This window comes from Typopeltis vanoorti, chromosome 9, assembly GCF_054136105.1.
Source record: "Typopeltis vanoorti isolate ZY-2024b chromosome 9, IOZ_Tvanoo_1.0, whole genome shotgun sequence".
In the NCBI taxonomy this organism is placed as follows: Eukaryota; Metazoa; Arthropoda; class Arachnida; order Uropygi; family Thelyphonidae; genus Typopeltis; species Typopeltis vanoorti.
In genome coordinates, this window is record NC_143557.1 from 102415535 (window position 1) to 102466457 (window position 50923).

The 50923-nt window shown below is 34.1% G+C and overlaps 1 protein-coding gene across 3 annotated transcripts; it reads left to right on the forward strand.

Moving 5' to 3' along the window:
• Nucleotides 1-9196: 9196 nt before the first annotated feature.
• Nucleotides 9197-25863, forward strand: LOC150103338 (techylectin-5A-like). Of its 3 annotated transcripts, none has more exons than XM_090397803.1 (6): nt 9197-9282; nt 15831-15966; nt 16825-16985; nt 20418-20523; nt 21868-22032; nt 25412-25863. In XM_090397803.1, the coding sequence occupies exons 2-6, from the start codon at nt 15831-15833 to the stop codon at nt 25702-25704; spliced, it is 861 nt and encodes a 286-aa protein (XP_090253929.1). In that variant the 5' UTR covers nt 9197-9282; the 3' UTR covers nt 25705-25863. The 3 variants fall into 3 exon arrangements, with proteins under 3 accessions (XP_090253929.1, XP_090253928.1, XP_090253930.1); XM_090397802.1 differs by lacking the exon at nt 9197-9282 and adding an exon at nt 13738-13879; XM_090397804.1 differs by lacking the exons at nt 9197-9282; nt 15831-15966 and adding an exon at nt 13753-13879.
• Nucleotides 25864-50923: the final 25060 nt, after the last annotated feature.

Genomic DNA, 50923 nt, shown 5'->3' on the forward strand with positions numbered 1-50923 from the left:
ACTTTGTAACAGAGAAATTAACATAAAGTATACTACCAGAGCTAATATTCAGTTATAATAATAAAAAAAATAACTATTTATTTGTGCTGACAAAAGAAGTAACATAATGAGGATGAAGTAAAAGAAAATAGTCTACAGTACAGAGGGGGGGTGGAAATACCAAATTTCAGATGTGACTAGTATTACAGATACTCAATTTCTATATGATAAATTCTCCACTTTAATTCCTAAATAAATTTGCATTTGTATTTCTTTCATTACGAAGAAAAAAAAGAAGTAGCGTCTGTGTAGCTCAGTAGAAGTGGTGTTTGCACTCTATGGCACTTGACCGCACAAAGAAAGGATTTGGTGATTCAAATCTAGTCGCCGACTAGATGAAGTTTTTTCTAAGCCTTTTTTCGACAGTTTCCCAGGTTAGTTGATCTCTGTCACCAGCTAGCGGTTTTTTATCCCGGAAACTCGGGTTTTTCGTCCTGTAAACTCAAGTAAATCGACCGTCGAACCCACACTATTTTCCAACATTAAAAATACTGTTAGGGTTACGGACCACGAGATGACAGCACTAGCTTTCTGCCTTCTTCAATGCATACCGATGAATCAGTCATAGCCTTGGACCAGCTATCTCTCTGATTGGCTATAAGTGGAGATTGAACAGCCTGCTCAGTCTCCAAAAGTTGATAGGGTAAATGGCCCTGCCTACTCCCTATATGGGAAAAAATAGGTGTTAGCTGATTTTGTTTCTAATTTTTGAAAGAAAAAAGTGTGTGTGTATGTGTGTGTATGTGTCTGGAGGGTGATGGAGACACCACTGATATCCACTGGTTAATTATTTTAGAAAATGTCTACTGCTAACTATAGACAAATATTTTCCCATAGTTCCACAATCGAGCCAAAAACCCCAACAATTCACCAAATATCCTCCCAGAATTCCAATCTCAAATTATTACCCATAATACCACACTCCAACAAAAATCTCATCTCAAATCACTGACAGAAAGTGGCACATCCCAGAATTCCACGCTCTGACCATTACCCACAATTCCACAGTAGAACCAAAGACACAATGTGACATAATTGAATTCCCCCAGGGAAATTCCAAGGATTCCTAATCTAACCATCACCAAGAATTCCATATGCAAACCATTATCCATAATCCACCTCTGCAAACAAACAAAAAGTGGGCACTCACAAAACTCATGCATCCCTGTACAAATGACTTCACGGATGCCCACTACAATAAATGCAGGAAAGTACATCTCAAAAATGATGTTACCATGTCAATTTAAACCAGATCAAGATGTAAATAAGATAAGGAGAAGTAATGTCACGTTTCGACTTCGACTCAATGACGTCACTTACCTAATCACCCAATGACGTCACTGATTTAATTAGCCAATGACGTCACTTTTCCTTCTCTTATCTACATCTTGATCTGGTTTAAAGCAGCACGTATCTACTTAGCTTCGATTTTTAAGCCTAGAAAATGATACTTTTAATGACCAAACATTAAAATATGAAGTTAGAAATATGATACAAAAAGGTAATAAGGTTATTATGTGGTGTGAGTTAATAGTAATTCAAAGTAATTTGTCATGCTGAAGACAGTGATATATATATATAATTCATCGAAATCGGCTAAGAAGAATCCAAATGTTTAGTGCTGAAAATTGAACATAAGGTGGACAGTGGTCATCAACGTGAACAAAGGGCATTGCCATAATGCAGTTACTCAAGGGAAGAAATGTGAGTAATGAAATGTAACAAATGCCTGAGGGATTTATCGTCCCACGGAAATCATATAACCTGTAAAATAGCCTCAGGAATCTTCCCATTACATGTGTGTTCTGTCCAAAACATATGCCAAATGGAAATCCAATGCTGTAAAATGTAAAGAATGCAAGAGACGTTGCCACCCATGGAAGGACATAAAGTAACAACCTATTCGATTGTACCAGAAGCAGAATGAGGAAATGAACTGAAGAGGCAAAAAAAGATGTCCTGTAATGAATCAGTTGGATCCTATGATTTCAGTTCTTTAAATATACTACTAGAAAATGGTTTAAAAACTACAAAAGCCAGTTTAGTAGATTTTTCCAAAGACCTCTTTTAAAGGCAGAATGAACACATAAGGAAAAAAAATTAACGAAGGTGAGAATTTTGGAGCCTCTGCAGCTTTGACAGTATAGACAAAGCCGTTTGGTTGGAAAGATCTGCCTTCTATTCCTGTCTATGATGTAAGGAACCTTTACCTGGTCTTTTTAGACTAAAGGTGAGTTAAACGGCCTGATACTATGGTAGAGTTTTTTCCCCTCCCAGAAACTACGGATTTTCATCCTTCAAAACAGACAAACCATTCCTGTTAATACATGGATACAGTCATAAATACTACGACAAGGAAGGCAAAGGGAAACCTCCTTATTCATAATCATCTCCCTAGTATGGTAGTATATAGCTCCCCACACCAGCCATATGGCTGAGGGAATAGAATGGAATGAGGATTTTTTTTAAAGTAGCAATTTAGCAGTGGGAGAAGTCTTGCAAATGCTAAAAGATATCAAAATTGGTGATAATGTAATGAGTGACAGATAACATAATCTGATGAAAGTGACATCTGTACTCCATCAAGTACTTAATTCCCTAAAACAACAATACGGACTTTTAAATCAGCAATGGTGTAAACATAATCTTGTCATAAATAGTATGACAAGATGATTTTATCCACATGATAAAATCACATAAACGCCTGCAGATTGAAAAAAACAGTTGACAAGAATTTAAATGCAACACAAGAGAAATCACCAATTTTCCTATCCATGTCATTATTAGTATGGGAGCCACTAGCAACAAGATCAAGATCAACATAATATGATAAGGAATCGTGACATGATTAAGATGATGACCTCGTTGTGTGTGACATCATGTGTTTGGAATGTTTGGAATTTCCCTGGGAGATAAGTTTCAGTGATGTCAGTTCTTGTGTTTTGGTTCGCATATGGAATTATGGGTGATGGTAGAGATAAGGATTCGTGTTGTGATTAGTTCGGTACTAGTCACCCGATCAACATGAAGATAAGATAAGGAATCGTGTCATGGGTGTGTGTTGTTTTCAGATGTAGATAAGTGACATCATTGGTTGTTGTCAATAAGTGACGTACTTTGTTAGGTGTAAATAAACGGCATTGTTTTGAATGGAAAAGGGCAATATTTTAGTGGATATTTATTCGTGTCTTGATTGGTGGGTCACTATCATCCAAATAGGGGTATGGTGAAAATGAAGCGAGGTCAGTGTCTTGGATATGTGTTATTATGAGTTATAGATAAGTAAATGATTTGTGTATGGCATTATGGGTGATGGATAGTGTTAAGATAAATTTGGAATGTTTGGAATTTCACTGCCCCACCTTCACTCAGGAACATCACTTGGTGTGTTGGGTTCATGTTGGCATTGTGGGTTTTGTTTAGAGGTAAGCAATCATGTCATTGCATGTTTGCAACTGTTTGGGGAACATATGTCTCTCTGTGATATCATATGGTGTTTTGATTTGCCTATGGAATTGCGGGCAATGTCATTTAGATAAGATATCTTGGAATTTTCCCAGGATGGATGTGTGTGTGTCACCCTGGGAAAATTCCAAGATATTCATCATATTTTTTCTTTGGTTGTCTATAGATGGCTGTTCTAATTTTCCAATACATTTTGTGGTATTTCTTTCCTGTTAAAGGGTGGGAATTCTTAGAGTAGATTCGTGATGATGGCTGTGTTTCGGCTTTTCTGAATAATTTATTTATATGCTGGTGTCCCTCAAGCATGCGTTTTTTTTGCTCCGAAGTTATCACTATCAGTTGAAGGTGACATCAGTAAAAGATTACTGGCAAATGACAACCACTTTTTCGAATTAAAATTATCTTGTTTACAAATGTTTGGGTAATGGTGTTTTTTTTTAGTTCACATGAAGAGAGAAAACCAAACGTATTTAAAAAAATAAATTAAAAATAAACGGAGACTCACAATAAGCTTACAATAACTTTTTTGCTGTACTCTAGAAATTCTAATGATAATTTAAATTAACTTACAATCTTTCCAGAATGATTCTTCTTAATGCAAATAGATATTCAAAAATAGTTTAATTTTTATTCACACCACAACACACATAAACACAATCTTGAAAGAACGAAATTTCTGTAATAACCTGAAAAGCTATTTGACTTTTGTTCCTTAGATTTTCTGTCCATTTGGTACACTGTTAATTCCTTAGCATTGGCTCATACTATGATTTTACTCCCAAGGTGGTTAGTGTAACCTCAAACTGTCTTTTGCTGACTAATATATCATCCAGAGATTAGTAATTGTTGTGTCTAGTTGTGAACTTTTCTGCCTCGGGGATTGGAATTCTCCTGGTCTTACTTGAGGGTTTGATAATACTTTCCACACGACAATCCGAACGTCACCTTTTTCATGACTCATATTCTTCCTTTGATGTTTTGTGCAGTATTATCAGTTTGGGGAAGTACAAATGTTTTTCTAGTGTAAAATTCTTATGACACATATCCAAAATTATTCATTCCTGATTAAGGATTTTATAAAATTATTGTTTTCAAATAGATGGCTTGTTTGTTTGTTTACATTTTGCGTAGCTATGGAACTGGAATTTATTTCAAATGAATATTAGTTCTGTATTATGTATACTTTGTTAATTTCTATGTTACCTTTTATTTGACGGCAGTATTATTAACAAATTATATTTACCGAATCTAACATACAGAAATTCAATAAAGTGAAAAAGATAGTATTGTTTTCTTATTCTTCTTATTTAACATTAGCACTGATGTTCATAGTGTATGGTTTGACACTGGTGCTTACATGTAATTCATGTGTTTTTTCTCCATCTGACATTTCAAAACAAATTGAACTATGGTTTTCACATAGTTCAACTATGTAAAGAGATGACTCTTAGCATATTATATTAATCATTGTAAATATGCATGTGAAAAAACGTAAAATACAGTGTTATTATTAATAAAAAACTTTTCAGGCGAAATATTCTCAACTAAAATTCTGCCTGTTAATTTGATAACCATTTCCTTTTGTTTCCAAGATTTGTCACACTTTCGTTGAGTGCATTTTAAAAAAAAAAGTATCTGGTTAGTTTGTGGTATGAAATTTCAGAAGGAAAAAATATATTATGGTTTTACTTAAATTTGTAAAACACATCAACGACACCCAATTTGTTAATTTAAATTTACACATTTTATTTGAATGAAATATTATTTACAAATTGTATTTACTGAATCTAACATACAGAAAATAAATAAAGTGAAAATTACAATCTATTTTTTGTTCCTTAATCTTCTTATTGTTAAATTTGCACTGTTGTTCAAAGGTTCTTCCCATGCTTGTGGAATTGCCATAATATGCCAAGAGTCATCTCTTTACATAGTTGAACTATGTGAAAACCATAGTTCAATTTGTTTTGAAATGTCAGATGGAGAAAAAACGCATGAATTACATGTAAGCACCAGTGTCAGACCATACACTATGAACATCAGTGCTAATGTTAAATCAGAAGAATAAGAAAAAATACTATCTTTTTCACTTTATTTAATTTCTGCATGTTAGATTCAGTAAATACAATTTGTTAATAATATTGCAGTCAAATAAAAGGCAACATAGAAATTAACAAAGTATACATAATACAGAACTAATATTCATTTGAAATAAATTCCAGTTCCATAGCTACACAAATGTGTAAACAAACAAACAAGCCATCTATTTGAAAACAATAATTTTATAAAATCCTTAATCAGGAATGAATAATTTTGGATATGTGTCATAAGAATTTTACACTAGAAAAACAGTTGTACTTCCCCAAACTGATAATACTGCGCAAAACATCAAAGGAAGAATATGAGTCATGAAAAAGGAGATGTTCGGATTGTCATGTGGAAAGTATTATCAAACCCTCAAGTAAGACCAGGAGAATTCCAATCCCTGAGGCAGAAAAGTTCACAACTAGACACAACAATTACTAATCGCTGGAGGATATATTAGTCAGCAAAAGACAGTTTGAGGTTACACTAACCACCTTGGGAGTAAAAACATAGTATGAGCCAATGCTAAGGAATTAACAGTGTACCAAACGGACAGAAAATCTAAGGAACAAAAGTCAAATAGCTTTTCAGGTTATTACAGAAATTTCGTTCTTTCAAGATTGTGTTTATGTGTGTTGTCATGTGAATAAAAATTAAACTATTTTGGAATATCTATTTGCATTAAGAAGAATCATTCTGGAAAGATTGAAAGTAAATTTAAATTTTCATTAGAATTTCTAGACTACATACAAAAAAGTTATTGTAAGCTTATTGTAAGTTTCCATTTATTTTTAATTTATTTTTTAAAATACCGTTTGGTTTTTCTCTTCATGTTAACTAAAAAAAACACAATTACCCAAACATTTGTGAAATCACTAAAAGAATACAAAAAAACTTTTTCTTATTCTTTTAGTGATGACACCTCCAACTGATAGTAATCACTTCGGAACAAAAAAAGTGTATGTTTGAGGGACACCAGCATATAATGAAATTATTCAGAAAAGCCTAAACACAGCCATCATCACGAATCTACTCTAAGAATTCTCACCCTTTAAGAGAAAAGAAATACCCCAGATGTATTGGAAAATTAGTACAGCCATCTATAGACAACTAAAGACAAAACATGATGACAATGATGGATGTGTGTCACCCTGCGAAAATTCCAAGATATCTTATCTCAATAACATCACCCATAATTCCATAGCCAAACCAAAACATCATGTGATATCACAGAGAGACTCATGTTCCCCAGAAATTTCCAAACACATAACGATACGATTGCTTATCTCAAAATATTACCTAGAATGCAATACGTGAACCCAACACACCACGTGATGTCTCTGACAGAAGGGTCCCAGAGTGAAATTCCAAACATTCCAAATTTATCTTATCACTATCCATCATGCATAATGCCATATGCAAACCGTTTACTTATCCATAACTCATAACAACACACTTCCAGGACAGTGACGTCGCTTCCTTTTCACCATTTGATTCATAGTGTCCTACCAATCACGACACGAATGATTGTTCACTAAAATATCGCCCTTTTGCATTCAAAACAACAATGTCACTTATTTACGCCTTACAAACTACGTCACTTATTGACAACAACCAATCATGTCACTTATTTACATCTGAAAACACCACACAACCACACACAATTCCTTATCTTATCTTCATCTTGATCGGGTCACTAGTGCCCCACCAATCACAACACGAATCCTTATCTCTACCATCACCCATAATTCCATACGCCAACCAAAACACAACAACTGATGTCACTGACACATATCGCCCAGGGAAATTCCAAAAACCTTCCAAACACATGACGACAAACACAATGAGGTCATCATCTCAACACTTTACGATTCCTTATCTTATCTTTATCTTGGTCTTGTCACTAGTGGCTCCCTTACTAATGTCATTTATACCATTCAACCAGAATCTGTTGTAGAAGTCAAGAAAAGTATAAACCGAAACAAATCTTAATGTTTGTGGATCAGAGATGCTAAGATATTTTAGTAGTTCGTGATCCCTCCAAGGAGTCCGAAGACTCATCGAGGGAGGCCACCCACTTTTCATCTTTCTGTCTTCACCAATAATATACTAGTTTGGAACCATTGTACTTTACTGGAAATTTCTTATGCTGGAGATCTGGGAGTGATGATGGTTATATATTTGGAATACCAAAGATGTATTGCAAGAGTTGGCAAAATAGCTCAGTGGATTACTTGGATGTTGAACAAACTGGCAAGTAAATTTAGGAAGGATATTTACCTTCTTTATAAGGCTAAGATTCGGCCATATGTTGACTACTAAGAAGCGCGATTTGGCTACCTGTCTCTCTTGAATATTGGAAGAGAGTTGAAAAGATTCAGAGACGAGTGACTAATCTGGTTACAGGTCTGCGGAATTTTCTCTATGAGGATAGATTGAGGGTATGTGGGTTGCTGAGTTTAGCTAACAGGTTGAGGAGAGGAGATATATGATAGAAACTTATAAGTTACTAATGGGATTCTATAAGACTGACACAAAAGAATTCCTTAAATATATTGGAAGTTAGGAAAAACAAGGAGACACACTTGGAAGTTGTATCAAGGTATGGTTATTAAGCATAGGGGAAGTTCGTTCCTTTCTTAGAGAGAGGTGAATGAATGGAATTGGTTGGCAAAAGTGATTGTAAACGTCCCAACAGTGAATAGGTTTGGGATGTATGATAGTGTGGGTCTCCCGTGATGAGGTTTTTTTTTGACTCCACAGCGTAAACATAGGAATAATAATAATAAGAAGAATAAGAATAAGAAAAATAAGAACAAGAAGAAGAATTCTAAAGGAGAAACATTGCCTTATCGTAAAACTGCGTATTGCAATTAGCCGTATCCATGAGGATACGTCTTGCATTACAATGCCATCTTCTCACAAGTTTAAAGTCGCTAAAATAAAAGGCACTGCTGAGTTCCTTTTAGACACATTTTCCTCCTATAGTTTAAAATATGACATAAACGAATTATCGATTAGTTTATGTTATGCTGATTCCATTCTTCAGAAAACCTACGTCATCAAGTAAAGGATCTCTGATTCTAAGAAGATTCATAATTTCAGAAATCATCGTATCACGATCTCTGTAAACTGTTACATCTTATTACATTCACGTTGTTTTTTTTAATAGTTTGCTATCAACATCATGCCTTGGTGAATATTCAAAGCTGAATAAAATGATGGATGTATTTATTATTCACGAGCTGTCTTGGTTTTGGTTTCCAAATATGTAGAGTGTATTTCCTGTTGATTCACATACTGTCGTGAAAAAGATGATTTTCCGTGAGATATATTTCCCCCCTCTTCCGCTATTGACGGAACAAGTTTCCTTTCTTAGAATTATATTAAGTAATGATACCTATCAAATGAACTTTATATGTTTTTGTTGTCAGAGCAGTGCGACAATTGGTTATTTAAAACCCATAGTTTCCTAAGAATGCCAAATTCGGAGTACGTAAATGTGTCAAAAAAAAAAATAATAAAACCATGCGGGTATAAAAGGGAGTGTACTCGGCACAAAAGTTAAGAAATTGTTAACCTTTCCATTAAGCTTAATAACGTATCTCAGACATAAAACTGATGCTGAAAGTGACTGCAGTAAACCAAGAAAAGGCTTATTTTACTTTAGTTCAAAGATAAAAGGAAAGTAATGTAAGTATTCCTTAATAACCCAATATTTATGATTATAAACAATAGTATGATGTGTCCATATTTCATTTTTGTTGCATTCAAATATAAAACTATTTTTTTTCTAAAAAACGAACAAAATATTTATTTTTCACACACCCGAGTACCCCTGTGTTTTTTCTCCTCCCAATAACCTTACCAGGAGAAAATTAATTCCTACATGTTTCATTGCATAACAATGCTTATATTACGTGTAGCTTACAAGTACTGATTAACATTTCTATTTATATTTTGGTATTAATTTTCATATTTACATTTATATTGTTATATATGCATATATTAACACTATACAGCATAATTCAGATATCCCTATTTATGTTAGATTACAAGGACTGGAAGTTGATTTTATTGGCAAATGTAATTAATTCTATGTAATACTTTTCGATAAGTCTCTGTTTTGACACTGGCCACTTGTCTCCCGAAGTGATATACGTGTTGTATTAGGGGCATCAGGATGGAGTCCAATAGCTGACAGTCGTAAAGTATGTGGTCAACAGTCTGTTGAAGGTGTGGGCTGCAAATGCGTGATAGTGATTCCAGGATATGGAATCTCTGCAAGTAGTGTCTTAGTTTTCCGTGTCCCGTCAGTAGTGTGGTTAAACCTGGAGAAATGGCGTGTTTTTTCAGCCAGAGCCAGAGTGTGAGTTAATAGAGACTGTTCACCAGGCTGGTTTGTCTGGTTTGAAGCGGAAAGATTTTACCAAGAAATCTCTGCCTCTCTATGCATAAAGCCAACTTATCACAACCTGAAAGAAAGTGAATAATTTATATGAAAGCAAGGAAAATTCTCACTGTGTAGTGAAAAGTACGGAAAGTGTTCTGACAAATAACTTCGCATGATATAGTTAACTTCACCATTTATTAAAGTGTATTTAATTTGCATTTGATTGAAGACATTTTACATTTCTGAATCTACAATTCGAATTCCTTCTTCCTGGTGACTGCTCTGTGTTATATTGTGTTTCACAAATTCAGATTATAAAATAATACGTGTATTGGATTCTTCACTGTTCATTACTGGGAACGCATACTGAAGTTTCATATGTATTAGCCACAGTCTAACTTATATTAGTCAGTAATGAGAAAACCGCTTGAGTAGAAAGACTTCAATTTGTAATATTGAGGATGCGGAAACGCCATTATTCAAGAATATCTGTAGAAATACTTCCATCGATTAACTGCCATTGCAAGGCAGAGCTGAATTAATTGGTGATTTATTCATTTCATTCCCCCGATTTTTACACCTATAAGGCCATCATGCGAAGATTTGTATTCAGTAAATAAGTAAAAAAATATCAAGTTCCTATGACAAAAACTGTGGCCTCATCACAATAAGGTGGTATTGCCAATCGGTCAAGTGACGCTGTATCTTGCGCTTCATGTTCCGGTTCACTAGCACATGCATGAACGTAGGCTATAGAGACTGTACGCTATAGATTCTGATGGCTTTATTAACATTAGTGTTAGAATTTTTTTTTTAATGGGAATGACTAAACGATACTTATTTAGTGATTACTCATTTAGAGAGATGGAGATGGTGTAAGAAAGTTATTAATTTGAATATTGCAAATGTTCTAAAAAAACACGAATGAAATATATACTGCAATCCAGTCAGTCCGTGATGTCTCATTCAACTGACGGAACAACTTGATCAAGATCTCAATTGGATATTAGCCAAGTGTCTTACAATACAAATATCAGTTTAGATGTAACATAATACATAGAGGAAACTGTAATTAAGGAGAACAAATCATTAGAGTTTCCTTAAATCTGTTATTTTATATGAATGAAAACAAAATATATTTAAATGGCTTTAGTATAAGAGATTTATATTCTTTCGAAAAAGCAGTTTTCCAAACTTCTTCATTGCATTTATCTGCAGATTATTATTATTATGATGAGTATTATTATTACATCTAAGGGAACTATTTGGGCATACTAATGAGCACAAGGTGATATCGCTGCTCCTGTTTTTATAGTTTTAGAGTGTTTCTAACTACTGTTTTTAATTTAAACTATTGCAAAGTAATTCTGCTTGTCATGCTGAAGACAGTGATATATATAATTCATCGAAATCGGCTAAGTAGAATCCAAATTTTTAGTGCTGAAAATCGAAAACAAGGTGGACAGTGGTCATCAACGAGCGAAAAACAAAGGTCGTCGCCACGATGCAGTTGCTCAAGGGAAGAAATGTGAGTCATGAAATGTAACAAATGCCTGAGGAATTTATCGTCCAACGTAAATCATATAACCGGTAGAATGGCCTTAGGATCTTCCCTTTACATGTGCGTCCTTGTCCGAAACACACTTGGCAAATGGAAATCCAATGGTGTAAAACGTAAGAATGCAAGGGACGTTGCTACCGACGGAAGAATATAAAGTAACAACGCAGCCTATTATAGTGGAAGCAGAATGCGAAAATGAACTGAAGAGACAAAAATATGTCCTATGATAGATCAGTTGAATCCTATTATTTCAGTTCTTTAAATATACTACTAGAAAACTGTTTAGAAACTATAAAAGCCAGTTTAGTACATCTTTTCCAAGAATGTGAGAATTTTTTTTCTCTCCGTAGCTTAGTCGGTATAGACAAAGCAAATCCATTTGATCGGAAATATCTGCTTTCGATTGCGTTTATGAAGTGAGGAACCTTCATCTGGTCTTTTTCGAAAAAAGGTGAAGTTAAACGGCCTCATACTGTGGTGGAGTTTTTTTTTTTTTCGTCCTGGAAACTTCGGCTTTTCATCCTTCAAAATGAGACAGACCGGTCTCGTTAATACACGGATACAGTCATAAATATACTACGAAAAGGAAGGCAATGGGAACCCACCTTGCTCATAAACATTTCCCTAGTATGGTAGCATATATTCCCCTACCAGTCATATGGCTGAGGGAACAGAATGGAATGAGGATTTTGTAAAATTAGCAATTTAGCAGTGGAAGAAGTCTCGCAAACGGTAAAAGCTATAAAAATTGATGTTAATATACTAAGTGACAGGCAACATAATCTGATGATAGTGACATCTGTACTCCGTCAAGAACTTAATTCCCTAAAACAACAATACGAACTTTTAAATCAAATTAAATCAAATACAAATTGGCAAGTAAATTTAGGGAGGATATTTTCCTTCTTTATAAGGCTATGATTCGGCCAAATGTTGATTACTGAGAAACGATTTGGCTACCTGTCTCTCTTGAGTATTGGGAGATACTGAATAGATTCAGAGACGAGTCACTGAACTGGTTACAGGTCTGCGGAATTTTCTCTATGAGGATAGCTTGACGGTGTGTGGGTTGCATTGGTTAACTAACAGGTGAAGGAGTGGAAATATTATAGAAAATTTTAAGTTACTAATGGGATTCTATAAGACAGACACAAAAGAATTCTTTAAATATATTGGAAGTTGGGAAAAGCAAGGAGCCACATATGGAAGTTTTCTCAAAGTATGGTTAGTAAGCAAAATAGGCGAAGTTCGTTTTTTTTTTCTTGGAAAGAGGTAAGTGAATGGAATTGGTTGCCAAAAGTGATTGTAAACGTCCCAACAGTGAACAGGTTTGAGATGTATGATAGGCGTATTGTGTTACTGGTTAGTGTGGGTCTCCCGCGATGAGTTTTATGACTCCACAGCGTAAACGTATAAATAATAATAATAATAAGAAGAATAATAATAAGAAGAAAAACAAAAAAGAATAATCCAAAGGAGAAACATTACCTTATCCTAAATTTTAACTGCGTATCACACTTAGCCGTATCCTTGACGATACGACTTGCATTACAATGCCGTCTTCTCACATGTTTAAAGTCGCTAAAATAAAAGGCACTGCTGAGTTCCTTTTTAGACACATTTTCCTCCTATATTTTAAAATATGTCATAAACGAATTGTCGATTACTTTTATGGCATGTCGATTCCATTCTTCAGAAAACCTACAGCATCAAGTCAAGGATCTCTGATGCTAAGGAGATTTATAATTTCAGAAATCATTGTATCACGATCTCTGTAGACTGTTACATCTTATTATATTCACGTTATTTTTTCTTAATAGTTTGTTATCAACATCATGCCTTGTTGAATATTTAAAGCTGGAAAAAATGATGGGTATATTTGTTATTCACGAACTTAGTCTTGTTTTTGGTTTCCAAATATGTAGAGTGCATTTCCTGTTGATTCACATACTGTCGTGAAAAAGATGATTGACCGTCAGATATATTTTCCCCTCTTCCGCTATTGATGGAACAAGTTTCCTTTCTTAGAATTATATTAAGTAAAGAGATAAGTCAAATAAACTTCATAGATATGATTTTGTTGTCAGGGCAGTGCTACGATTGGTTATTTAAAACGCATCGTTTCCTATAAATGCTAAATTTGGAGTATGTAAATGTGTCATAAATAAAAATATGTGGTATAAAAGGCAGTGTAGTCGGCACAAAAGTTATGAAATTGCTGACCTTTCGATTAAGCTTAATAACGTATCTCAGACATAAAACTGATGCTGAAAGTGACTGCAGTAAACCAAGGAAAGGCTTATTTTACTTCAGTTCAAAGATAAAAGAAAAGTATTGTAAGTATTCCTAAATAATCCAGTATTTATAATTATAAACAATAGTATGATGTGTCCATATTTCACCTTGTTTGCATTCAAACATCAATTTTGTTTTCTAAAAAACGAACAAAATATGTACTTCTCACATACACCCGAGCACCCGTGTTTGTGTTTGTGTGATAAATGTTTGTAATATTTTCATTGTGCATCACGGCTTTTAACTGGTCCCACAAATATAAAAAAATAAATATAAAAAATATGTAAAATATAGTATGAGTTTGTTTCCTATGGCGACTTTTGGGATACCCTGTAGTTAATTTCATTGTTGTTGAAAAATATGTAAATTTCTAAATTCTTTTATTGCTTTCTGCAGAAACAATGACTTTTGAGGAAAGACAATACAACTATTATTATATGAAAGTTCGCTTTTAGTTTCGTCTACTTCACAAACTTCATCGAGTGTATAACATGAAAAGAGAGGAAAAATACATTATAAGTGAACCAAAGGTATAAATTAAGTGACAATTGGATTGCTGACATTTGAAAACGATCTTAATGACGTCGCAGTTTTCGGCACGGTCACGCGGGCATTTTCTCAGCCATCCAAATTTGGGCATTATCGCCAAATTTGGATAGCTGAGCAGTAGCAATCAGGGAAGTTATAGTTTCGGATTGTATTAAGAAGGAACGGTTTAAGGAAATTTCTATTGTTTCAATAATTCTTCTTTCAAATTCATTATAGGATCTGAAATATGTTCATTTCTTGCAGATCACTGTGGGAGAGATAATTCTTTGTCGTGAGGATTAGTAGAATTAAGATCGTGACTATATAGATTAATGGCTATAGTTCTGCAATATAGACAAACTAATGTTTGGAAGTTTATTTTCCAATTGGTTAGACTATAATAAATTTAGTTTAATCCTTTATCCGAGTGTAAGCAAACAAAGTTTGCGCCTGAAGTATTTTCAGGACTGTGGCAACTCGTAGTAAAGGTGGTGGGCAGCTCTCATCACTCCTTGTCTCAGTATCTATTAAAGGATAAAGAATGTTAAAGGATAAAGGATTAAACTAAATTTATTATTGTCTAACCAAGTGGAAAATATACTTCCAACATCTTTCTCTAAATCTAGAGCAATTTAATAGTAAGGTGGTACATCCTTTGGCAACTCGTATAGGTAAATATGACCTATCCTATTGCTTCTGCGTTAGTATCACCACTTCTTGGTCTGGCTCCCACTGACGAAACCTCAATAAAGGTCGAAACTTGTCTGGGTAGCGGCCCTTCCTTTAATGAATAGCATTATACATGTCCGCAAGGAGATGTGCTTTGTATTATGGGAGATACTGAGACAAGGAATAATGAGAACTTGGTCCACCTTCACTACGCGTTGCATCAGTCCTGAAGGTGCTTTATGCGAAAACCTTTGTTTGTTTACACTTGGATAAAGAATTAAACTAAATTTATTAAAGTAATGTTTGTTGATGATTCAAAGTGTAAAAGAACATCGCGAAGTGTCATTTGTTTTAAAAGTCAATGCTGATTTCTCAATCGAGCCTTCTTGGCAATCCGTAATATAAAAGCGAAAGAGGTTGTATACAGAAGAGAATTTATGAATGAAAATAAATGTCACAAAAATGTAATCATATTTAAATTGGGGTGGGAACTAGAAATTCAGTACAATGAATTTTAATTAGAAAAAAAGACGGGGAATAATTCTAATAGTTACACAAAATTATAAATCTCGTGTAACTATGTGTGGTGAATGAAAAGATTATCTCATATACACCCTTGGAATAAATTAGAATGAGCTTTACAGAATATCAGTAGTTTGAAATTTAATCATCTGCAAATGGTTATAGTTTGTATAAAAAATTGTAAATCAAATTATTTTTCTCTTAAACTATTAATATACTCCCTGATTTGATATGTAAAGTTGTATTTAATGAATTAATGAATACATTTTACAGATGCTGAGGCAACTTGTTTTGTATCTTTTGTTCTTCTTTCTTGGGATTGCTAATGGATGTCCAATAGGAAACGTCTTTGCGATTGCTTCAGCGGATAAAATCCATGATCCGAGATTGAATATCATTTTATTTCATGGTAACAAAATAAATTTCTTCATTCAATTAATTTTACTTTGCTTTTCTATTTGTCATTTCAATATCAAATGTATGGTAAGCACTTAAAATGTTTTACACAAATCTGATCTTTTGGTTTAGAGGTATAGATTCAGGTATAGAGCAGACTCGCCAAATAAGACTACTGAAGATGATATCAGGATTATAGTCAGATTGATAATATGCGACTGTAGATGTTAATAACAGGAGAAATATGGAAGATGTCATAGTCAGAAACGGCCATATAATACAGTTGGGAGGATTTCTAAGCAGAGTGGGAAGAGTACATTCTTGAAACTCGAAAACGAATGCAGTCAAGAAAGGACCAAGAACTACATGTTTCTCTTATATAATAGTGCGTGACTGAAATGAATTCGCTTTGAAAGTCGTAAGTGCTGGTAGCGTGAAGTAATTCTCTAACAAGTTCGTCTATTATTAATTATATATGGCTTTTTTCGATAAAACCCTGGTTCTCTTGACGTCACTGGTAATATTTTTATCGAACACAGATTTACATGTGTACAATGAATCTTTTGAGGTGCTTTCTAGCATATCCGTTTACAAAATGTGCAAAGAAATCTGCAACTATATGTCGCATATTTCTCTTCCAAAATACAGATTCGTATTTTAAATATCTTATCGTTTATTTCCAATATTAATATATCGCCAGTATTCACTAACTCTTCATTATAATACTTCAAACTGATAAAACTAGTTGGATTTAAAATTTGTTTCATGTCTTATTAGAGTCTCATGCTGACATACTTACGAAATTTAAACCCAAACTATTACGAAATGCCCGATAATAAAGTGTATTGATCAAGACATTCTAATTTTGTAGGAAATTGGGATAACTGGCCATCAAAACCTTTGGACTGTGCAGATATATTGAATGCAGGACATACAAAGAGTGGAGTGTACAAGGTGTGGCCTCGAAGTCGTATGATTAGCGAAGGTATTGATGTCTATTGCGATATGAGTACTGATGGAGGCGGATGGACGGTTTGTATTTTCATCACTATTTTACAAAATGATCTGTGATTAAATATAAATTACTTTTAGCATGTAATTAGAAATTGAGAAAAAATTAAATATAATCTCAAAGAGCTAAAATGCTTTACACTACAATAAACTACCGTGTACCTTGTTCTACAATATACTGGTCTGAGAACAGCTGACAGTTAAATATCAAATCTTCGTCTGGATATGGCTTTCATTTGTGGCTCTCAATTTGGAGTGGCTAATATAAATATTTTTCAATGATGTTCAGGCTACTACTGGGATAAATGCCGAATTTCGCTGAAACTGTCTACCATAACCAATCCTCTACTTGTTTCTTTTATATTTCTGTAGTCCACAGTTAATGGATATTGAAATATAAGACATAAAAAAACTTTCTCTAAATCAGCCAAGGTAATCGCAAATAGAGGTCTGCATATGCTCTGAAGGCTGGTGTAGTGCTGTATTGTATTAACTATTACCACTAGATAATAGATGAATTCTGCGACTACTGGAGATTACCAGTTAGCAAAACTTTAATTTTTGTGACCGTCTAATACAAACTGTTTACATCTGTAATCGCAGACAATGTTAGCCGCACTCCTACTAATTCCTCACTAAAGTGAGAAGATGAGGTTATTTTCCATCTACACAGTGCTGGTGAACACTTAATATGAATTATCCTCCCCAAAACTTCCCATGAATAACCGCTTTCGATCTTTCGTCTGAACATCTGACCTATTAGAGATACTTTCCAGCCGAAATCTGCAATTATAAGATTAATTATCTACTTTTTCGTGTTACGCATGGGTCTCCAACATCATTACTTAATAATGGATGGGATTATTTATTACATAATGCTTCGGAACTATGAATGGTTGATGTTGATTGTACTGGGTACAACGGCTAAGAGACAAAACAAATTATATACTTTGAGTGATTAATGTATCTTTTCGATGCTCACAGGCGTCTTTCTCCATGGAAAATAGAGAAGAACCAAGTGTCCCACCAGGAGAAAGTGATAGAATCTTGCCAGGAATACTTTCAATGAACTGTAAATGCTACCACTCAAGGACCTTTGATTATTCATTATAATCAATTAATGACTGAAGTGGTTTTGGAAATATGGCCGAAGCAGCTAAGAGAGGGGTGCCGAATCTTTTACGTTTGCCCATTGTTTTTACGTAGGATTTCAGATACGTAATACGACTTTTGTACTTAAAATAATTCTTTAAAAATATGTTATTAAAGACATATATTAATATAGCCTTAATTTTCTCATTTAATATTACAACAGAATAAATATTGTTTACCTTAAATGAACTTTCGATTCTGTTTTGATTTCCTCAAGCTTTTAATGTTTACAGTTAAATAAGTTACTGAAAGCAAGAGTGAATTTTTCAGTGCAATTTTTTGATGTAGTCATTGTCTACTTCATTTTGTTTCTACTCAATTTACTGGCTGCAAATGTTTGTTTTCACATCTGTAAAATGTGAAAACAAACGTTTCCACATTTTACATACGTTGTTGTGAAACGACAGATATAACTTTGTTTAAATGTTCTTAATTCAGGAATGTTGCAGAGTAATGATCATCAGAAATTATCATTTCTGATGATAATTTCTGATGAAGATTAAATGTTTTTTCAATATATTCTGTAAAATATCCTTATCTTCAACACATTTCCTTTGCTCTTTTAAGTACGAAACTACTAGGCTAAAATCCTCATTTTATAACTGAGAAATAAACAGTGTTAACTTCATGTTGATCAGAGGAAACAACTTTTTCTTGTCCTGCTGTTCCGAATTTAGATCTGTGAGATGGCTGGGAAAATCAACTAAAAATGATAAATAAAATAACCAATATTTATCACGTTTAAGGACTCTGTCGTCAGGCAGCTCAGTTGTGTCTTCTAGAATAGTGTGAACGGCATTTTTCAGTTTACAAAATCTTCTCAGATCATGTCCTCAAGAAAGCCCACACACCTCAAAAAGAAGAACGATTTGGCCATATTCCAAATCTAACATTTCATACATTCTGTGTATTTTCTTCTGTTTAATCCTCTTTCTTGAATATTACTTATGCATTTCACAACGGGTAACATAACATGCTAAAACTTTAACGTTCTTCGCAAAGTGACTCTTGGTGGATAATGTAATTATATTTTAATAAAAAAACGATAGAAATTAATTTTAAGCAAAGATACAGTCCCAGACACGTTATCTATCACTGACGGCGCTCTGTCCTCACTAAGACTGATGACTTTACTAAAATATATTTGAAGATTTTCTAGGAATGATTTTCCTTTCTCATATATGTCTGAACCTCTTGTTTTCTCATAAATTAATTCAAGACTGATATGTTTTTCAGAAACGTTAATATTAAAATCAATTTCTCTTGTGGAATGCTTAAATGGGTTACAATATGTGTCAGAAGATTTGTCTGATTGATCTGAGTTACGGAGAAAATATGTGATTAAGAAAAAGGAGAAGATCAAAGAAGACCAAATATGTTTGCTAAAGGACGTTATGAATATCTGATGGTGATAGAAGCAATTTACAATATTCTTTAGCATTGGGCAAAATACGAAAGTCTTTCTCTGATGGAGAAGAAATTCTTATGCCTTTACTTTCGATATTTTTATCACCAAGACATGGTGCAAATATTTGGAGAAAGGCTTGACAATTCTTTCTCCATCAGAGAAAGTCTTTCGTATTTTGGCCAACGCGAAAGCAACATTGTAAATTGCTTCTCTCATCATAAAAAATTCATAACTTTCTTTAACAAACATATTTGATCTGCTTTTGATTTCTTCCTTTTTCTTAATCATATATTCTCACCATAACGCAGATCCACTTCACTTTTCTTTCTATTTTAGTCTAATGTTGTGTTTTATAGTATCTATTAAGATGATGCTTTTTTATCATGCAAAAATATGTTTTCAGAAACAATGCACAATGGTTTTCCTTCTCTATAAGTAAGAACTCATTTTCCCATTGTTCATTGAAATCACGCTTACGATCACCGTCTGGTTTTGAACTAAGGCTATGCGGCTAAGATATTATTTATAAATTCAATATATTCTTCAGGCCAGTTTGACTGTTCTGTGGGATGAAAAACTGACACCTACATATGAGATCAGCTAATTCACCTTCTTATGACTGGAGAAAAATAAAATTTTAAAAAAATATTAATATTTTGTGTGGTTCACGGAATTCGAATCCATGTCTTTCTAACTAAATGGTTTCGTCAACACCGACTGGGTTATTGAGCTACTTTCATAACCATCGTATTACGAATATTACTGAACGTATTGTATTAATTATATTCTCAACACTCGAATTGATGAAAAAATACATGTAGAAGTTACACTTACCATTTATCTCTTTTGTTCGTTATAATTTAGAAGCATTCAATATGATTTTATATTTTCAGGTTATTCAAAGAAGGGGAGACTATGGAAGATCTGAAGACAACTTTTACCGCGACTGGGAAGAATACAAAAATGGATTTGGAGACATTCGCCAAGACTTCTGGTTAGGTACGAAAGACAGATGTTCAGTTAATTATTCGAATTTTCCATACGGACTGATAAAACAAATGATTAAATCATTATATCATGTGAGTATTGCTTTTGAAGTATAAACATAGTCTGGAGAATATTATTTCACTATATTCTCAATATGCTATCATGCTTTTTCATATTCACATTTCTTAATTGATTCGTATCGTTCTATTCTAGAATATACGGGATGCTAAGTGTAAACGATTGTAAAGCAGAAAGATTACGAAGTAGTAAAAATTATCAAGAAATGGTGGACACATGAGAGGTGATCCTATTAATCATATTAGAATAGTACCGAATTCATCGGATTTCCTTCTAAACTAAACAATCTGGAATCTATTTCTGAAACTGCTAAAACGTACCTCATCAGTAAACAGAACTGCATTCAATTTCTCAGTACCCTCATTCGCATGTTCATGGGCCACGTTTCGACGATTTCTGTGATAGTTTGTTATTAATGGATACAAACTACTGACTCTGTTTCGTTGATGACAGTTCAAGATAAATCCAGATAAAATCTGCTGTGGAATCTCCTAGTTTACCAAGCCATTGACCAACCTTTGCCAGCTATTCTGATAACACTTTCCATCTCTTCAAATTGCATCAACAGTGCCGGATACTTCCTAGCACATTACGCCAACGTGCCACTTTTGTGTACGAGTGTCTATTTCTACTTGATCAACTGTTCAATATCTTAAAAAATCATTTAGTCGATTTCACGACACTCTCAAGTTATTTGAGACGACTAACCCACCAAAAAACCAAAACACTGGCTTGTTTGGTGGGTTAGTCACGTTAGTCAATAATGGACAAAATGAAAAGCAGCGAAATCAGAAAAAAACTTGGAATTACAAACTCCCTAAATGAATCATTATTTGCCAAAGAGAAAAATGGAAAGAACACACACTAAGCATGAATAGAAGCAGAATACCTAAACAAATTCTAAATTACCACCCAAAAGGTACTCGATCCAGAGGAAGACCCTTAAAAAGATGGAATTGAGTCCGGAACAGGCTACTTGGCCTATAAGCCTGGAAAGGAAGAAGAAGAAGAAGTGAAAGGATAGCTGTTCTGCTTGTAATTCATGAATGGATCGTAATCATTCTTATGAACAAAAATAATCCAAAATACAATAATGTCAATGAAACCAAATTGACCTAAACGCTTTAAATTTCATGGATTCTTTATCGAAATACAACAAGAATTTCAAAATAACAAAATAATGCTGAATAGGTCCATGCAAAATATAAAATAATATTTTATTGTCAACGCAAATAAAAAGTGTCTGATTCTGGCTAAACTATTTTTGTTGAATTTCAGGTAATGACAAAATAAATGCTCTTACAAATCAAAGAAAAAATTCCGTCAGATTCGACCTTACAGATTTTGAAAAGAATTCTAAATTCGCTTTGTACGATCACTTTTGGATTGGTGATGAAGCAACCGACTACATTCTGCACGTTCAAAACTACTCAGGAAATGCTGGTTAGTATGTCACTTATATCGCTTGTGAGTTGAGCAATAGGATACATGATACGTATTGTAGTTATTCGTAATAAATATTTATTATTTTATGATACGCTTTTGAACTGAGCAATAGGACATATGATATGTCTGGTAGTTATTCATTATAAATATTAAAAAAATTTCACAAACATTTCAGTGCTTGCTGTAATTTATATTGCCTTTCTTCTCTTCAAAGACACTTAATATAATTATGAGAAATCTGATAACATACTCCGTTAAAATGACATAAGTTCAAGCCATGCTGTTATCATGATTGTTGCTGTTTTAGATTTACTTCAGAAGCAATATATGCTATGGGGTCACCCTATTAAGACTGTTGATGACTGTGTCTGTTTATTTGGCAATAGATCATATTCATTGCTCGTGAAACACTGCAATCTTGCTAATTGCAGAATGAAGCGATTGACGCGAGCTTCGATTCCAACGGAAGAAATTACGGGTTCTATCCATTTACTGATTATAGCCTTGAAGGCAGCATACTGTAGAGATGTCGAGCCTTCTCTATTTGGGTTGTACAAATAACATATCTAAAAATAACATCAATATAAAATACACCGAATTCAGTTTCATGGTAATGCGTTAGGGATTTTCGCATTCAGTTGGCGTATAATAATGCTATCATCTGCACTCTGAAATCGTACCTGGATGTAATGTTTTGAAGGAAAGCCTGTCGTAGATTGGATGCACTCCTTATGGGTAGCATGTCTAACAGTCTATATCATCACATTTCATATAATTCTGCTGTTTATTTCAAGAAACAATATTACAAAAGTAAACTAAAATACATTGTCATGTGGATCAAATACGAAAACAGATCACATTCAATAATTCTAGAAAAATCGAAAAAAAAAATCAAAATGACATGAATCACTTTAGGCACATCAGACACTACCGACAGTCATCCAGACTTGCCTTTCTTTCTTTGTTCTTTGATTGAATCTAAAATTATATATTATGCTAACTAAAGTCAACCTCAACTGTCTTCATAGGTGGAACATGTACTTTCATGAGATCTGATATTCCTTATCTGGAGGATGACAAATCTTGAATTTCTGCGTTTTTTGCGCTCTGGTTTAAGGTTTCATTATTGGAGAAGAAAATCGTAATCAGTCTAATCTCTCTGACGTACTGTCGATAAAGCTTCATTTTCTGCAGTGTAAAAATACTGAATTCATATTCTTCGAAGTTTTTAACATTCACCATTCTAACTCACATTTTCCATTTCCACTAAACCCAAATTGGAAGTGAAGATGAAACATCAGTTGTGAATATACTTACCAAATTTTTATACCAACTAGACTATCCGACAAACCTCTCCACACATTCAACACTTTAGATCTTTTCTTAAACAAGTCATCTTAACTCATGTTTTCCTTGCAGGTAGATTGAAAGGCGGACCTGATTTTATTTTAGTAGGACATACCATAAACTTGAATATAGGTAAGAATTCCATCCTCAGACCCTTATACCGGTGTCCTTCAAGGAATATCTGAACCGCTCAAGTCCATCCTGCAATGTTGACTGTTTGCCTAGAAGGTGACGGTTGTATCACGGACAACAATGCTACTGTTTATCGCACAAGAATTGTTCAGCAGTAGTTCAGCGAGAAGGATAGATACTTGCATCATCTTCCCTGACCACCACAAATCCTTGATCTGAAGCCCATCGAGAATATATGAAAATGTTAATACTGTATATTAAAACATATGAATATTTTAATATATTAACATTAGAATATATGAAAATGTTAATATAATAATAGAGGACTCCTCCGGCAGGGGGAGGAGTCCTCTTCTTGCCAATCTGAGCTGGTTAAAGGATTGTCTGGTGATCGCCTAATATGTTGAAGACGTAGATGCAATCCAAGAACTCGTGGAAAATATGAAAAACCGGATATGTGCTATAATTCGGAATAAAGAAGGTCATCCACGGTATTAAATAAAAGTTTCTAATTCAGTGGCCGGTAAGTATTTATATACTGTATATATAAAACTTCGGCCTTGGTATGTCTATTGGGTGAGGCCTCTACTGATGGGACCTGAATAAAGGTTGAAACAGGTTTCGTTTCAACCTTCCCATAATGCATAGAATTATATACACCCGAAAGTATGTGTGCTTTGTATTATGGGATTCTATGGCAATTAATGTGAAGTCATTAGCCTTTCTATACAAGTAGCCTAGTGGTGAATATTCTTCGCTCATAAACTTTGTTTTCTTGCATGTTGATAAAGGATTAAAGAAGAATATAGTTTCTTAATATCTTTAGTTTAGATGTATGACCACCTGCTTATCTAGTGCGGTTCAACCTGCATGCACCAAGACTTGCTTGCGTTCGTCTTCGCATTCACTTCGGTAGACCACAAAAAATGTTCAGAGGGATTTTAGAAGAGCTAAATCGAATAACATCTCTTAGGTCAGCGACGGAGTGAGGCATTCGCATCGACCAGTAAACATTCTTCGGGTCATGTTTTCACCATGCGAGCTTTGTGACACTGGGCGTCCTGCTGGAAGGGTCGAATCCATCGAGCCACATTGTCAACGATTAAGGCATTAATCTGAAATAATCCTTAGATTAGAATCAACAGTCATGGTATGCTCCATGGAATAGGAGGATTCAAGTGTTGTCTATAAGAACAGTCTTCACAGTAGGATACCTGGATCATCAGTTTGCATGAAGGTAATGTTGTAGTCTGGTTGCGAAAACAGGCTGAGTGGTCATAATGTTTTAATTCAATTGTGTTCAGACAAGATTCATATCTGCTTTTGCATTACGTACTGCACTGAATAATTCTGGCACCTTTTCAGTTTTCAATTATCCTAGATGATATTTCACGTATATAATATATCTTAAAGTGCTATGATCCTAGCTGCATATGGATTTAGGTGTTAGGTGCAACAAATTTTCTGGAATTGACCTATAATGTTTTCTGGCAATTTACCTCTCTCTGCAAAGACAATCGAGGAAGAGCAGTTTCCGTTTAATAGTAGTAGGTACTATATAAACAATGTATGCCGAATCCAAATTTTTGTGTGATGTCTTAATCTACAACATTCTTAATGCTTAATAACATTATTAATTTTCTATCAATTTTTATTTCAAGCATCATGACTTTTAAGAATAATTTATGTGGTTTTCCTTAATATAGTTTAATATTAAATCCGATATTACTGCAATATATTTAAAATTTTCTGATGAGACAGTAATCGAAGTTGTACTGTGAGTCCATACCAAACTGATAACTGAAAATCACATCAGTGGTCTATTAAGCTAATATTTGAACTGGAGTATTGTTCAATTTGTTTTATGCTGTGTTTTATTCAATTTTGGTTTTCATAGGTGATTCTTTTGCCCTTCGACATAACGGAAATAAGTTTACTACCAAAGACAGAGATAACGACATAGATGCAGTAAACTGTGCCCAAGATCGCCGAGGTGCTTGGTGGTACACCAACTGTTTTGATTCGAATCTGAATGGACTTTATCTGAAAGGAAATTACACGGGGTCTGCTCGTGGAATGAACTGGAGTAAATGGAAAGGATCTCGCTATTCTCTTGCTACTACTGAGATGAAGATTCGTCCAGTGCATTTCAGACTATCTCGAGAGCAAGAACATGAAACTGCCCATTAATGAGCTCAGCTTTATATTTCCCACTCCCTCTTCTATGTTTCCTTTCATTAAAATGTCGAAATGAGAGTTCATTAGAGCAAAGTTTAGTTTGCTAAAGAAATGCAATGTAAAGTTTATTTTTTTTTTCATCCACAATAAAATTATACTTTAAACATGGCAGTTAAAACTAACACATGATACAAGTGGTGTATTTATTCTATTATCTCGAACGTAAATAGAATAAATTAAAGAACAAATCACGAGTTTTCTGCTCATGAATAACGTATTTTTCATATCTTCCGTATGTAATTTTTACCGCGCATTATTGGAGGTAGCTTATCAGTTATACAAAAACACGAGGTGAGATCGAATCAGATCAATTTCATGGAACTTTGCGAGTTCATTACTAATTCTGTGTGGAAATTGTAGCTGACTTTCTACCACTTTTTCGAACAGAGATTTCGTTCGCAAAAACTAATGCGGTGTGGAGGGGTGTTTGTACGATATTCAACAGGAGATGTCAAGTATGAATAATTAATATATTTAAAAGAGTTTTGTTTATTGGACGAGGAAAGCAGGTGTGTTGGTATGTTTTCATGACAATAGGATCTTGTGTTCACGTGACAAAGCGGTTAAAGTACGTGTTAGGATTAAAAGATTGTGTGTTCATAGCAAAGTGATAAAACTATTACTGTTACCTTCAAACATTTTGCATGCGAGTCATTTCTTTGTATACCAGAAAAGAATAACATAACTTACATCCCTAGGTCTGATAAATACCTAGAACAAAACTTAATTAATTTTGTGCATTCTACATACATACATACATAGCTCATGGCAAAAGCACGATGTTAAAAAATAGAATCATGATGTCATTATATATTAACAGAATTGAATAATTTAAAATATTTTAAATTAAAACTTTGAAGAAAAACACAGATCGATTCCAAGAAGTTGGAAAATTAAAATAAGAATTAAAAGTAAAAGTCCTAATATGTTATAATAAAAAAGAAACATATATATCATCATAAATTCAGATCTAAGTTCGTAATCTAAGTCACAGCTTGAGCCGCTTGCAAAAAGTCATTCCTGTCATTATGATAAGCACGAAGGTGCATTCTTTTACAATATGTTGCATAATCTGTCGTGGAGCACCACAGACACATTCTGGAGATGTTTGTCTGTTCAATTTATAGAGATTATTCCACATAGGTCATGATTTGTCCGAATTCTATCTAGTACCGTCCATGTTTTGCGAGGTAGATCTGATCCTGTGATGATTTGATCGCCTTTAAAGATGTTATGCAAATGTTCTTTCTTATTTTCCTTCCGTGTTTCTTCACACTTGGATAAAGGAATAAAATTATTTAGCACTAGTTCTTCTGCTTCTCGTAGTGATGGATGGCGAGATTTCAATCCATTGACGTTAAGAGTTGGGAGATCCTGATGAATAGGTAGGTTCGGATTCCAAGCAATTTTTTGGAATTCACGGACTAAAGAATTCAATCTACGTAGTTCTGTAGGAATAATGCCTGCTAAAAGAGGTAACCAATATGTTGGGGTCGATCTAATAGAGCCTGTAATTAATCTTAAGGTATTGTTCAATTGAGAATTGATAATCCTTGTGTGAGAGCTATTTAGCCACACAAGAGCACAATATTCAGCACTTGAGAATACCAAAGCAAGGGCTGTTGTCCGAAGAGTAGAGGCTCTTGAATCCCAGGTAGTGTCACAGAGTCTCTGTAGGATATTATTACGTGTCCTTAGTTTATTTGCCAAGTTTGAAAGATGTTGCCTGAAAGCGAGAGAACGGTCTAAGTACTCCCAAGTACTTAGGGAATTTATTATATGGAAGTATACTGTTGTTTAATTCAATTTTTAGTTTCACATTTTCCAAGTTATTATTTAGATTAAAAGAAGATATCACCGTTTTACTCCTATTTAAACAGAGTCTCAATCTTTTAAAATATTCATCCAGAATAGTTAAGTCAGTTTTTAGAATTTCTTCTGTACGACTTATGCATTTATGCTGTGTAGTTATTGCTATATCGTCGGCATAACAAAATTTCCTTGATGTAGTGACGGGAAGATCAGATATATACAGATTGAATAATAACGGAGATAAAACTGATCCCTGTGGCAGTCCATTATTTAACTTCCTTTCGCTGCTAGTTTTATTGCCTACAGTCACTATAAATCTTCTATCTCTTAGCATATTGTTAATAATATGGACTATTGTTTTACATGGGATAATTTTATATAATTTATATAGAAGGCCTTGTCTCCAAACGGCGCGAAGGTTGTTGACAAATCAATAAACGCTGCTGATGTTTTTAAACGTTTTTGAAAACCAGCTTCCTTCTTCTATGTGAGTTACCAAAGAGAGAATCTCGTCACGACGCCCCCGATTTGGTCTGAAGCCAGCTTGTTCTATTGGGACATTTTTAAAAATTGTGGAGCTTATTCTATTATAAATAAGTCTTTCAAAGAGTTTATAACAACAACTGAGAAGAGTAATAGGTCGGTAACTTTCCGGTTTATGATTAGGCTTACCAGGCTTTAAAACTAAAAGTACTTTTGCTTTTTTAAAAATAGTGGAAAGTTTACCAGTTGTAAGGATGTCAGTATAGAACTTTGTTAACCATAATCTTGCATTTCTTCCCAGATTAATCAAACATTCTGGATGAATTTTATCAAAACCAGGAGCCTTACCAGACTTTAATTCCTTTAAGGCTGCTTCAACTTCTTGCTGCGTAAAAGGATGTGCAAAATTTGAAGTTATAGGGAACGACTTGCTAAATTCTTTTAATTTTCTCTTTATATATCTTGTATGCTTTTTATTGATTGGGATACGTGATATATTAACAATATGTATAGCTAGTTGATCTGTGGTGATTCTTGGTTGTTCTTTAATCAAAGGAGCACTACCACCTAAGAAGGCTCCAAGCTTGGAATGAGTAAAGTCTATACCTTCAACTGTATTTACCCATTTTTTCCTTCGGGATTTATCCAAGTTTTCTAGGAGTTCGTCTGCTGTTTTTGGGTCATTGTTTATCTGATATTCATTATAAAGTAATTCACATTCTTCGCTACAACCATGCATATAGTTATGTCTAATACCTCTAGGAATACTTTTCTTGGCAGCAAGCAGGACTCCACCTATAAATCGATGAAAATTACTATTTATTGGAGATATCCAGAGAATACATTTTCCAAGTTAATTTGCGTATTTATTCCAGTCAGCCTTTTTAAAATTCCAGCGTGGGATAGGCTTTGATCTTACAAATGAAATGGAAATTCCAATGTCAATTAATACCGGTCTATGTTGACTATGAGGAAAGTCAGTTAAGACCCTTCTCAGATTTTGCATAGGGTGAGCTGAATTATTTTTGCTCACAAGACATAAATCAGGGTTATCTTTTCCAGGCCGCAGATCTAAAAGTGCCTTTGTCTTTGGCATCAAAGACTAAGCGAAGATTATTTAGTTCGATCCAATCAACAAGTCTTTCGCCACATTCGTGGTTTCGAGCATAATTCCACTGTTCATGGTGACTATTAAAGTCCCCAATATAAATTGCGGGATGTTCAGCAATACGAATATTTTTTCCAGCCAAGGTGATCCAGGTGGCTTATAAATATTTAATTGTAATATCATGAACTTTTATCACTACTGTATGTATGTTTTCAACAATATTTTGAGATAGAAGAAAAACTTCTTAAAGACGTTTTCACACCTACGTTGCTATTCCATATACTTCATGATAAATTCCACCAATAGCAGTGTAACCTGGAATGCGACCTCTTTTAAGGAGCTGTTCAGGATCAGAAGCACGTGTTTCCTGGACATAAATCACATAAACATTGTTGGTTAACAATAATTTCGATAAATAATCGCATTTCGCTTTGATAACAGATTCAATATTTAATTGACAAATACGTAGTGTAGAGCCAATGTTTCTAAATTCTGGTTTCTGCAAGTCACTATATTCAATAAATTCAGTAGACATCATGAAATTGGCCAGGAGATCCTTAGGATGGACTGGCTGCCTATATCTGTTGCTCATTTAGGGGACACTTATAGCTTTAGGCTCACTATGGACGCGAGCAACTTTGTACATTCTTATATACCCTAAAAGAAAGTATGCTTTCTTAAATAAACATATTGGCATGAAAAAAATTATGACAAATGTTTTAGGTGAAAAAATATTTTTGTTCTTGGTTTATAAGAACTTTTCAGACCCCACTCTTATTTCATCAAACTTCTTTAGTTAAATGAAGAATAAAAATTGTTCATTCTATAATTTTATCGTAAATGCTAATATAAACTACAAAACGAAATATATCCAGTGTCCTTTGTTTAGGTAGGTCATTCATCTCGTCTACTTTGATTTGGAAGCTTATATTATTCCTGAAAGGGAAGCTGTAGGTTCTTCAACTGTGTTTCGAAATAAAACTTATAAAAAGAGAAGAATTAAAATTAATAAAAAAATCTTTTAATATTTTATCATTCCTTGGCACCTGAAAAGCATTGTGATTTCGAACCTTGATCATTGGTGAGAATGCATGTCAGATAAGAAGCAATGTTAGTGATTCTAAATTGCATAATTTCTTTCTACTCATCTGTTTTTCTTTTATTGTCTGCTAAGCTGAATTATGACAATTAAAACCAAAATTACTTCTCTCCAGAAGAAGAGGAAAAAAAAACTCACTTCCCTGCATCATACGTCTAGGAATTCTCAAAACAACTGAGAAACGCATTTCTGGAATGTTCCTCTAGTGGGTAAATAGCAGTGAAAGCATAATGGTCTTACGTTACTTTAGATAAAACTCCAAACATTTATCATAAGTCTACCCAACCTTATTAAAATTACTATAACTTATCAGTGTGTAAATATAAACATCACACTTGGTAATGTTTTATAACTTTACACTTGGTAATGTTATGTACTAGAATTGCAAAAAGCAAAGGTATTAAAGCTAAGATTCGATGTGTGTTAATAGAGTGTGTTCACCAGCAGATTTGTCTGGCTTGGGACAAAAAGATTTTGGAAGAACACCTTCTCCGCCTCTTCTTCTATACGCATAAAGCCACCTTAACGAAACTTGAAGGTATATTTATAAGAAAGAAAGGATCATTTTCACTATATACTTCATTAAACTGTGTAGTGAAAAATAGTAAAAGAATACCTGACAAAATCACTTCGCGCGACATATATTCTTAAACATTAACTTCACCATTTATTAAAGCGTATTTTATTCTGCACTGTTTTGTAGCGCCATTTTACATTTCTGAATCTATAAGTAGGATTCATTCTTCTTTATGACTATTCAGTATTACATTGTGTTTCATATTTTCAGATCATAAATGATACGTGTGTTGGTTTCTTGACTGTTGATTAATGGAAAGAGCATACAGAAATTCCATATATTTTAGTAACAGCCTGCGTAAATCACTCGGTAAGACTTCAGTTTGAAACATTCTAGGATATCGAAAAGTCAGTCTTCATACATATCTGTAGAAATGCATCAAATGATTAAACGCCATTGCAAGACAGAGCCTTCTTAATTGATGATTTATATAATTCATTTCCCCTTTTTATACATGTATAAGTCCATCTTGAGGAGAATTATATTGAGTAAATAAGTGACGCAGGGTATATTTATAAGATATCTTTATTAGTTGACTCCTCTAGAGTTCCTTTGATGGTAACTAACCTCACCACAAGAAGGTGGTATTGTCACTCCGTCAAATGAGACTGCATATTGCGATTCATTATCCCGTTCTCTAGCACAGATATAACAGTAGTCTCCAGACTCTGCATGCTATAGATTCTGATCGTTTTCCTTACATTGGATGGGAATCACTAAACGATATTCATATTCGTTTAATGATTCCCATCCATTCATCGTTTAGTGATCACTAAACGATATTCATATTCGTTTAATGATTCCCATCCATTCATCGTTTAGTGATTATCCATTTAGAAACATGGAGACAATTTTAAAATTTTATCAAGTTGCATATTGCAAATGCTATCAAAAATAAATAAATAATAAACAGGAGTGAAACATATACTGTAATCCAGAAAGCGCATGATCGCATTCGACTATTGATAAAGCTTTATTTTCTGCAGTGTATCAAAGACTGAATTCATATTCTTCGAAGTTTTTAACATTCACCATTCTAACTGACATTTTCCATTTCCACTAACCCAAATTGGAAGAGAAGATGAAACATCAGTTGTGCTTCCGACGAAGAGATGTTATTTGTGGGTGGTATAGCTTTGACATAGCATACTTGTTTACAAATGTTCCTACAGACGAAGTCCTGATAAAGATACGTTATCCAAAAATATCTTAGCCTTACTTACTCATTGCGTCAAATCTGGATACTTTAGATTTCAAGACACCATCTACAAGCAAACTCCTGGTCTAGTAATGGATAATCCTTTATCTCCTGTACTTGCCAACATTTATCTGGAATATTTTGAAGTTAAAGCAATCTTCCTATTTTAACACCTAGAATTTGAAAACGATATGTGGACGACATTTTCCTCATTTGGAGCTATGGAGCCGATTCTCTCCTGGATTTACTTGAACAACTCAAGTCAACACCCGAATATCCAATTCACGGCTGAGTTTGAAACTAATGGTTCCCTGGCTTTTCTGGAGGTGAAACTGACTCGTTCTTCTGAAAAACGTAAAATTTCGATTTACAGAAAGCTTACACACACCAATAGATATCACCATAGGCAGTCCCATCATTTCCCTCCACGGAAACTCAGAATTATTTCTACTTTGGAGCATATAGCCTGCACTCTTCTTGATGATCGAGATGAACTTCGTAAATAAATCAATTTTCTTAGATCTACTTTCAGACTGAATGGTTATTCTCAAAAATTTACTAACAAATACCTTTTTAATCCTCCTAGTCGCTATACTGAAGAAATGAAAAATGTTAAAGGCAATATATCTGTACCATACATAAGCTCAGTCTCTCAAAAATTAGCCACGTTTCTCAAAAAATATAACATCAGAACCTTTTTCACTATGCTTCCTAAGATCCCTCTCTAGTGAGTCGTCCAAAGCCTAGCCATCACAATCTAAAATATCCCGGTGTGTATAAGATATGGTGTGACTGCGACATTCCTTACTTTGGCTAGACGGTACGTCTATTGAATTACGTATGGAGGAGCACAGGAGGGGCATCGCTTACAAGAGAACACGTGCCAGTGCTTTGCCCAGCAATGTCCTTTTTTCGGCCGATTCTGATGATGAAAACCATAGTCGTACAATCCTTTGGGATAAATCTAACAACATTTTCCGTTGCCACGACGAATTGGAGAGAAAAATTGCAGAATCTAGAGAAATCTTTCTCAACCCTGTACATTTAAATAATAATTTAAGCGACAACCTCCCAGACTGTCATACTGCTGTGATCAAATACTGGCGCTCACGAGATGCTATACGCATCTCGTGTATAGCATCTCGTGAGCGCGAGATGCTATACGCACACACTCACCAAACAATGTGGCAAACGAAGGAACAGCTTTGAATACGTTAACTACAACGTTTTCAGTTTAAAAATGTTTTTAAATATATATATATATATATATATATATATATATATATATCTGTTGGGTGTGGCTTCTACTGATGAGACCTGAATAAAGGTTAAAACGTTCGTTTCAACCTTCCCATAATGCAGAGAATTATATACACCCGAAAGTATGTGTGCTTTGTATTAAGTAGCCTAGCAGTGAAGATACTTCGCTCACAGCTTTGTTTACTTGCATTTTGATAAAGGATTAAACAAGAATATAGTTTCTTAATATCTTTAGTTTAGGTGTATGACTACCTACCTACCTAGTGCGTGTCGATCTACATGCACCAAGACTTGCTTGCGTTCGTCTTCGCATTCACTTCGGAAGACGACAAAAATTTTCCAGAGGGATTTTGGAAGAGATAGATAGAATAATATCTCGGATGTCAGGGACGAAATGAGGCATTCGCGTCGATTAGTAAACATTCTTCGATTGATGTTTTCACCATGCGAGCTTTGTGACACTGGGTGTCCTGCTGTAAGAGTCGAATCCATCGAGCCACATTGTCAACAATTAAGGCATTAATCTGAAACAATCTTAGATTAGAATCAACAGTCAGGATATGCTCAATGGAATAGGAGGATCCAAGTGTTGTCTATAAGAACAGTCTTCATAGCAGGATACCTGGATCACCAGTTTCCATGAAGTCAATCTTGTAGACTGATTGTGAAAACAGGCTGGGTGGTCATAATGTTTTGTCTCAATAGTGTTCGGAACAATATCCATAATATCTCCTTTTGCATTACATGTAGCACTGAATATGTTTGGCACCTTTTCATTTTTCAATTGTCATAGATGATATATCACGTATATAATGTACGTATGATAAAGTGCTCTGATTCTAGCTGCAAATGGATTTAGGCAGTAGGTGCAAGAACATTCCTGGAATTGACCTACTGTATAATGTTTCCTGGCACTTTGTCTATCTCTGCGAAGACTATCGAGGAAGGGCAGTTTCGGGTAATAGTAGTAGGTACCATATAAACAAAGCATGGCGAATCCATATTTTTGTGTGATGTCTTCTATAACATTCTTAATGCTTAATAACGTTATTAATTTTCCATTAATTTTTATTTCAAGCATCACTACAATTAAGAATAATGTACCTGGTTTTCCTTAGGACGAACCATCAGACACCATTAAGTAATATAATTTAACATATAATATAATGCCGATATTTCTGCAATATTTTTACAATTTTCCGATGAGACTCTAATGGAAGTTGTAATCTGAGTCTCTACAAAACTGATAACTCGAAATTACATCAGCGATATATTCAGCTAATATTTGAACTGGGATATTGTTCAAATTGTTTTATGCTGTGTTTTATTCAAGTTTGGTTTTCATAGGTGATGGTTTTGCCCAACTGCATGACGGAAATAAGTTTACTACCAAAGACAGAGATAACGACAAATTCCCGGAAAACTGTGCCCAAGATTGCCAAGGTGCTTGGTGGTACAACGGCTGTTATCATTCGAATCTGAATGGACTTTATCTGAAAGGAAATTACACGGGGAAATATCGTGGAATGGACTGGTATCAATGGAAAGGACTTCTCTATTCTCTTGCTACTACTGAGATGAAGATTCGTCCAGTGCACCTCAGACTCTCTCGAGAGCAAGAACAAGTTACTCCCCATTAATGAGCTCAGCTGTCTTTTCCCCACCCCTCCCTCTTCTATGTTTCCTTTCATTACAATGTCTAAGTGAGAGTTCATTAGAGCAAGGTTTATTTTGCTAAAGAAATGCAATGTAAAGTTTATTTATTTTTTCATCCATAATAAAATTATACTTTAAACATATCAGCAAAAACTAGCAAATCATGATACAAGTGGTGCATTTATTATATTATCTCGAACATAAGCGGAATCACGGGTTTACTGCTTATGAATAACGATTATTTTTCATAGCTTCCATATGTGATTTTTACCCCGCATTGTTTTGCGGTAGCTTATCAGTTATACAAGCAACAGGCGGTGAGTTGAAATCCCATCAATTTCATGGAAGTTTGTGGGTGTATTACTGATTCTGTGTGGAAGTTGTAGCTGCTTTTTTCCAACAGAGATTTCCTTCCCTATATCCAATACGGTGTGGAGGGGGTGCTCTCACGCCATCCAACAGGAGATTTCAAATATGAATAATTAAAAAGCGTTTTTTAATTATTCACAGAGACAGCATTTCTAGTAAGTGTTATGATTAAAAGATCGTGTGTTCATAGCGAAGTGATAAAACTATTACTGTTAACTTCAAACATTTTGCAACCGAGTCTGAACTATACCATCATTATTCTTTAGAATGTTAAAAAAATCAGATTAAAACACACGACATTTAACTATCAAAATATTACTGAAAAATAAAATTAGCTCTAAATACTAAAAAATTCATTTAGAAGAAAAGAATTCTTAGAAGAAAAGAATAACATACTTTATATTAAACATGTTTACATCTCAATGAAAACAGAATGTGAATAAAAGAATCAAACTAATAAAATGAAGCTCGAATTACCACTGCCAAATCAAGATTCTAAGATTTTATCTAAAATTGCAAACAAAAAGCTTATATATCATGCTCTATTGAGTACGACAATTACGATGCTTAAATGTAAACTGACATCTAGTGTACAATGATGAAACGAAATATATCGATAACTACTAAAGCTCGAATTTATAAAAAAAAAAATAATACCTTTAATTCAAAAATGCAAATAACGTATGAAAGAAGATACCATGCAGCACAGTTATAATCCCAGAATAATCTACGCTACAGATTATTGCTTTACTACCTGATTATTTCATTATTATATCAATTTCATTACATTCGCTTCATACAAATTATGCGTGCTAAACTGTGAATCCTTCGTATAACAGAGGGGCCTGATAAAACCTAGAAAAAAATTAGTTAATTTTGTGCATTCTTATATAAAAGAAAGTATGTTTTCTTAAAAAACATATTTATATGAAAAATGTTTTAGATGAAAATATATTTTTGTTCTCGGTGTTTATCGGAACTTTCCAAACCACACTCTAATTTGGTCAAACTGCTTTAGTTAAACGAAGTATGACTCTATTGTTCATTCTATAATTTTATCGTAAATGCTAATATAAACTACAAAAAGAACTATGTACAGTGTCCTTTGCTTAGGTAGGTCATACATCTCGTCTACTTTGATTTGGAAGCTTATATTATTCATGAAAGGCAAGCTGTAGGTTCCTCAAATGTAAAGATGTGTTTCGAAATAAAACTTATAAAAAGAGAAGAATTAAAATGAATAAAAAAATTTTAATATCTTATCATTCCTTGGCACTTGAAAAGCATTGTGATCTCGAACCTTGATCATTGGTGAGAATGCATGTCAGATAAGAAGTAATGTTAGTGATTCTAAATTGCATTATTTCTTTCTACTCACCTGTTTGTTTTATTGTCTGTTAAGCTGAATTATGACAATTAAAACCAGAATTACCTCTCTCATGAAGAAGGGGTAACAACTTACTTCCCTGCGTCAGACGTCTGCGATTTCTCAAAACAAATGAGAAACGCATTTCTGGAAAGTTCCTCTAGTGGGAAAAGAGAAGTGATGGTCTTACGTTATGTTAGCTAAAAGTCCAAAAATGACCATAAGTGTACCCAAAGTTATTAAAATTACTATAAATTATCAGTGTTTAAATAAAACATCCCACTTGGTAATGACGACTTATATTCAATAACGTTATTTTAAAGGAATAGCTTCAAGAATATAAAGGTATAAAATGCTAATTCTAATGACCAATCATTAAAATGTAATAGAATTATAACTAAGCAAAGGTAGTAAAACTATGATACGATGTGTGTTAATAGAGTGTGTTCAGATTTGTCTGGCTTGACAAAAAGATTTTGGAAGAATATCTTCTCCGCCTCCTCCTCTGTGCGCACAAAGCCACATTAACGAAACGTGGAATTATATTTATATGAAAGAAATCACTATATACTTCATTCAACTGTGTAGTGAAAAACAGTAAAAGAATTCCTGGCAAAATAACTTCGCGTGACATATATTCTTAAAAATTAACTTCACCATACATTAAAGCGTATTTTATTCTGCACTGGTTTGTAGACATTTTACATATTCTGAATCTATAAGTTGGATTCATTCTTCTTTATGACTGTTCTGTATGATATTGTGTTTCACATTTTCAGATCATAAACGATATGTGTGTTGGTTTCTTGACTGTTGAATCCTGGAAACAACATACAGAAATTCCATATATTTTAGTAACAGTTTCCGTAAATCACTCGGATAACGGATATACATTTTATACTGTCTTTCTTTCTTTCTTTCCTTTTGTAATATTTCCAGTTTTTCACTTGCTTTAGGTACATAGTTCACAGTACGGCAAGATCGTTGTGTAAGAATTTTAAATTTTTAATTCGAATTTTAAATAATTTGAAATAAAAATTGTATTTAACTGCTGTTATGATAACGCAGGCAAAATAAAATAAAATAAATAAAATATTTAAAGTATACGATGGTCTTGTTGGTAAAATGATAATATCCACTACCAAAGGCTGTGGGTTTGAATTTCCCACAATTGGTAAAGACTTCTAGAGTACTGCCAGTTATCAAATGAAATAATAATTATGTCCAAGTTCCGATTCTTTGCCCATATTCTTTTCTAATCGATAAAATAAAAAAAAAACGCTCGAATAATTGTGTTATTTACATGTTCTCATCTCTCAAAAATTTGTGAAGCAATTTGATCGAGTTAAACTGGGTGCATACTCTTACCTTAGACGTATGTGAGTAATAATGGTAGCCAAATAGATCACATGATGCACAACGGAACAACCTAGCTGTACCAACTTGTATCAATAGTGATACGTACTATTTATCTGGTCCAGGGACTTTTGGGTACACATCTAGTAAAAGCATTTCTGGCATTGGTAATTTCGTCACTCATCAGTTTTTATATTTATTGCACTGACTTGTAATAAATTTCATGTGCTGTAAACAACACATACCTGCTTTTTATAGAGAGATCTTCTTCGTTTCTAGCAATGGGCTATTGGCTAATTACGGTCTCCTCCCATCTTTTCAAAGTACGCCCCTATTGCTTCTCCCTTAAGATCGATATCTATGTGTTTCGCTGTCTTCTATCTTACCTATCTCGTCTATCTCTATCTTCCTTTACTCAGTCTTTCTCTATGTTATCACAATCTCTCTCTCTCTCTCTCTCTCTCTCTCTCTCTATATATATATATATATATATATATATATATATGTTAAAGATACCAAGCAATTTTAAACCTGGTTTTACTCCATTTCCCAAGTAAGCAAACAGACTAAAAGTCAAGTTTGCGCCTGCAATTGATGCAAGTCTAACTGATCCCACAGGTAGTGCAAGATCAGGGCAACTCGTAGTAAAGGTGGAACAAGCTCCGATCACTAATCTTAATATTTACTTTTAATGCCAAAACACATCTCCAAGAAGGGGATGTATGATGTTTTGTATTAAAGGCTTAGTGATCGGAGCTTGTTCCACCTTTACCACGAGTTGCCCTGATCTTGCACTACCTGTGGGATCAGTTAGACTTGCATCATGCATGCGCAAACTTGACTTTTAGTCTGTTTGCTTACTTGGGAAATGGAGTAAAACCAGGTTTAAAATTGCTTGGTATCTTTAACATATTTATACCCAAGGTAAAAATACTTTCTACATATATATACAGGGTGTTCGGGATAAATTTGACAGTTTCGTAAGGAAAAAGAAAATCTTCTTTGTATCTATTAAATTTAATGAATTGACAAAAAAACATTACAGGCAGAGTTAATTACAATACTATCAACAAGATTTACTCAAAATAACCACCATTAGCATCGATCACAGCTTCAATTCTGCTTCGGAACCTCGAACAAGCTGATGCTACAGTCTCCCTGGGAAGGGCCGCAAAAACTGTTTTAATTTTATCCATTAACTGGGCTTTTGTATTACTGGAAGTGCGATTAGTGTCTTTTTCAAATGCGCCCCATACAAAATAATCCATGGGGTTAAGGTCTGGGGAGTTTGGAGGCCAAACATTTGGACTGGTGAAGTCGTAGAAATTTTCAGACAACCATTTTTGACTTTTCCCAGAGGTGTGGCAAGGGGCCGAATCCTGCTGCCATACATACGGCCTACCATTGGCTACCCTTGTTATCCAGGGCTTGACTACAGTTAACAACTCCACGAACAAAGCCCGAATTCCAATGCCAGGGTTCTTCAACACCTGTTCCTGCAGATTTGCGAGGAATTCTGCTGTACGAACGCAATCAGATCGTCTGCTAGGGATCTTTCTTCTTGCTACATCCTCGTAGTCACCATTGCAAGTCTCTAGTTCATGCCTGATTGTTTTTACTGTATTCAGGGAGCATTGGGCAGCAGTCGTAATATCCTTATTTTGATGGCGGGCACGAATCATCATGATACAAGTTATTCTCTTCCATGATTCAGGTGGGTTCCAGCTATCCATCCTTTCTGACATCTTGTATGTGAATGAAGAAGGGTCCAAACTTTTAAATGAAGAGAAGTGTGTGTTAATACATGTAACTTACGGAAAAATATAATTAATTATAAATATGTCAAATTTATCCCGAACACCCTGTATATATATATATATATATATATAAAGATCCATGTACTATAAAACAGATATCACCTCAAGTTCCTTTAAGAAATCGCTATTTCTATTGAAGTCTGATAACTTGGTATTTCTGTAAACAAGAGATATCTCTTATTTACAGAAATATCAAATTATCTTGTTTTCAAGAAACATCAAGAAATCTTTTCTTATTGTTTTGTTTTGTTAATGAGCGAAAGATGTTACTTGAGGAAACCGTGTATATACTAAAATGAAACATTTTAAAGAAAGGTAGATAGCGGGTTTGCATACGATGGAATGGACTACATGATGAGTCATATAATTATATCTGCACCAGTGTAATAATAATTATTATGAGAAGAAAAAAGTGAAAAACGAAAAAGAGAAAATCGAAGAAAGAGAAAAACAAGAAAATAAAAAAAGAAAGAAAAAAAAGAAGAATTAGAAGAAAGAAGAAATAGAAGAAAAATTCAATATGAAATGAAAAATTATAAATGCAGGGTTTCTTGAGTAAGGCGATCGATAGGAGTACACTGAATTTGGCGCAAACCTTGACCGATAAGTAGGCGGAAGGCGAAGGAAACCAACATTCACGTTTTTGCTCTTAGTCTGAAATATTGCGTGAGGTATACTAGAAGATGATGATTGCTCTTATGAAAGGTAAAAATATATGGGATAATTTGCAAATAGTCGCTTATTGCTAAGCAAGAAAGAAGGTGACCTATCTTTCAGTGGACTGAAATCTGTTCTAATTTTGTGCAACAGAAAAGAACGAAAAAATTAGTAATTAAACTAGTAATTCACTAATTTAATTACTGGTCTCACAAATACCGAGAACACGATGCAAGAAAAATCCTTCTGAAATACAACATACAGAATGCATAATTTTAAGCTTTAGCAGAGGTCTGTGTATACTTTAGTAGTATTAGGTATTGTCACGCTTTACGCAATCGTGTCAATCGGAGATTTCATCTATTTTCATATTTTATGAATTAAAAATAGAAGAATAAAAGAAAAAAATAAATAAATAAATGGTTGGAACATTTATATTTAGATTAAGATGGTAATAGTACTAGTTGATTTTACTGTCAAAGGAACTAAAGCTATATTTATTGATTACCCATGCTAGAGATGGACTAACTCGGGAACTGGTTGAAAAAAAAAGGCTTAGAAAAAGTTTCTGTAATCGGTCACTAGAAATTAGAGAGCTCTTTCTTCGGGCGACCTGGCGTTATGAATGCAAACGGTATTTACCGTTGCATTCATAATCAGTGCTTGTTGCAGACCAGTGTTGTCCTTTGCATTAGATAGAACATTTAATGCAAATGATGGTTCTATCTCCATGATATGGGATAGAACCATCAATATTATATCAGCTATTTTACGGTCGTAAAAGGAGACTAATTTAGCTTAACCGCAGAATATTTCAAGAATTTTCTGCTACGACTGAACAGACTATTGCAAACAGTTTGTTAAACTTTACATTTTAAATGTCGGATTATTAGTTTTCTTCCAGCAATGCTGCATATTCATAGGGCAGGAAATGTGTATACGTTTTTTCACATATGAGTTTGGTTTTAGTTTCATTACGTATACGAATTTCCTGTACATTGACATGCAATCCTTAAGTGGATGTTATGTTATCCAATCATCAAATGTTTTGTTTTTATACACTCCAATATCTCTTCCCTCAGATCCTGGGAGGAAGTGACAGAGCGAGGCTTTAAAAACAAAACATTTTCTTTCTCAGAATTCGAGCAATGATATTAAGAACAGAAAGCAATTAACTAAATTTCGTTTGCAAATTTCCTAAAGAGATATATATCTATCTATATATATATATATATAGATAGATATATATAGATATATATAATCGCATTTCAGCACATATTAGTAATTAGTAAAATATTAGTAAATTGCGACCTAAGCTGCAATGTTTTCGATCGCGACTTCCGGGTTAAAGACGGTACCAATATACTTATCCATTGTTGAAATACTACTTACTCGAATATAACTCGCCCTCGCGTATAACTCCCACCACGCCTGATTTTACTTTTAGAAAAAAAAGAAATTAAAAAGCATATACCTCGCACATGTAAAAAAAAGCTTAAACACGTATACGTTGGAGCGATAATAACTGCTCCCGCGGTAATCAACACGCCCTCCCCAATAGCCACTATATTGCAGAGGCAAGAAAAACAATTGCTTTTATGTCAGTGAATAAAGTATGAGCAGTCTGTGTAATACATTTCTCAACAAATAATGTAATTAGAGACAACTTGAATAAAAACGACACTACTGGATGAATCGCATGTCCCCTCATTCAGAAACTATGCTGTATAGATTCAAGCAAAACCGTATGGCAAACACAGTAGCTAACTAAAAGCTATTGGTATCAATTAGATGTGTGTGAGTTCGCAAAGCAGCAATGAAATTCAACGGAAGGTGTTAAAATTCCTAAACGTGTTATAACGTGTTCAAATAAATAAATAAATAAATAAATATATATATATATATATATATATATATATATATATATATATATATATATATATATATATATATATATATATATATATATATATATATATATATATATATATATATATATATATATATAGAGTGAATATTGTTATGGCGGTTTCACAGTGGAATTCGGTTGAAGAGAGTTAGCATTTCAACTCAACTGGCGGCTTGCTTTTATCTTTCGATCGCGCGATCTTTTGTTAATACCGCGTCAATCATATGCACTTCTTAATAACCTGTCATTGCTGTCTGTTTCGCGTTAGGCTTAATTACCGTAAAGGGAGAAAAATCACAAAACAGAAAAATGTTCTAGGTTCGGTGCATAAAAAAAGTTCGGGCCGGGAGCCGGAGAGCCTCGGCTGAATTTAACCACTGGTTCCCGGAGTATAAAAGATGCTGTTTCACTACTATGTTGGAGCCGCTACTGTGAATATATTCCTGCTTAGATATTTGCAAGTGAAGTTCTGCACTGGAAATTTCTAATTAAATAGTTTTACGTCACGTGTTCTCAGAAGTCCGATCCCTGACATCTTTTTCTTTTGGTAAGTGCTTGAAAGTTCGAACTGTTTAAGAACCAATTTATAAATTAATTACAATTATTGCGCGATGCCTCTGTAATTTATTTTAAGCGAGAAGATGAAGCGTCAATATTTTGATAATGGTCATTTATTTATAAAAGACAAAGAAAATGAAGAAAAAAATTTTTGGAAATGTGATCAGTTTCAAAAAGTCCATTGCCATGAGCGTATTCAAACACCTCGGGACAACATTATCAAACGAATTAACCAACATAATCATGCTGGTAACTTGGCACGAGTTGAAACAGCGAAGCTACTTAATGATATTAAATATCGAGCCCGTACAACTAGCGAAGGGGCTCATCGAATTATCACGGAAGCATACACAAAAATATCTCCTGCCGTCATCGGACAAATGTCGAGCAATGCCTCTGTAAAGCAGTCTATTCGAAGAACCCGAAATCAAGCAGGACAGGTATCACCAAATCCAAATGCATTAAATAATTTAATTGTTCCGCCTATTTATAAAATCGCCTATGGATATGAGAAGTTCCTTTTGCATGATAGCAACAGATTGCTTATATTTACTACTAAATGAAATCTACTGTTATTGTCGCAATCGACAACACGGTATTCAGATGGCACTTTTAAAACTACTCCACCTCTCTTTGAGCAGATGTACATAATTCATAGCATTATAACGTGTTTCCTGCTGATTCCGAATTTACAATAAAAATGCGCATGATATCGGCAACTGCTTTTGTGCCATCTACAAATCTTGTACGTGCTTTTGAAGTGTTATGTGAAAATAATGACTATCCTGCTGAAGCTCAGTCTGTTGTGCACTACGTAGAAGACACGTGGATTGACAAACCTGATCGTCCATCACTTCGTGTCCACCTCGCTTTCCCCATGACTTATGGAATTGTTACCATACTACTCTGGAAGGGTTACCAAAGACAAACAACTCATGCGACGGGAGGCATGCATCGTGCGTTCAGCGAACTAATTGGTGCTTCTTATCCGACAATATGGTAGTTTCTTAAAACTTTGAAGGATGAGCAACATTTCAATGAGGAGAAAATAGAGCAATATATAGGTGGCACCCAATCTCCTCCTGGTAAAAAACGCTATCGAGATACTGCAAAAAGACTTCAGCTCATCGTTAGTGATTACGAAAATCGTGAGACTCTTGATTACATAAGAGGTGTTGCCTATAATTTTTTATTTTGAAAACATTGTCGCTGTGCATCACCTTTTTTGTTTAATTTTTATTTTCCATGCTGCTCAATTTTGAATAGTATGAAATAAAAAATTTCCCCACGCTTAAATTTACAGCGATGAATTTTTCAAGCGCAGAATAGCCTTCGCAATGAATTGTTGTCGAGGAACTGTCCGAACACGCAAACCAAGGATATAAGACGTTGCGGAATAGGGTCTCAAATATTAGCAGGTGTGACTCCTAATAGGTGGCAGAATAACCAAGGAGATTCCCCACATCTAACAGAACAAAACATCAATCGAATCCGATATTTGACATATGCGGGGACAATCGACTACAGTTGATCTCTGAAATTACTTCTCAAAATTACTTTTCTGGAAAACAATGATCATCTCAAAGTCCCTTTTATGCAAAACTAATGCTCTTCTTTACTTTCCTTTTCGAAAGCTTATTAATTCTCATCGCAAAGGTCTCTTTTTTTTTCAGAATGTAATGCTCTCAAACAAGAATATATTCTTCATTCAGAATTCCTATCTACCAAACATCATGACTTCCAGCGCAGTATTGGAAGGAACTAAAAGCACAACTTTGACGAATTCAACTTCACATGCACTGCAGCATTTATCACAAGGAGCATTAGGCGCAACCTGGCGCCTCACTCTGTATGGGGCCACATTTTAAAACCTTACATTTGTACAAATATTTGAAAATTTGCGAAAACAATTCTATATTTTCAATAAAGCGGAAGGACATAAAGTTGTCTTGTTCGGTTGTACTGATTTTAAGAATAAAAGACAGCAAATTTACTATTACTAAATGAATCCATTGTAAAGGCTGTTGTACCTCAACTGGTCCTTTCAGGGTTTATTATTTTCGCACATATGAAATTAGTTTTTATTTTTGGGCAGAGACACAATAAACAAATTGTGCAGCTAAAAAGGGGGTCAGATATCTTAGGACAGTATAGGAAACTCCAAGTCACAGAGTACATGTAAAGACGGAGGTCCCTCCACTTCAGTTAATCCGTTAACGGCTCTAAAATCGTAGTTCAGGGATTATCGGCGGAGGAGGGTAATTGCATGATAAAAGGTAGAATGCCGATGAACCTTTGATCCGTGATAAATGCTGGGGAGGGGGGATCTGGCTATCTCATCCACCTCAGCGGGTAGGGAGGTTAAGTGTGGCGTTGTACTCATGTGTAACAACTGATAATTTAGTGACCGTTATTAGACTAATATTTGTAAAGCAACATACAAGTATATATGCTAATTATATGGTTAAGGTAGTTCTCACAGTCGGTAAGAATATATTTTTCAATGAATATATTATTCTTATTTTACTGTTACAAATCCAAGAAAGTTTGAATCCGGAACTAGTAAAAGTAAACGATTCAGAGGAAAGGAACCAACTGCTAAATAGTCAAAAGGGGGAAAATTCAGTCTTTCTTATGTTCTTCTGAAAATGAAGGAAGTGAATTTCATTGAACTGAAGTTGCACCACAAACGTCTCAGAGTGAAAGCGATACATTGGTGTCAGTATCAGGAGGAGACGAAAGTTAAAAAGAAGAACATCAACATATTGTAGAAAACCTAGAAGTAGAGAAAGAAGTAAATGAAACAGATCAAGAAGGTTTTGAAGAACATTTGCGAACGGCTGCACTTACCAGGAAGCAAACACGCTATCTCTTATCCTACCGATATAGAGCAGTATGGCCAATTAGTATTAATGAATACTTTATAGAGCATATTTTATAGAGCATACTTTATATATATATATATATCGGAAATGTAAATATATAACATTTTTACTGTAAAAAGGTGAATGGAACCAAGGAGAAACGAGAGTGTCTAATTTTTTCAGAACCCAGCAAAGTAATTGACTGCTTTGTTTGTAAATTGTTTTCTAAGCAAATAATAGCTTAATGAACGGCTTTAGTGACTGGAGAAATATAACACAAACGTTATGTCATCACCAGAGTAAATATACCAGCGATATGCACATATCACAAAAGAAAATCAAGATCTGTAAATAATCGAATTGATTCTAAATTGATGAAACAAATACAGTATGAAGAAAATTATTGGAGAGAGGTTTTAAAAAGAATAAGAGCTACCATTAAGTTACTGCGTAAACTAGGGCTAGAATTTAGAGTCAATACAGATGATATTTTTTCTGATTCCTGCGGAAATTATTTATCGTGTTTATATTATTCTACGCCAAATGAGGTTCTAGCAAATGAAATTGTATTTCTTACCATACTTGTGATGTTTTTTCCATACTTGTGATTACCAGACTTGTGAATTCATAACTAATGAAACAGGAAAAATATTAATATCAGAAATTAAGGAAGCTGCTGATTTTTGGAATAATTAGATGCAATAATTAGGTACGTTACCGCAAATTCTGACATTGGAGAAACATGTATCGAGTTAATCAGTATTACATCAGATAGTTCCTTATATTTTTTAGAAGAGCTAGTATTAAAAACAAAATCTTGCCGGGAAGCAGTGCATTATGTTTGTTTCATTAAAAATGTATATAATCACTTTTCATCTTCAACAAGAAGATGGGATAAAAAAAATTCTAACAGTTAAAAACTCAGTGAAACGAGATGGTCTGCAAGAGCTGAAGCTATATTGGCTTTGAAACGTGGATATAAACAAATTAAAGAGAGATTATTTGAACTCTATTTCTCCTCATGAAAAACCTATTTCTGAATTAGCGAGCTCATCATTAGCTGAACATTTTGACAATTCAGAAACAGCAATTTAAAGAGACTAAAGTTCAAAAGGAATAAATGCTTCTAGTAAATCTCTGCAAAATCCTGATATGGATTTCTTGTTAGCTAATCATTTGCTACAGTCTTCAGTTCGTTTTATTTTAGATATAAGAAATAGTTTTTCTGCTTTAAATGAAGAGACGAATTTATTAATAGGTGAGAAAAAAATTTAAAGATGAGAAGGAAAGAGTAGAAAAAACGAAAAAAAAATGGGTGATGAAGTTTGACAATCTAAACATGAGATTATTTTACATGGGAAAGAAAATTTCATTGTTCATACTCCTAATGCCATTTGGGATAAGCTATAATTGGAGATTAATGAAAAAGTAAAAAGCTATTTAGACATTTAGATACGTTTGACATTCTTGTGAAGAAAGATATTGATCAATAGAAGTTGAAGAATATTATTAACAAAATTTTACAAACTTATGGGACTGATATTGACTCACAAAAATGTAATGAAGTTAAGCAATTTTAATAATGATAAAGAAAGAAAGTTTTTCAACTAAAATATGCACATATTTATAAACGACTGGTTAATGTCTACACTTCTGAAGCGTAGAAACAATTTTAAAAATAGTTTTGACGATGCTTATTTCAAAACAAGGAATGAACGTTCATTTTCAGCATTGAAACGAATAGAAATTATTTAAGAAGCTTGCACCAGCGAAAACAAGTGACCTGTCGTTATTCCGCATTGAATCAGATGTAATGTACTCGATTAATAATGATGACATTATAGATATATTTGCTAAAATCAAAGCCAAATACAAAACTTTTAGTTATTAATTATTTTAATTTAAATTTGAACTTTAAGTTTATTTTTATACTTTTCTTAAAATGGAAATATATGTATACCAATCTTGTGTTATTTTTTGTTTATTAAAATGAGTTATTATAGAAATCTCGACTTTCATTTTCAATAAACTAAAAATAATGCCTATGAATTTGATTAACTGAAATAGATTTCTTCTTTTGAACCCTCATAATGATGTTGCACCCAGGGCCTCGAAAAGTATAAATGCAGTAGTATGAAAATGAACACAACAACAAGAAAAATGTATCTGTATTTGTGTCAGTGAATCCGTTAGTCGCTGACTTACTTTCATGCTCTTGGACGATTGTCATACAACTAAGGTCCTGAAATCCATTCTAATATTATTTATTTCTCTGTTCGGACATGGAAATCAAGATGCAGTGGTTAGTGTTTCCGTTAACAAGACGTCCATTCTTACTTCAATCTACTCCTTCTACCAAAAAAGAAAAATTAGTTTATGAATTATTATTATTATTATTATTATTATTATTATTATTATTATTATTATTATTATTATTATTATTATGTTAAACTTGCGTTTAACAAAATATACAACAAAGCATTAACAAAAATAAAAATACGCCCCCAAACGAAACAAAATCCATGGATAACAGACAACATACTAACAGATATACAAAGAAAAGATGCCCTATGGAAACAACTTAAGAAGTCACCGAACAATATCGCTTTAAAAGCTGAATACAAAAGAAAACGGAATCTCCTAACAACCCAGATTCGAACGGCAAAAAGAAACTATTACAGCAACAAATTAACAACAGCACAGAACGACATAAAGGAAACTTGGCACCTGATTAATGAAATGCTGGACAATATACACAGAACCACTGCCACAGAAACAATAAAACACAGCTTTGCCTGCGACCCCAAATCCCTCAAACAGTTGGCAAACAACTTTAATCAGCACTTCGTGAACTCTGTCCAAAAGCTACAAGAAACAACCTCTCCTCACACATACGAACATTCTCCACTAGGTCCACGAGCAACCCAGTCGATGTGGTTCCCCACAGTAACAAAAGAAGAACTATCACTGGCAATTCAACAAATTAATCCTAACAAAGGACCGGGGATAGACGGAATCAGACCAAAAGACATCAAGAAACACTCAACCGACCTACTTCCAGTTATACAAAAACTGTTAAATAAAATCTTCGAAACGGGACACATACCTGAAACACTGAAGACTGCATTAATCACACCCATACACAAACAGGGAAAAAGAAACATAATAAGTAATTACAGACCTATCGCCACGCTGCCTGTAATCAACCAAATCATGGAGCGCATTGTACATCAGAAACTCTCCACATACGTTGAAAAATTTCAAATCATACCCAAAACACAATATGGCTTTCAAAAAAATAAAGGAACAGCAACACTTCTGGACGATTTCACAGATCTAATAAACGCTGCATTGGATAAAAACAGAATAATATTAGTGGTATTCATTGACCTAACAAATGCATTTGACACACTAACACATAAAACCTTGTTAACGAAACTTACCCATATCGGAATTGAGGGTCGTCTACTCCAGTGGTTTAAAGCATACACGAAAAACAGAAAGCACATCACACGTATAGGATCAGCACACAGCAAAGAGGTACATGTAACCTGTGGAGTACCGCAAGGAGCTGTCCTATCTCCCATTCTATTTAACATATACACACACGACATAAGCCAACTCCCCCTAAAAAGTAAAATCTTCCAGTATGCAGACGACACTGCCATAGTATCCATTCACAACACTGCAAAAATCGCTTACAAAAATATGCAACACGACATCAATCAAATCACTAACTGGTTAACCGAAAATGGCATATATATAAACCCTGGAAAAACAAAGCTAATGATATTCAAAAACCCCCAAACCCTTCCCATAGAAACTAAATATCTCACTATCAAACATTCATCCTCCTATACACAAAGTGCAGAACCTAAAATCACAACCATCACACAGGTGAAAACAACACGCTACCTTGGACTTCACTTCGATGCAGATCAAAGTTGGAATAGCCATACAAACTACCTACATACCAAGCTTAGGATAATAGCAAGCAAACTATACAGATTAAAAGACATTGCCCCAAACCATATAAAAATACTAATCTATAAAGCATTATGTGAAAACATTTTAACATATGCAATCACACATCATACGCATTCTGCGCAGACTACAGACTTAACAGGCTACAATGGTTGCAAGATAAAATGATAAAACTGATATTCTGGGAACAACCCACTCTTATGCAGGAAGCATGGACAAAACACAAAATATTTAAGGTGAAACAATTATGCCACTACACAGTCATGTTAAAACACTACTACAGCCCAACATATAGAGTAACCAGAACAACATATCAAATAACAAGACCACAGTCAACAAACTACATAACATATAAGTACAACAATCACGACGGCAAAGCCACCCGAAACTTCTACGTACCTGACATAATAAACAAACTGCCGTTCGACAACAGAAACCTAGGAACATACAGAGAGCTGAAACAGGCACTATATAAATATTATAGGCATTATGACAACAGGCTATTCTCTCGCTCCACACATACAACAGCACAACGTACACATTAACACCCTCCCCCCCACGACAAAACCACTACAACACACACTATCTCAAAAAATCCAACCCTATGTTTCACAAAAAAAAAAAAAGTTAAACTGTAATAGCAGTCGAAGTCTTTCAAGCATGTACCAACAAACAGTAAAATCAACACCTGGCTTGTGACCACTATAGGAACACAACCATGAAACCAGCACCCTCTGTCATCTATTATCTTCCTCAGATAAGCTCTGCTAAGCTTCGAGGAAGAAAATTACTAACTTGCAAGTATCTGTTATACACACTTGTAATGCGTTATAAATATAATATACATATAATTACTACAGCAACTATGTATGCAATTCATCTGAGACATAAAAAAAAAAAAAAAAAAATTCTGTATAATCCTTATTGTAAATACTGTAACTATTATTATTGTATGTAACTTATACTGAGACATAATAAAATGTAAAAAAAAAAAATTATTATTATTATTATTGAATTGTATGTGTATGCTGCATTACTGCATTGTATCGTGAATTGTGTGCACATTGGTGCCAATCCATATTTAGCTAGTTTTAAAAA

What these genes read in the sequence shown, in the direction of transcription:
- LOC150103338 (XM_090397803.1), top strand. Translation starts at nt 15,831, where the DNA reads ATGCTGAGGCAACTTGTTTTGTATCTTTTGTTCTTCTTTCTTGGGATT. An exon ending in GAATATCATTTTATTTCATG is followed by an intron (nt 15,967 to 16,824) that starts GTAACAAAATAA and finishes CTAATTTTGTAG; the next exon opens with GAAATTGGGATAACTGGCCA. An exon ending in AAACTACTCAGGAAATGCTG is followed by an intron (nt 22,033 to 25,411) that starts GTTAGTATGTCA and finishes TGGTTTTCATAG; the next exon opens with GTGATTCTTTTGCCCTTCGA.